Raw genomic sequence first — 72,089 nt, 5'->3', positions numbered from 1 at the left:
GTGAAATGTACATAAATGAAGCTCATAGGCAATTAAAAGACGAAAATGTATACGAGCAACTTTTAACTGATCCCATTAAGAATATCCAAACTATTTTACTTAAATTTTTAAACAAGGGTCTAGATTTAAAAATTTTAAACAAACATGAATTTAACTTTTTAAATAATAAATTTCCTATTACCCCTGTTATTTATTTTCTTCCTAAAATCCACAAAAATGAAGAACATCCCCCAGGTAGACCTATCGTCTCTGGGATAGGCTCACTTTTTTTTTTTTTTTTTTTAAAAATTCTTTATTTTCAATTTTTCAACTGTTAATGTGGGGTACAGAATGAAAAGAGGGGAGGGGTACAAGTACAATTCACATATTTGAGTGAGTAAGGATTTGGCTTGTCTGAGCCGGAGAGAAAGAGGCCGGGATAGCCATGGCTCGTGAATAAGATGTCCTTTAACGATGGTCTCTTTAGCTGACGTTGTCTGATGGTCTTGAGGGTGTCATGGGGGTGAGCTGTCGCTCAGTGATTGTGTCTTTAGGTTAGTACCCTATGTGTCTGGGGGGGTAACAGTGGTGGGTAGGGTAGTTGGGAGATGGGGGGGTTGCGTGTCCGCTCGTGTATCTCTGTGGTCTCCATGAGACCGGCCTCTCGCGGTCTGGTGCGGGGTTGGTCGCTGTGGTTGGGCCATGAGCTGTCAGAGTCAGTGATCTGTGGTGGCCGTTTCGGGACAAGAGCCCTTCCAGGGCGGTGGGGGCCTTGTGGTGAAAGTTATGGGGAGAGGGGCGTGGGGGTGTTGGCCCTTTGAAGGTTTCGGGTAGTGAGTGGTCGGTGTCTTGGGGGGGGGGGCGTGGTACCCTCGTTTCCATTGGAGAATCTTCAGTTGTGTGAGGCAGGGGTTGAAGTGTCAGTTTAGGTTGGGAATAACATTGGTGGGTCGATTGTCAGTGGTCTGGCGAAGTTGCATGGGGGGTCGGTGGGGGTGAGGGGGTTAGGGGAGGTCAAAGAAGTGGTATCTTGGAGGGGTCGTAGTGGAGTAGGACGGCTGATGTCTGTAGGAGTTGGGAAAGTTTAGGGGTGGGTCAGCCTATATATGATCCAGGGGTCCCATATTTTGTTGTTGTGGTGGGTTGTGTCGTGAAGTAGGGCCGAGAGATTGTCCATTTCCCTGGCTTCCTCTATTTTCTTAATAGCTGTGTCCATGGTGGGAATGTTTTTGTTGCCCCATTGTTCGGCAATTGTACGCCGCGCGGCCAAGGCGATTTTAGCGAGTAGTTTGTTTTGTGCCCTAAATAGGGGGGGGATGGGGTTTGGATAGTAACCAGACCCACGGATCAAGAGGGATCTCAGTATGAAGGAGAGCTGATGCTAGGTCTGCGATTTTCGTCCAGAGTTGTGCGATGTGTGGGCAGTGCCACCAGGCATGAATGTAGGTGCCCTGTGACCCACAGCCCTTCCAGCAATCGTCCGTGGTCGAGCATTTCATTTGCTTCATCCGTAGGGGCGTCAGGTACCATCGGAGGAGCGTTTTGTAGGCCTGTTCTCTATGGTTAACGCATATGGTTAGGGATGCAGTTGCTTCCCATATTGCCGACCAGTCTGACGGGTCATTGGGGGGGCCGATGTCCCTTTCCCACGCTTTGGTGTATGCGAGTGCTTCTGACGGGGAGGAGGAGTTTAGTTGGAGGTAGATGAAGGAAATTTGGCCTTTGCGTATCGGGGTGTGTAAGCAGTCTCTTTCGAATTGGGTCAGGGTAGTGGTGGCCGTGGCAGAGTGAAGGGGGTGTTGTAGGAAGCTGCGGATCTGGAGGTATCTAAAGTGGTCAAAGGTGTTCAGTGGTGTGTGCCTGGGCAGATCTGGGAATTGGAGCAGCTGGTTGGATCGAAAGAAGTGGTAGAAGCGGTAGAGTTTGTTGTCTTCGAAATGTGCGAAGTCTCTGGGATTCATGCCGGGAGGGAATTGTTTGTTCCGGAGGATTGGGGTTAGGGGTGAGGGGGAGTTGACAAGTCGGGTATGTGGTACGGTCTTGTCCCATATCTGGAAAGAGGTGTTAAGGGCTGGGGGCGTTTGTGGAGTGGCGGGTCTGGAATGTTTGGGAACCCAGAGGAGCAGTGAGGGGTGGTCCCCACCCAACAGATCGTGTTCGAGGTCCACCCATAATTTAAGTCCTGGGGGGGCGTGTAGGTGTTGTATTTGTGTCAAGTGGGCCGCCTGGAAATAGTGTAGGAAGTTGGGGAGCCCCAGTCCGCCTGTTTTCGTGGTTTTGTACATCGTGGATCTTTTTATTCTGGGTTTTTTGTTAGACCAAATGAAATTGTCGATTTTCGTCTGAAGTGCTTTGAAGTCCTTTCGGGAGATAGGGACGGGTAGGGTCTGAAATAGGTACAGGAATCTGGGGAGTAGATTCATTTTAACGGAGGCTATCCTCCCCAACCATGAGATAGGCATGGTGTTCCAGGTCTGGAGGTCCGTATAGGCTTGTTGGATTAAGGGGGGGTAGTTTAAATCGTATGTGGAGTCGGGGTTAGCCGGTAGGAGTATGCCGAGGTACCGAATGCTGGTGTCGTGATACCTAAAAGGGTGTGAGCGTCGTAGGTCATTCAGGTCATGTTCTGGGATTCCGATTGGGAGAGATTCCGTTTTGTCTAGGTTTAATTTGTACCCCGAGACTGCAGCGTACTCGTCCAGTAGTGCCAGCAGGGAAGGTATGGATTGTAGAGGGTTTGTGAGTGTGAGGAGGATATCGTCGGCATAGGCCGATATTTTGTACTCCTTTTGTCTCACAATGAGACCGGTGATTAATGGGGAATCACGAATTTTTTGCAGGAGGGGTTCAAGGGAGAGGGCGAAGAGGAGCGGGGAGAGAGGGCAGCCCTGCCTGGTACCATTTTTAATCGTAATTGATGTTGGGATGGAGTTGGGTATAAGGAGGGTGGCCCTTGGGTTGTTATAGAGAGAAGACAGGGCCTCTATCAGGGGTTCGGGGAATCCAAATTTCCTGAGGGTGGTAAATAGGAAAGGCCAAAGGAGGCGATCAAATGCCTTTTCGGCATCCATGGACAATAGAAGGGTCGGGATCTTCCGGTGTGTTGCTACCCAAATGAGATCTAAAGTGCGTCTGGTATTATCATTGGCCTGTCTCGAGGGGATAAATCCCACCTGGTCGGGGTGGATTAATTTGGGTAGGGAGTGTTGGATGCGGTTCGCCAGAAGTTTCGTGAAGATTTTGATGTCTACGTTGAGGAGGGATATCGGTCTATAGTGGCCTGGGTCGGTGAGTGTCTTGTTTGGTTTCGGGATGAGGCTGATGTTTGACCGCAGCATATCGTCAGGTAGGGCCTCACCTTGGAGTAGCGAGTTGTAGAGCGAGGCGAGGTGTGGAAGGAGGGCAGCCGAAAATGATTTGTAGTATTGGCCCGTGAAGCCATCCGGACCTGGGCATTTATGAGGTTTGATTGATTTAATTATGAGGGCAATTTCTTCCGTTGTGGTGGGTGAAGTGAGGTATTGTTTGGTTTCATCTGGCAGTGCAGGGAGGGGGATGCCTCGGAGGTACGAATCGATGGCTTGGGGGTCAAGCGAGTGGGATTGATCGTGCCTAGGGTGTGTTTTATGGTCATAGAGTTCAGTGAAGTACTTGGCAAAGGTGGCGGCAATTCGGTCTGGGGTAGTGTGTGTGGTGCCGCCGGGAGAGTTGATCTTATCGATATTTTTGGCTTGCACTTTGTGGCGTAGTTTGCGGGCTAAGAGCGAGTCCGCTTTATTGGACTTATCATAATAGAGTTGTTTAGTCCACAAGAGCGCCTTTTGGGAGTCCTTGGCCATGAAGGATTTGATAGCCTGTTGGTGGATCTTTATTTGGGCCAGCTTGTCTGAGGAGGGGTCTAGTTTGTGTAGGGCCGAGGCGGTTCTCAAGGAGGATATGTGGTGTTCCAGTTCTCTGAGCTTCTTTTTTTTGAGCCTGGTGGCCTGTTCAATCAGTGTGCCCCTAACCACTGCCTTGTGTGCTGCCCACAGGGAGCTGGTTGAGGTGACCGAGTGTGAGTTTTCGGTAAAGTAGTTTTCTATGGTTGCGCGTGTGTCCCTCGTGATGTCAGGGTTTTGCAGTAGAGTGGGGTTTAGTCTCCAATTCCAGGGCCTGGACGCTATGGGAATGTCCATTTCAAGGGAGATTTCTGCATGGTCGGACCATGCAATGGTGCCTATTGTTGAGTTTGTGACCTGGGGTAGCAGGGAGGGGGAGATTAGGAACATGTCAATTCTAGAGTATGAGGTGTGGGGATGCGAGTAAAATGAGAAGTCTAGGGTGTTGGGGTGTTGTAGTCTCCATACGTCCTGGAGGTTTGTGTGGAGTGCGAAGTTTGAGAGCAATTTGTCCAGTCTCGTTGGGTGGGGGGTGGACCTTTTCGTGTGGAGCGTGGGGCGTTTGCGGTCAAATTCAGGGGCCATAGTCGCATTAAAGTCCCCACCTACAACCAGGTGGTGGGAGCTAAATAGTTTTAAGTGTGCCCTGAGGGTCGACCAGAAGGATGGGTCAGGGGTATTGGTAGCGTAAATGGAAGTGATTGCGTATTTTTGGGTCCCCAGATGTCCCACTATTGTGAGGTATCTGCCTTGGGGGTCCGGGATAGAGCACGTGAAGTGAATCGGACAGGATTTGTGGATCAGGATGGCCACTCCGTTGTTTTTCCCGTGATGGGAATTAGCTAGGTGGCATGTGGTGTAGTGTTTGTTGCGTAAAGGAAAGGGTCTAGAGTCAACGTAATGTGTTTCTTGGAGGAGGATTAGTTCCGCTCGCGAGCGGGTTGCCCATCTCAAAAGTTGGTGTCTTTTAGCTGGGTTGTTGAGGCCTTTGCAGTTAAGTGATACACACGAGAGTGTCCTAGGCATTTCAGGTGTTATAGGTGTGGTGGGGGTACGGTGGGACGGGGTGGTCCCCGAGAGAAGTGGTAGCTTAGTTGCGAGGGAGGGCTGTGAGGCAAGGGAAGGGTGGGGGTGTAACGTCTTGGGCTGGAGGGTAAGGGTGTGGGGAATCGGGTCTGTAGAGTCCCTGGTCTTATAGAGTACTAGCCAGGTAGTGTTGTTTGGGGGGGTGTTGGTGTTGCCTGAGGGGTGAGGGGTCGTATGTGCTTCGTGCCCTGTCGTGGGCGTTTGTGTAAGTCTGGGGGGAGAGGAGGAAGGTTTTCACATTCCCTCTGTCCTCCCCCCCAGCACGCAGTGGTATGGTACACTCACGGTTGTAGGTTTCTCAAGATAGCTGTCTTAGGTAGTGCCGGGAGTGGTTTCTCTGTGGAGTCACAAGTGGGAGATAAAAGTCAGTTGGCGTCCGGGATGGGTGTCTCGATGTGGGGTTGATGGTCTGTGAGTTGCGTCATTGAAGTGGGGTCAGTCCCATGTCGAGTCCATTGTTTTCAGCTTCTGTGGGTGAAGTGCTATTCCGGACTGGAACAAACATAAAAATAAAAGCATTTGAAGGCATAACTGAACAGTAATTAACAACATTGAACAAGTAGGGATTATAGGTTGCATTTACCCGCAGTTGTGTGTATAGACAATAGATATCAAGGTGTAGGGGCGCCAAGTCAGGAGTTACGGCTCCCAGCATTAGTGACTTCTTGTTTGCCCAGTACCTATGTTTGGGCTTAGTCAGTAGGACATGGAGTGTTAGAGCAGGTTAGGAGGGTTATGAGAGCAGACCCCTCTCTAGGGTTGGTTTAAAGTATAATTTCTAAGGTCCTAAGGTGTATCTTAGTGTCTGCTCCCCCCTTCCCAAGAGCTGTTCCCTATTCTGGGGCCTGTCCCGAATGTCTCAAGGTCATCTCCCTGTATCCAGGTAAGACATGAGTTAGGTAGGGATCCGTCAGGAGTGAGGGTGTCCATAGGGAGCTGCCGTGTACCCCAGTGGTCTCACTCCCCCAGATAGAGGCATACCTGGGGATGTAGATTTCACCCTTCCTTTCCCTTATCCGTATAACGTATATGCTCCCCTGTGTAACCTCCTGTTATTGGTTTCTATGGTATTATAAATGTTCTTTTTTTTTTTTTTTTTTTTTAAAGTATTGTTTTTTATTTTTTATTTTTTTTTTCCGTTGTTTTTTTTTAATATCTTTTTTTTTTTTTGTTATTTACTTATTTATTTATTGATTGATTCTCCCCCTTCATTGTCTCCCCCCCACCCTATTTCTTGTTTATTTTTTATAATTTTTATTGTTCTTTTTTTTTTTTTTTTTTTCCCCCTTTTATTATTTATTATTATTTATTTATTTATTTTTTGTTAGATTTTTGTATTACATGTAAATATTGTTTCCCTTCTATTTTATAGTGCTATGATAGAGGTATGTTTCTAATGGGGGGGTTAGGGTCCGGTCTTGTTACCCAGCCATCTATAGTGGTCTTGGGCATTGAGAGCTGTGGGGGGTGATCCTCCTATCTTGGCTAGTGGCAGTACGCTCCGGTCCCTTAATAGGCCTACTTTGGGTGCGTGGAGAGACTATGGGGCAAGAAGTGACAGGGGGTCGGGTCGGGGTACCTGTCGGGGGAGTAATCCAATGGTCCTGACAGGAAAGCGTAAGTATGCCCCCCAGGTGGCTAAGGGATTGTGCCATAATTTCAGGGATCTCGACCCACATACATAACCCCGTGGACCCCCCACCCCAAGTCCCTCCGGTCCCACCCCAAGGTCCCCTGGTATACTTGCTATATCGTGGCATAGTCCGGTGGTAGAGTCCCTTTTCCTGGGCTCGGCAGGTGAGTCATATGGGCCCGGGATGGTGTCTTTGGTTTAGTTGTGGTGGAGAGTTCGGGGGAGCGCTTCCCAGGCCTGACCAGAAGATCAATGATCGGGGCAGGTGGAAGTTTGAGGTCTCGTTCAGCAGAGGGGGAGTTCATCGGGTAGCAGGGCGTCTGGTGTGTCATGCAGGGTTGTGGTGAGTGTCATCTTGGTGCAGGTAATGCTGGGGTCAGGGAAGTGTTGCGGTTACCAATCTTGCGAAGCGTTGCCGGTCTCCGGTTCTCGTGGCTGTGGTCTTTTCTTTTTAGGGGGACGTGGAGAGCGGGGCCTGGTGTCTTGGCGGGCGTCGGTCTCTCGTCGGAAGGCGGAGGTGTTTTGCAACAGTTGGACTCCCAGCGAGTCCGCAAAGGGCCCCATCTCTGCTGGATGCAGGAGTATGTGGGTTTGTTCGTCCTTTCTGACAATCAACTTGAAGGGATGGCCCCACATGTATTTCAGCCCTTGTTGGTGGAGGGCCATAGTGAGGGGTTTGAGGTCTCTCCGCTTCTTCAACGTTAGCGGTGAGAGGTCCTGAAAAAAGGTGAGCATGGTGTCTTTGTATTTGGGCTGTTCGTGTCTTGCCGCCTGGATCAATTTTTCCTTTGCCGTGAAATGGTGGAGGCGGGTGATGACGTCCCTCGGGATAGTTTGGTTAAGGTTGGGCGGTTTCAAGGCCCGGTGAGCCCTGTCTATTTCCAGGTCGATGGGTGTGAGGTCCGGGGCCATCCTTTGAAATATGGCTTTAAGCGTGGGTAGTAGTTGCTCGTGGGAGACCGCCTCGGGTAGGCCGCGGATGCGGATATTATTTCTCCGCGACCTATTATTAAGGTCCTCCATGCCGTCCTCTAGGGCTGAAATTTTGCCATGGAAATATGCGATGTCTTGGGCATGTTCCTGTGTGGTAGACGCCAGTTTAGATATGCGGGTCTCCGCCTGGTCTGTCCTGGAAGCTAGGGTAGTCACTTCAGCTTTGAGGCCCTCAAGCTGTTTGGTGATTTCCGCGGCCACGTGGGTTTTGATGTCGGCGGTGGCCTCGCGGAGCATGCCACGGAGTACCCCGATGGTAAGTGGGGCTGTTGTGTCCGATGAGGGGACGGTATCCTCGGGTTCAGAGTCATCCTCTTCTGTTAGTTGGGAGTTAGTAGGCCTCTGTGAGGTGGTCGGCGTACGGAAGAGTGTTGCTACCGACGGGGTTTGATCCCGTTTTTTCTTCCCACCGCCCATGGTGTCGGAGGTTGGGTAGGATGAGTGGCACCGTTCAATGTTGTTTGTAGATGGTTGTGACTAACAGGGGTGGCGATGTTAGTGGATTAGCGTGCTGTGGGGAGAGAGAGCTCGGGAATCAGGCGTCCATCTTCCTCTGAGGTCAGGCTCCGCTCCCCGGGATAGGCTCACTTTTAAGCAACCTCTCACAATATATTGACACCTTACTCCAACCTTCGGTAAAACTTATGAAATCGTACCTAAAAGACTCCATGTCACTTTTAAAATTTTTAAATGATTTTACCTGGAATAATAATTTTATACTAGTCACTTGTGATGTTCAATCACTTTACACTATTATCCCCCATGATATTGGTTGCCAAGCTATAAAGGAAATTTTAACTCAAGAAGCTAGGATTCCTGGTATTCAAATCGATTTTATAATAGAAGGTATCAATATTATTTTAAAAAATAATTATTTCTGGTTTTTAGACTCTTTTTATCTACAAAGGAGAGGTACTGCCATGGGGACCAGGTTTGCCCCCAGTTATGCCAATTTGTTCATGGCTGACTGGGAAAATGAAGCCATCTGGGGCAATCATACCTGGCGGGCAAACCTGGTCTCTTATTTTAGATACATAGACGACCTTTTTTTTATCTGGGATGGACCAGAAAAACATCTTATTGATTTTATCAATCATTTAAATACCAACAATAGAGGCATTATCCTTACACATGAATTCAGCAAACAATCCATCAATTTTTTAGATCTTAATATTTTTATTAATAAAGGCCAACTCCAGACAAAAACTTTCTTCAAAAAAGTATGTGTAAACACAGTGATAGACAAATCCAGTTGCCACTATAAGCCTTGGTTAGAGAGTGCTCCTAAGAGTCAGTTTTTACGCCTCCGTAGAAACTGTTCTGAACTCATAGATTTTAATGAACAAGCAGAGGTTTTAAAAAACAAATTTATGGAAAAAAAATATTCAGAATTAGATCTAAATACCACAATTAATACAGTAAAACAAAAGGAACGAAATGAACTTTTGATATACAAAAACAAAGAAAATAATGAAAATATATCACTTCCAGTTATTTTTAATTTTAATAATAAAAGCAACGATGTTAAAAAAATAATAAGAAAACACTGGCACATACTAAAACACGATGAGGTACTCAATCCCATTATACCCGCTCACCCAAATATTGTTTTTAGAGGAGCACCCAATTTTAAATCAATTTTAACTACAAATTTTACTAAAAAATCTCCTCCAAAAAATCTATCCTTTTTCCCTCAGACTAAAGGTTTTTATAGATGCAAATTATGTATTGTGTGTAAAACTGTGGATCATGTTATTTCATCTAAAGTTACAAAATTCATGTCTAATCAAACCAAAAAAGTGTATGATATTTATGATTTTATATGCTGCAACACTAAAAATGTTATCTATCTGCTCGAGTGCCCATGTGGCCTCCAATATGTGGGGATGACCACAAGGTGCCTAAAGATAAGACTGAGCGAACATTGCAGAAATATTAAAAATGGATACCTAAACCATACAGTATCCAAACATTTTATTATGCACAATAAAGACCCACGCCTATTAAAATGTATTGGTATAAAAAAATGTTCCACCTCCTGGCGTGGAGGTGATATAAAAAAGTTACTTGGAAAAACAGAGATGGAATGGGTGTATAAACTTCAGACTCTTATACCCCATGGCCTCAATGCAGATTTTGATTTACATAATTTTTTATAAATATTTATATAATTTGATGCCTGTACCTTTAAAGCAAGATTTTACTGTCATTCATTTTATTTACATATTTTATTTACATATATCATGGTCTTATTGTTACCTGTTAATAACCCAACCTTTTATTTATCCTGCCCATTTTACTAGTATTGGCCCTTTTTAATATAAGGTGTATTTGTTCCTTTTATCAAAATGTATTTATGTTTTCTTCCCATATTATTCCCCTTATTTTACTAGTCCCCTTTGGGTATTTGCCTCTTAGTCTTCCATTTTTAACTACATTTCCCATAATCCATTTCGGCCTCTATTGCCGATAATCACGTGACCATTTTCAACTGTCCATAAATAATATTTGGCATTTTCGTTTTTTACAATTTATCCCTGAATTAACATCAGATGAATATGGGTAAATATATGTCTAAGTTTTAATGTGATTGGAAACGGCCGTTGCTCGCGGCCAAATTGAACTACATTTCCCACTGAGCATTGCGGCTATGCTTCCGAAAAGCGGAAGTGACGCCGGTCATGTGACCGTTTTAAAACTTTTAAAACGTTTAAATTCATACTTTCCCACCCTCGTTTTTGATTTATATTAATTAGAACTATGTTGCTATATTACAAACAAAGCTCCTATTAAGTTATTTAACGTATTTTAAATTTTAACGCTCGCGGCCAAATTAAACTACATTTCCCATTGAGCATTGCGGCTACACTTCCGAAATGCGGAAGTGATGCCGGTCATGTGACCGTTTTGAAACGTTTAAATTTATACTTTCCCACCCTCGTTTTTGATTTATATTAATTAGAATCATGTTGCTATATTATAAACAAAGCTTCTATTAAGTTATTAACGTATTTTAAGTTTTTTTTTTTTTTTTTTTTTTTAATTCTTTATTTTTGTAGTGCACGCAAAAATTACAGGCAGGCATGTGGTGCCCTGAAGGCAATCCTCAGGCTTTTCCCACGCGAGCATGCGGGGTACATTCTTAACTGGCACAATTTTTTTTTTTTTTGTCAGGCATATTAGACATAACAGTAGGGTTTCGCTTTACATGGGCATAGTAGTATAAGTCATGCAAACATGGTTAAATTAACGCGATAACTGTGGGAGTTAGTAACATGCTAGGACTAAGTAGGTTATTTCCACATAAGAGGTACGGTTTTGGTGTATATGCTAGCAAATTGGGTTCACGCTGTAGAAACAGGCATATTACCGTTAATGATATGGACCTCGCTTAGCGTGTTTTAGCATGGAGACCGATTTGCGAGGTAGGGTAAAGATTATTTAGACGTAACTTAGCGTTTTAACATCTGTTAATGTATTTAGCTGATACCTAGTGCTATCCAACAAGCTTGGGTAGAGATTGCAAAACAAGACAAAAGCAAATAGCTAGACATTAGGATCATGCTAAATGGGCGTATATAACATACTACTTATAGGCTCATAGTGATTGTGGGCACAAATGGATTAGACAGTGGTACATATTTATCGTTGTATATCTCTCTGGGGGTTGCGCTCTGCATCTTGATTTTGTCCTGAGTGTCTCTGGGCTCTGCTCGTGTTGTGAGCGGCTGCTTCCTGCGCCGGTCAGCCGACCCCTCTTGCGGGCCATGCTGGGGATGTCTCCGCTCTGCATCTTCCCAACGGTGCAGGATTCCAACGTGGATCAGACCCCATCAGGTAGCTTGGAGGGTTGCAGCGGTGGTACAGTGACCAATCTGATCTCCCTGTCCCACTTCGTGCTGGAGGGGAGCAGCTCTGATCGAGCCCTCCGGCGAGGTGTCTCATAGAAGGGGCTGTATGCGTGCGGGAGGGTTGATGTGGAGGTAACCCTGGGATGAGTCCCTGTGAGGGATTTAGGCGACTCACCCGTGGTCGAGTATAGGGTTGCTTTAGATGTCGGCCTCGCTGCATCCTGAAGGCCGCTCTGGAGTCACGGAGGGGGTTTCCCTGCAAGCTGCGCCGAGTGGCTGGTCGAAGCCATGCTGTCACCTCTCTCATGGCCATCTTGTATCGCTGTCTCTGGGTCTTAAGTCTTGCCCACAGGTAGTTACTCAAACTATGTATGTACTCCATCGCGTGCTTAGGCGGTTTAAGTAGTGTGTGCTTGGGCCTGGGCTGCGTCTCTGCCGCCATTTTGGCTGGGCCCAGTAGATCCCGTTTGGTCGACTGCTTTTTCATCCCCATGTGGGGTCTGCCAACTTGCTAGTTGCTTGGTCTGTCGCTTGTACCGGGATATCCCTCACCGGCAAGGGGGGGTGATCGGGGTCTTGAGCGTTGCAGTAAATTCCCGCTGGTCCGTCGGCGGGGAGGTCGGCCGCCTCTCCCACGCCAGTACGCCCGTGTAGGCCGCAGTTCCGTGTCCGCTACAGAGTGCCTCTCTGAGTCCGGTGGACCGGCCCGGTAAGTCCCCGGGTGCCACCGTTGCTCTGCTGTGTCAGATTAAGGGGCTCAGTGTGAGATAAAGATAATAAAACGCTTTTTAGTCAGTTTCTCACGGAGCTCCTGTTTAGTGCGACCGGTCTGCTCAGCGGTCAGGCCCCGCCCCCCAACGTATTTTAAGTTTTAAACGTGCTTTTAATTCTGATTGGATGGACCAAGTTTTGGCGCCAAAATTCAAATAATTATGTTCCTATATAATATCTACCTGCCAGGTTAAACATGTTATTCCATTTGAAAAAGTCCTTGTGTGACGAAACGCGTTATGGATATTTAAAATATTGTGTTTTATATATTAAAGTATTTTTTGGTCATTTGCTTGTGCCAATTATCTTTTTTATAGACACATAACTTCTATTTTACCCTGGCTTTTTATTGTTATTTTTATCATTTTTTACTGGTTTTATAAGAAACCTTGAATACTCCTGGAAGTTTCCTGTACCCAAAGAAATCCTTAGGTGGGGATCAATCCACCCAAGCTGTCATCAAAGAGCAGTGTGTCTGCTCTTATTTTGTAAGTACATTTTTTTATTATTCTTATTTATATTGCCATACAGTGAGCACTATTGGCTGTTTCTTCTTTTTATCCCGAGAATTGAAAACCACTCACGGAGAGGAACCTGCTTTATATCCCATAAGCGGGGATTAAACCGCTGTACGCACTTCACTCCAGAGCTGGACATTAGCTCTGGTAAATGTGAGTTTTATACTATTATTTTTCACGCCTATACCTGAATTTTACGTACTACACCATTGGTTGTTCCTTGTTCCTTTTTATCTTTCATATCAAGTGATACCACTACACAAGTAGAAGACCTCAACATCCAAGGACACTTGTAAGGACATAATAGCTGGACTTATTCTCTCCTTTTTTGTTTAACCATTGGATTTTATATTTGTGCGCAGCCTTTTTTATTGTATTTATTAAATACTTTGTGTCATGCCGACACCGTACCATTATACATACACGGCCCGCTGTTGGGCCACCACCCAACACAACGCATCACAAACTCACACTCATCGACGAATATTGTACATACCGCTTGCAGAACTGCATCCTTAGGGTATCTATGGACGCTACTACCTCCCCAAAATACACAAAATACACAAGAATAGAGACAGTCCTCCAGGGAGGCCCATTATATCTGGAATAGACTCCATCTCTGCTAAAATCTCTGAATATTTAGACCATCTATTGCAACCTCTAGTCATCCAAAATCCCGCTTATTTAAAAGACACTATCCATATTTTACAAATTTTAGAGGAGACACCTTGGAAGGAAGGGAATTTTTTAGTCACATGTGATGTGACTTCGTTATACAGCATAATACCTCACGAAAAGGGATTGGAAGCCGTGCAATATTTTTTAGAAAAACACAATTTTAAAAGAGAACAAGTTTTATTCATTTTAGAAGGCATACACCTTATTTTAACCAACAATTTTTTTTGGTTCAATGAAGTTTTTTACCTACAAGTTATGGGGACGGCGATGGGCACCAAGTTCGCCCCCAGCTATGCGAACCTGTTCATGGCGTATTGGGAAGAACAGCACGTATATCAAGTACACCCATGGGGATAGAACTTGGTGAACTATCGCCGTTATATAGACGACATATTTTTTATCTGGACAGGAAATGCTATGGACCTCAACTCCTTCATTTCCTATTTAAACACTAACGAATGGAACTTAGTTCTGACCGCACAGATCAACACTCAACACATCAATTTTTTAGATCTAGATATTCATATAACAGACATGAAGATTGCAACCAAAAATCACTTTAAAGAAGTAGATGCGAACGGCTACATTCGCAAGGAAAGTTGTCACCACACTCCTTGGTTAACCAATGCACCCAGAGGACAGTTCCTAAGAATTAGAAGGAACTGTTCGCGTGACCAAAATTATTTAAGACAAGCCAATAAGATCAAAATTCAATTTTTACAAAAAGGCTATGAGGATTCTTCACTACAGGCAGCCCTAGAAAATGTCCTAAAAATACCGAGGAAGGAACTTCTGGTATACAAAAACAAAAAGAAAGACCCTAAATGGAGTAGTAATAACATTCCTTTTATATGCAATTTTAATGGTAACAACAAGAAAATTAACAAAATTATAAATAAGCACTGGCATATCTTACGAGACGATCCAGTCCTCAAGAATATCCTGCCCGATAAACCAAAAATAATTTTCATGGGAGCCAAGAATCTAAAAAAATACCTTAGTACAAAGTTGCAATAGAGAAACAAAAATAAAGAAAAACTGTTTCACAATGAATAAAGGATTCTATGGATGCGGGCAATGCCTAGCGTGCAAGAACACTAAAAATAAAAATAGACACATAACAGACCTAGAACCCTTTATTAATAGGAAATTTACCATAAAAGATCACCTCACGTGCCACTCTAAGGGGGTGATTTACGTTTTAAAATGCCCCTGCAACCTCCTCTACATAGGCCGTACAATTCGAAGCCTTAAGATTAGGGTGGCTGAACACGCAAGAAATATTAAAAATGGATTGGAGTCACATAGCGTCTCCAATCACTTCAGAATCATACACCAAAAAAACCCTGAAGGAATGTTCTTTAGTGCAATAAAGCAAGTATCAAAAGATTGGAGAGGAGGAGACTATATTAGAAAGATAGGGAAGGAGGAAATGAAATTTATCTTCAATTTTAATACCATGATACCATATGGGCTAAACAAAGATTTTGAACTATGTCACTTTATGAATTAATATGCATTTTAGTATTTATTATGCTTTTACCTCCTTTATATGTGTATCTTGTTTTTAGTAGACCCAGCTTGTCCACTTATCAAAAATGCAAAGAACCACCTTTTAAATTCATTTTTTATTAGTATGAATATTATATTATATGTATGAGTCCATACTGTACCAATTTTATGAATATACGAACTTCTCTACTTAAATTATTCCTATATGAAGTATTTCTCGCACATGGACACTTCCTTATGTCAATAAAGCTTGTTGAATTGCCCACACACGGAAGTCCAACGACGAAACTGATGTTGGAACGCACGTTGCGTTCCAAAAGGACGCAAACCGGAAGTGACGAAACCGGACGTGACGAAACCGGAAGTGACGAAACCCGGAAGTAAAAGACGAAATTAGTGAAACCGGCAAACAAGGCATTTAAAAAGCCACTGGAACAGACGGAACACAGAACAGCCAACTGAGGAAGCCTTATGAGAAGGCGAAACGCGTTTTGGACTATCTACTTGAACTTGAGACTATTGAGTCTACCCAGTATTACCTGGGATAAGTATTTTTTTATTATATATATCTTGTTTTTATATTTCTTTGGAATAAATCATTTTTTAAATCCTGACACACTGGGTACTTACTCCTATTTTGGAAACCAGTCAGAAAGGCACCAAAGGAATTACTCAACATCCAGCACGCTGCCAAAGAAGGGTCTGGACAACCCCCAAATGGTCCAGAGGCTTATACCACCAGAGCCATATGAGGGTATGACTCCAGGCTTGTGAGTTTGACACATTTTTTAACCCTTTTCTATATACTGTGTTATAGACATATTGCACTATTTTCTGTATGTATTTTACTTTTACAGAACGCCTGCTGAAATCTAAAAGCTCCACTTGTTTTATGTATGTATAATTCTATGGACGCTACTATGTCCACATCACTCTAGCTCTAATCAGACACACTCAGCTCCATGACGTATCGATACGACAACGCACTGCAACTCCCAATATGGGACGTAAATACACCTGTAAAATGTTATCTGTTATAAACTGGCTCTGGAAACGCCCTTGAAACTATATTATCTTTGTATATGCTCCTTTATTGTAATCTTGCATTATGTGGTTGGAAAGGGCCTGTGAGCAGTAAAAACCTCGCTGTATTCACTTGATAATAAAAATTGATCAAAATGGTTGCCATACATTGTTCTCACCATGTGCTTCATCCATTGTTCTCACCATGTGCCTCTGATACATGAAATGGTGGCCACCCAGTAACTCCACAGTATGTCCCCAGATGGTTCTTAAAGGGCCAGAAGCAGCATATTAAAATACAAGATGCCAAAATCAGTTCCTAGAAGGGCAATACATCCCAAGGCCATAGTCGCAGGGCAGGAGGCTGGCAAACAGGCCCCTCCAAAAAACAGTGGCGAGGTTACTTTAGCCACAATCGCCATATACAGCCAGACCTGACCGTATCGGAGAGGCAGGGTTGACGCTGAAGTCCAGCAAGTGTCACATAGGGATGGCAGAGGTGCAGTACCTGCGGCAACGGGTAGGGAGTGGACAGCAAAAGCTCGAACCAGCAAAAATCGAAGCAGTAGCTAAGTGGCCTACCCCCGGACAAAAACCCAAGTGCTAGCCTTCCTGGGTACTGCAGGGTACTACCGAAAATTTGTACCCAATTATAGTGCCCTGGCCAAACCCCTGACTGACCTGACTCACAAAAATCTTCCTCGACAGGTCATCTGGGCCCCAGAGTGTGATCAGGCATTCCAACAACTCAAGACTGCTTTAACTAATGTACCTGTACTTGCTGCTCCTGGTGCAACTAAAAGATTTCTTGTCCACACGACGCTTCAATGTTTGGATTGGGAGCAGTGCTGAGCCAAGTTGGAGCAGATGGTGGAGAACATCCCGTAGCTTATTTAAGCCGAAAGTTATTGCCCCGTGAAGTAAGCTACGCCGCCATTGAGAAGGAATGCCTGGCCGTGGTGTGGGCCCTCAAAAAGTTACAGCCATATTTATATGGACAACCTTTTTCCTTACTCACAGATCACAACCCGTTGGTGTGGCTGAACCGTGTGGCTGGAGACAATGCCAGGCTGCTGTAACCGCTAGTACTCCTATTTACCGCTATAACGTCTTAAAACTTAGAATTTAGCAGGGCTAACCATACAGATATCTTAGCTAAAATTTTGTATAGTCGGTATAGAGTTTTCTATTTAAAATACATAAATAATTGAGAATACAATAAAAATAGGAGTTGGAAGCAATAACTTTTGTCTTATTAATATAGTTTATTGAATATAAATGAATACAGTTATATAAACTTAATAATCCATTAGTATATCATAAAGCAGAGTATATAAAATTAAATGAATAAATGCTTGCAAAAGTATTAGTATAACATACCCTCCTGCTTATATAGGTAATCTCTCAGTATGTCACCTCCAGAGTCGGTCAGTAAGTCTCTACCTAGCATTGATTATGCATGTATATATATAGTATAGCATTTCTAATTACTACTGGTAATGTATGGGTTATTTCATTTTAGGGTTAAAAGCAGTTCATATTTAAAAAGAAAAGAAAAACATACTTAACAGACTACAGGGAGTGCAGAATTATTAGGCAAGTTGTATTTTTGAGGTTTAATTGTATTATTGAACAACAACCATGTTCTCAATGAACCCAAAAACTCATTAATATCAAAGCTGAATATTTTTGGAAGTAGTTTTTAGTTTGTTTTTAGTTATAGCTATTTTAGGGGGATATCTGTGTGTGCAGGTGACTATTACTGTGCATAATTATTAGGCAACTTAACAAAAAACAAATATATACCCATTTCAATTATTTATTTTTACCAGTGAAACCAATATAACATCTCAACATTCACAAATATACATTTCTGACATTCAAAAACATAACAAAAACAAATCAGTGACCAATATAGCCACCTTTCTTTGCAAGGAAATTCCTATAAACCCACCTTTGACCTCTGCAGCCACTAAACTACTTTCAATTACTTCCTCCCTCGGGCTATCGCAGTGGGCAAATTCTCCCACCCATGTAGCTGGCAATACCCTTGACCTAATCTTCACTTATGCATGTACAGTATCTAATATCTGCAACACTCCATATCCACTCTCCGATCACCACCTCTTATCATTTGCTCTCACATACCCCCTTACCCAAAAACCTCAGCCTAACCCCCCTCAACTCAGGAGGGACCTTAATTCTCTTGATCTCCAACAGTTGTCAGCTGACATTGATTCACAACTGCTGTCCATCCCTTCCCTCTCTGGTCCTTCACAGGCCATCTCCATATATAACTCTACTCTTACATCTGCCTTGAACACTGCAGCGCCACTCCAAACAAGCACCTCGAGGAGGACCCGCCCCCAACCATGGCATACTAAATCAACGCGCTACCTGCAAAGATGCTCCCGTTGTGCTGAACGCTCCTGGAGGAAGTCTCGTACACAATCAGACTTTCTCCATTATAGATTCATATTGTGTTCATACAGTGCAGCCCTTGCCCTTGCCAAACAGTCCTATTTTTCCACTCTCATTAGTTCATGTTCCCGCAACCCCAGGCGTATCTTTCACACCTTTAATTCTCTTCTTCGCCCTGCTGTGGCCACCCCCAAAACTAACCTTACTGCTGATAACTTTGCATGTTACTTCACTGACAAGATTGAACAGCTAAGAAAATAATTCTCCCCTCCTTGCCTTTCTGTTTCTCAATCACACATAGATCATGCCCTTCCTACCCTTCAGACATTCTCCCCAGCTACTGACCAAGAGGTGGCTGCTCTTCTTTGCTCCTCTCGCCCCACCACTTGCCCGCTCGATCCTGTCCCATCTCACCTTATTAGATCTCTCTCCACTTGTATTGTGCCTTCTCTAACACACATCTTCAACTGCTCGCTCTCTTCTGGCATCATCCCTGCTGACCTTAAACATGCCACTGTAGTACCTATACTAAAAAAACCATCCCTCGACCCATCCACCCCCTCTAACTACCGTCCCATATCCCTGCTCCCTTTTTCCTCAAAGCTTCTGGAAAGACTTGTCTTTACCCGTGTGTCTCATTTCCTCAATTCCAACTCTCTCCTTGACCCCCTTCAATCTGGCTTCCGCCCTCTCCACTCTACAGAGACTGCCCTTATCAAAGTTACTAACGACCTAATCGCAGCTAAATCCAAAGGCCACTACTCCATACTAATTCTTCTTGACCTCTCAGCGGCCTTTGACACCGTTGATCATGCTCTCCTTCTTCAAACTCTTCAATCGCTTGGTCTCTGTGACTCTGTCCTCTCATGGTTTTCCTCTTATCTCTCCCAACGCTCATTCAGTGTCTCCTTTTCTAATGATACCTCCTCCCCTTGCCCTGTCTCAGTTGGCGTTCCCCAAGGCTCCGTCCTTGGTCCCCTTCTATTTTCTCTTTATACTGCCTCTCTTGGCAAACTTATTACCTCTTTTGGATTTCACTACCACCTGTACGCTGATGACACCCAGCTATATCTCTCCTCCCCGGACCTCTCCCCTGCCGTCCTGCAACGTGTCACTGCTTGCCTTTCTTCCATCTCTGACTGGATGTCCTCCCGCTTTCTGAAACTCAATCTCTCAAAAACTGAGCTCCTTGTCTTTCCTCCTCCTAATACTGATCCTCATCTTTCGCTCTCCCTCCAAGTTTGTGGTACCAACATTAGTCCATCCTTGCAAGCGCGCTGTCTTGGCGTCATACTTGACTCTGGTCTCACCTTTGAGCCTCACATCCAGCATGTTGCCAAATCCTGTAGATTCCATCTTAAAAACATAGCCCGCATCCACCCCTTTCTTGCACCAGATACTACCAAGGAGCTTGTCCATGCTCTAGTAATTTCCCGCATGGATTATTGTAACCCTCTCCTGATTGGTCTTCCCAATAGCCGTACTGCACCCTTACAGTCCGTAATGAATGCTGCTGCTAGATTGATTTTCCTCTCTAGTCGTTTCTCTCACACCTCACCCCTCTGCCAGTCCTTACATTGGCTTCCTGTATGCTATAGGAGTCAATTCAAGGTACTAACTCACACCTATAAAGCACTGAACAACTCTAGCCCCTCTTATATCTCCTCACAGATCCATAGGTATGTCCCTTCTCGGTCTCTCCGTTCTGCCCGTGACCACCTCCTGTCCGTTGTCCGCACTCGTACGGCCAACTCGCGCTTGCAGGACTTCTCACGGGCGGCTCCCTTCCTATGGAATAGCCTGCCTACCGCCATCAGACTCTCCCCTAGTCTTGCATCTTTTAAGAAGTGCCTTAAAACCCATCTCTTTAGGAAAGCTTATGGCCTCCAAGACTAACCCTTACCTCACATACCTGTCTCTTGCCCTCTCCTAAAGGGCAGCCCACCTTATTTGATTATAAATTCCTGTCCTAATGTGTTTTACACCCCACCTCCTATAGAATGTAAGCTCGTTTGAGCAGGGTCCTCTTCAACCTATTGTTCCTGTAAGTTTATTTGTAATTGTCCTATTTATAGTTAAATCCCCCTCTCATAATATTGTAAAGCGCTACGGAATCTGTTGGCGCTATATAAATGGCAATAATAAATAAATAAAGGACACTCAAAAGCCTGCCATCCATGGATTCTGTCAGTGTTTTGATCTGTTCACCATCAACATTGCGTGCAGCAGCAACCACAGCCTCCCAGACACTGTTCAGAGAGGTGTAATGTTTTCCCTCCTTGTAAATCTCACATTTGATGATGGACCACAGGTTCTCAATGGGGTTCAGATCAGGTGAACAAGGAGGCCATGTCATTAGATTTTCTTCTTTTATACCCTTTCTTGCCAGCCACGCTGTGGAGTACTTGGACGCGTGTGATGGAGCATTGTCCTGCATGAAAATCATGTTTTTCTTGAAGGATGCAGACTTCTTCCTGTACCAATGCTTGAAGAATGTGTCTTCCAGAAACTGGCAGTAGGACTGGGAGTTGAGCTTGACTCCATCCTCAACCCGAAAAGGCCCCACAAGCTCATCTTTGATGATACCAGCCCAAACCAGTACTCCACCTCTACCTTGCTGGCGTCTGAGTCAGACTGGAGCTCTCTGCCCTTTACCAATTCAGCCACGGGCCCATCCATCTGGCCCATCAAGACTCACTCGCATTTCATCAGTCCATAAAACCTTAGAAAAATCAGTCTTGAGATATTTCTTGGCCCAGACTTGACGTTTCAGCTTGTGTGTCTTGTTCAGTGGTGGTCGTCTTTCAGCCTTTCTTACCTTGGCCATGTCTCTGAGTATTGCACACCTTGTGCTTTTGGGCACTCCAGTGATGTTGCAGCTCTGAAATCTTTGCAGCTGCACGCTTGACTTTTCTCAGTTCATGGGAAGTTATTTTGCGCCTTGGTTTCTCCACACGCTTCTTGCGACCCTGTTGACTATTTTGAATGAAACGCTTGATTGTTCGATGATCACGCTTCAGAAGCTTTGCAATTTTAAGAGTGCTGCATCCCTCTGCAAGATATCTCACTATTTTTGACTTTTCTGAGCCTGTCAAGTCCTTCTTTTGACCCATTTTGCCAAAGGAAAGGAAGTTGCCTAATAATTATGCACACCTGATATAGGGTGTTGATGTCATTAGACCACACCCCTTCTCATTACAGAGATGCACATCACCTAATATGCTTAATTGGTAGTAGGCTTTCGAGCCTATACAGCTTGGAGTAAGACAACATGCATAAAGAGGATGATGTGGTCAAAATACTAATTTGCCTAATAATTCTGCACTCCCTGTAATGTCATAACCCAGACATCTTTAATCTTTATTTGGACTAGACGTTAGGTTGACATAGGCAAAGCCTATTGCATTAGTCTACGACAAGATGGAGTAAGCATGTTGTGTACTGTAAATAGGTAAAAGGTTATTAGTTAAAGAAACAGTTGCAGTTTAAAGAAATACAATTTAGCAATGTGTATTATACCTACAATTACCCATCACACCCTCCTGATTAAACTGAGGGTTTATTTGAAGAGGGTTTCTTTGGAGGATATCTTTTTTTTCTTTGCTTAACATATAATAATTATAGTTATCATTATTGGTTTCAAATACCAAAAAATACTAAATCCTGTTCCTATTACCCCTTTAACAAAATTTGCCAAAGATTCAGCTCATGTAAGGGAGGGGACTGTGGTGAATAGGACACAGTGGAAGGGACAGGAATGAAACAGTTACAATCATATGTACCTGTGTGATTGCACATTATGTCATCGTGATCAATACGTAAATAATAAAATTCACCTGGCATATAATGCGTTATGTCATTTTGAGTAAACTCTTTTCTCATGTCAGTTTTCCAAATTCCACCCCAGCATTTGTTAAAATTTCGTGTACACACCATAACTGATGTGACCAATATCTTTGATTAAAGTATATAGCTGAAAAATCTCTTTAACTCGATCCACACATTTAATGGATGGTTGATTATAATGAGTCAATAGAGCTCTTGTCTGACAAAAATTTAAGAAGGTCATCAAATCCCTCGGTAGGATGTTCATGGCTGGATCCTGAAAGGAGAAGCATGTCAAAGTCATCAATTGCCTCTTGTAATCCAGGTTTCTGGGGTGCATTTCTGGTGGTGGTGATTGTTTTGGAGCATCTGGATACCGGGTTAGTATTGGTAACAGGTATTCCTTTAACATCATCGGTTGCCATAAGGACACTGGCACCTTTGGTCTTGGTATTTGTCTTTGCATGTTTCCTCTTCCGTGATACATTTTTACACCTCCGATTGGATATATGTAATGATAATTGTTCTGATATTTCTTTATAGAACAAAAACCTTTGTTGGGTCTAAAGATATATGGGTTATTGGAATCAGCAAAATATTTATGGCAATTCCTACATTGGTATTTAAAATAATATTGTCCTGGTATAATTTCTTTAAAAGTTAAGATTGTTCTTTTATGCAAAATCTCTCTAGATCTTTTTGGTATAGTTGATAATTGAAAACAGGTAGAAATGAATTTATTCATGTTTCTTTGCCCTGTGAGGGACAAATGGAGGTCATTTAGTTGCTCCAATGTCTAAATATACATAGGGATTGAGGAAAAAGCGCAAGTAACATTTTCTTTTCTTTGGTTTTTACTACATATTGGGGCTGATGTGTGTTGTAGTCCTTGCTGCTTTAGCGCAGGACTTCTCTTTTTGTATTTGTATTTACTTTGTATCACACAGCCTGGTTACAATGCTGCTACCCATCCCATGTGTTCCCTATTAAGGGTTAATAAGTAAAGGGGTGTATATAAAAAATACCCCTTTCTGTCTCATTAGAGATATCTTTGCCAGAAGCTCAAGGAAGCAGGCTGAAGGGTCAGTGTTAGGACCCGCTTAGGGGGGGTCTGCCTTGACGTTGGCAGGCGGGCATCCCTCCAATGGCCATTGGAGCAACTAAATGACCTCCATTTGTCTAAATATACATAGGGATTGAGGAAAAAGCGCAAGTAACATTTTCTTTTCTTTGGTTTTTACTACATATTGGGGCTGATGTGTGTTGTAGTCCTTGCTGCTTTAGCGCAGGACTTCTCTTTTTGTATTTGTATTTACTTTGTATCACACAGCCTGGTTACAATGCTGCTACCCATCCCATGTGTTCCCTATTAAGGGTTAATAAGTAAAGGGGTGTATATAAAAAATACCCCTTTCTGTCTCATTAGAGATATCTTTGGCAGAAGCTCAAGGAAGCAGGCTGAAGGGTCAGTGTTAGGACCCGCTTAGGGGGGTCTGCCTTGACGTTGGCAGGCGGGCATCCCTCCAATGGCCATTGGAGCAACTAAATGACCTCCATTTGTCTAAATATACATAGGGATTGAGGAAAAAGCGCAAGTAACATTTTCTTTTCTTTGGTTTTTACTACATATTGGGGCTGATGTGTGTTGTAGTCCTTGCTGCTTTAGCGCAGGACTTCTCTTTTTGTATTAATATGGGAAATCTCTCTCGTGGTTTTGAATATTGAGAAGAGAAAGCCTAACCCTTATTAATATATCTTGCACTTGCTCGTGGGTGGAGCTTAAGGTGATCTTGAATTGTTGTAAGTGAGCCAAGAAAGCACTCATATATGGAAGTTTTAAAGATATTGGGGGTATATGTATTTTTTTTTTTTATAAATTCTTTTATTATTTTTTTCATAACACTTATACAGAAAGATCGACAAACAAAACATGGGTTGTTTTGCATAATAATAAACATTAAAAACATGTCAGTACTTATTTCAACAAACAAACCCAGTACATAGTACGACATTATCTGCGGGGGTAAGCCAGAGAGTAAGCCGGGGGGGGGGGGGTTGTCTATACTCAGGCCACTAATTCATTGGGAAACAACTGAGCTCTTTTCGCTCGTTGAGTCAGGGAATAGTTTCTAACTTATTAACCCAACTTTGCCATAGATCAAATCTTTTTGGGGAATTCAGATATGGTATACTTAAATCTCTTTCCAACCTCGCCTGGAGGTTAATTTGATTATTAATAACCTCCCAGGGCAGAATTTGATTTGATTTCCAATTCCGTGCTACCACGATTTTAAATGCGATACAACAGTGTATTATAAAACTTCTTATTGAGTGTGACATATTCGGCCATTGCATATGTAGCAGAACTACCTCTGGTTTCCTTTCGAGTTCTATTCCTGTTACATCTTTAATAAACCTTATCAATCTCACAATTGAAAGCTGAATATTTGAGCAGCTCCACCATATGTGGAGAAATGAACCAACCTCTTTTTCGCATCTCCAACATCTAGCTGTAACTCCTGGGTATATCTGAGATAATTTACTCGGGACTAAATACCATCTATAAATCACCTTATAGTGGGTCTCTAAAAGATTTAAGCATTGGACCTGGCTACGAGTGTTATTTATGGCTTTACACCAATCTTGGTGATCCAAAGTACAGCTTAAGTCTTTTTCCCATTTATCCTTTTGTGGAAAACTAGACACTTCTTTAATATTTCTGATTACCTCTATAGCTTTAGCCAGGACTTTAGGTATAGCCTGGTTTGAGAATATTAGTTTCATCATAGTAAGTGAATTTCCGTTCTTTCTACTAAGATGTTTTTGCAAAAAATATTTAAGCCTCAGATAATTAAAGCTCTCTCGTTGAGAGAGGTGATATTTTTGTAGAATAGAACTAAAAGACATTATTTTGTCTGAAGATAATATCTGTGACACTTTAATTATACCATGTACTCTCCAGCTCTCTAAAGACAAATCGGACACATTGGCTTCTACAATCCTCATATTTGCCGAATCCATTATTGTAAATTTCAAATCTAGTTTCTTTTTAATTTCCTCCCAAACTGGCATCATTTGGGCCCATATCCTATTGTTGTTAATGTCGATCCCCATTTTATCTAGACTTTTCGTATTCCATATCATGCCCTCAGGGGTTTTCAAACCTAGATCTTCCATTTCAATATTGAACCAACTTTCTTCTTTGGCACCCGCTAGTTGGGACCTATACATATGTGTGATCACATTTGCCCAATACATAACTTTTATATTGGGGAAATTTAATCCCCCTTCTTTGGTTTTTAATGAGAGAATATTTCTATTAATTCTATTTTTTTTTCCTTTATTGATAAAATTTTCTAAATTGTTTTGAAGTAACGTCAGCCATATTGCTGGGATCTTTAAAGGAATCATTTGGAATGCATAATTCCATTTAGGAATAATATAGGAATTAATAACATTCATACGGCCCCACCAGGTAATCTGCATATTTCTCCATTCTTTTAGTAAAGAGTTTGTACTTTTTAATAACTTTAAGAAGTTTTCTTCCATCATTCTGTCTAAATTCTTAGTAATAACTATACCTAAGCAATCAAATTTCTTGGGCGCCCATGTAAATGAGTATTTATTACTAATTTCTTCCCTTGCTTTCTTATCTAATTCAATGCCCATAACAACCGTTTTTTCATTATTTAACTTGTAATTGGCTAGGTAGCTATATTTTCTAACTTCCTCCATTAAATGTTGCAAAGAGCTGATTGGGTCAGTGATTGATAGCAGAATATCATCCGCATACATGCTGATTTTAAATTCTTTATCCCTTGTTTTGTAGCCTTTTATATCTTCATTATTCCTAATATTTTCCGCTAGTGGTTCTATGGAGAGGATATATAACAAAGGGGAGAGCGGGCAACCTTGTCTCACCCCGTTATTTATATATATCCAGTCTGAGCAGACATTTGGGCCTACTATTCTAGTTGAAGGGTTTTTATATACCGACATAATACCTCTTAGCATCCAGCCATCTATTCCGTATGCTTCTAGAGATAATTCTAAGAACTTCCAATTCAGCCTATCAAAAGCTTTTTCTGCGTCAACTGCTAAAGTCATAAGGGGAATATGTTTCTTGTTGGCATTATCTATGATGTCTATAATTCTCCTTGAATTGGAGCCTGCCCATCTCTCTGGTATAAAGCCAACTTGGTCATTATGGATTAAAATTCTAGTAATACTCTTAAGACGTTCTGCTAGAATGGATGAAAATATTTTTACATCAGAATTGATTAAAGATATGGGCCGATAACTGGACATGGCAGTTGGATCTTTTCCCTGTTTCAGGATGGGCAGCGTATTTGCTCTTGTCATCTCTTCCGGGAAACTACCCACTTGCACTGCGTTATTAAATGCTAATGCCAGTTGTTTGCTCAGAATAGATTTAAATGTATAAAAAAATAGATTAGAGAATCCGTCTGGGCCAGGAGTTTTTTGTTTCTTACTTCTCATTATGGTCCGATTTACCTCCTCCTCTGTAATCAGTTTATTTAGACTCTCCTTCTGAGTCTGATCTATTTTTAGAAGGTTTGTACTAGTCAGGTATTGTTTAATCTTATTTATAGGGGCTTCATCAGGGATATTATATAACGCTCCGTAGTATTCTGTGGGGATATTTATGGGATAATAATGTAAACAGATGAGAATTGCCCACGATTTTCAATTCTCAGATCCTTAATCGTTATCGTGTTAAATGAAATGTATAACCATATACCGGTAATTAAAAATCACAAATTGTTATAAAAATAGATATTTATTTCTTAACAATTTAAATAATAATGATGAGTAACATGCATGATAATAATCAATGGAATTTGAGTATAACAATATGCAATACAATATGGTAATAATCAATGAATATGCAATATAAAAACAATATGCAATACAAAGTGGCAGTTTACTTCCTTGTTAGTATAACATTGAATCTACAAGCTGTCAAGATAAGATTTACGACTTTCTTTACAGAGACAAAGAATGTGAAGTTTCACACACAGAGCTACAGTGTAGGGCAATAGAACTTAGCTAGCAGTTAGAAATAACCCTTTCAGTGCTGGTTAAACCTCTTCTCGGGATTTAAGATCTACTCTTATGTAATATTAAATAAATAACATTTAACCAGTCATCAACCATTTCCTTGATTTTATCCAATGAGAGAAATCTGTTATGTTATATTAGCTGATATTTTAATTAATTTGTCTAAATAGATATTTTATCTTATTTTAGAGCCAATCAATACAGCTGGATAAATGGTCATGATATGCTAACGTGATATTAATCACACAAATACATTAATGATTATATTGATCCCAGCTGCAGATGGGATGCTATAACCATATATATATTCTTTAATAATTAAGATTTCTAAATATGAAATCAAACATGATTTATCCAGTCATATATCATGCTATTAATTTTAATTAATTTTAATTAATTAATTAAATGTCTGTATATTTACCAGTTAAGTAGATATTTTCTCATCAGATATCCTCAGGTAGCTAAATGTCATAGATCTCTTTCTCTGCATGGAGTGTGAGAGTTTCTTGGTTACTCTGGTCGCCCGATTCTGCCTGGATCTCTCTGAATCCCCAGAGTGTCGTAATGTGTCTCTCTTCAATCTTTGAATCTTCGACTCTCTGAATTTTTTTGAATTCCCCTCTCTTCCCTTGTCTTAACTTTTTAAAGGGGAAAATTCCTTAGGTGATAGCCAATCACAAATGTGGGGTGTGGTTGCCTTCTAGGTAATCATTTTAATATTCAAACTCAAGAGGGCAGCCTTGTTCCACTAGACATACCTATCCAGGAAAGAGTTAACTTTTCCTGGTGGCTATTTTTGACGTCATTTACGTTATCTTTATGTATGCCCTAACTCAATCTTCTGTCACATCAAAGGGATTTCTTCGGACTTATCCAGACTATGCGTCTCCATTTTCTGTAGTAATTCCTAAAATTGATAGTTTTTGAACTAAGTTTCACCTTAAACTATAATGGGACGTTGTACAATATCGAAAGTAAAATTTAATTGTTTAATCTCCTCTGTCACCTAAGTCTGGGAATAGAATTTATTATATTCCATTAGTAATTAGACAGTCTGTCCACCCCCATTCTCAATGTCTTATCTATTTGGTTTGTATACACATTCCATTCAGCTTGGGCAAAGCAGTCAGTCAAAGAGAAAGGATAGAAATTTTGTGTCTTTGTTAACTTGAGAATAACAAAAATGGAGTCTGGTCTGTTCAACAATGACTTCAGAATATACACTTTGTATTTCTATCATAGCACAAAATGTCTGCCGATATAAATACCCTGACATAACCCCCCTTTAGTGCCTGTCATAGCCAAATAATTTAGCTTATGAATAGGCACTATGGAAGTCACAAGACATAGTGTGCAATCACATCATTTCTAACATAGGCTCATGCGTGGAATGAACATGTTTGTATATATTTGTACCTGTAAGTGTTTTGAACTTTATGCTTAGTACAATCAACCATAATATCATTATTATCATAATACACCCAATAACAATCTTAACATGGATGAACCAGTCAATATAATCAATAAGGTCAGTATCTAACTCAGAGTATTTAAATGTGTCCACAGAAATGTTATCTTTCTTGATCGACATTTGGATAGTGTGGTTGGGCTTATGGTCCAGCAAGAACTTTAGATTAGGATCTAGAGGGATATCTAGATTCTGGAAGGGATCCACCATCTCAATAGCACTTTAGAGGACGTCAGTGTACACTGGGTATAGCGTAACGTCACCGATGGTGATACGAGAGTCGTGGGGTACCTTGATCAATGATACAGGTGCTGGTAAGGCAATTACTTTATTAGTCACCTGGTCCCTGCGAAAAACACTCATGTTTTTAAGACACGTGCTTACCAACCATTTATCTTTTACTAAGATAGCATGTACTAATGCATTACTGTCGGTTTTTGACATAGTCACTTGACATGTTTCAGAGCCATGTTTAAGGTACTCGATCCCACACAAAGCATTGGTAGAATCGTACACAAAAGGTTTTCCATCACATTGGAAATTATTGTCTTTGAATTTCTCACAGTCATTCAAAATGGGTATTGAATACCAATCTGGTATCCACGGTTGAAAAGCCAAAACGTCTGGGGTTTGGACTTTTACATGGATATTTTCCTTCCATGTATCAACGTTGTAAATTGTTTTCATTTGAAAAATGTTTTTGGGAGTTACATATGGTATGGCCAATAAAAAGCAAATCTCCATACGTTCCGGATCAATTAAGAGAGGTATAGCGCTCCCCATCTCAAAGGCCAGATTTAATTGCATAGGCTCAATTGTTTCTCCATCCACATTGGCAAGCATCGCATGAACAATATCCTTGGATACAAAATACAGAGGTATGCGTCCCCCTGCCAATTCGGTCATTCCAGTTTGCACTTCGTCGAGAAAAGCAAGTGTGTGGAACAATATCGGGTCATGCAGAAATAGAAGTTCACGCTTAAATAAGTCATGACTTTGGTGCAATTCAGTGGATTTGGCAATTAACTCCGAATGCAAATTTGTTGTAACAACTGTGTCTTCCACAATAGTTAACACGTCTTGGAGAAGTGTTCTTTGTTCTTTTATCACCTGATGAATATCGTTAATGTGTTGCTTTAGTGCATAGATTTCCATATCCAGCTTTTGGACAGTAATAGAGTTGGCTGCAGACATTCCGGTTGCGACAACTGCACCGACAGTGGCACAAACTAATGCAACAATTATAGCGGTGAGGAACCTTTTGGGTCGGTTACTCATCGAAATAGAACTGGATACAAATGGTTTCCGGGCTTGCTCCAAGATGTTTCGCACACGTTCTTGTGCTCTTTGGAGGTGCATCTGGTACCAAGTCTGTAACTCAGGAAGCTGCATCGATGAAATGTTGTACGCCTTCTCGATGGAAATCTTGGGGTCCAAGCTGACGAACACACGTCGGGTAAGGATCCTCTTCTCTGTTAAGATGAACCCTGGTGTCTCTTGAATCAGGATGCCGGAGGATGGTCCCATCTCTGCGATCGGGTCGGTCCGTAGCTCTTGGCACAGGAGCAGTACGATCCAGAAACACGCCACATCCTTCTTGGACATCTTTCGACAGTCACGGATCAGGAACTCGTTTCAGACTTATCTACTAATGATTCAAGGTTTGTTAAGTATACAAACTTATAACAGTGTGACATCACTTGGCCTAGGACAACACATTATTACGATTCATCAACATATGTATTCTTTCTAATTCTATTTTTATAACTTCATCCCTCACTACATTTATTACTGACTCCTCAGCAATATGCCTATAGCAGTAAAACTAGCTAGTAACCTGCTTAGAAAATGTAGTTATTGGATGGCAAGGAAATGGTTAATGACATGAACGTACATGAGATCATGGCACATCACAACATTTCACATCATACTATACCACGTGAATCAAGCATTCATCCAGGTTAGTCGTTCACCCTTCTGCATCTGAATCCACACCTATAATCCTTAATTGAGATTTAGGATGACAAGCACGCAACTGGTTAATGTGAACCCACTTTTCAATAAAATCACCATCCTTAGGAATTTTTATTTTGTACGCTACTGGGGAAATTTTGTCAATGATGACATATGGCCCTTTCCAAGAAGGTAAAAATTTATTTTCCTTGACTTGATTTCGCGCAAAATTATACAGATAGACTTGATCTGTTATCTCATATTCCTTTTTCGTGGTTTTTAAATCGTAATAGGTTTTAACCCCTGTTGCTGCTTTCTCTAGATTCTTTTGGGCAAAAGCAAACGCATGCTGTAAATGCTTGCGCAAATCTTCAATATACTGATGCGTAGTGGCAGCATTGATCAAATTATGATCTGAAGTACGATATAGTAAATGCTGTGGTAAAACCATCTTTCTTCCTGTCATCAATTCAAAAGGTGACAATTTGGTAGCAGTGCTAGGTGTAGCTCTAATCGCCATTAAAACTAGGGGCAATTTAATGTCCCAGTCTTTACCAGACTCCTTAACGTACTTTTTCAGAATATTAACGATAGACTGGTTATATCGCTCTACCCCCCCGCTAGACGCAGCGCGGTATGCAATATGTAGCTTTCGTTTAACACCTAGAATATTCCACATCTTAGCCATAACTTCGCTGGTAAAATGACTACCTCTGTCTGACTCAATTCTTTGAGGCAGACCGAACCTGGAAAAGACATGGTTAATTAACAAAGTGGCGCACACGGTACTCGTGTTCTCTTTACAAGGCAAACATTCTATCCACTTTGTGTACATACATGTAACGGTTAACATGTATTTGTTACCTCTTGAAGATCTTGTTACAGGACCTATAAAGTCAATTTGAATATCAGACCAGGGTAATGACACCCCCCTCTTCTGAAGTGGTGCACGATGGGTTGGACCATGGGGTTGATATTGCGGACAAATCAAGCATCCCTGACAGTATGTCTTAACATCTCTTAACATGTGTGGCCAATATGCATAATCACGCAATATCTCATATGTGATCTTATCACCACGATGCCCAGATGTAGGTGCATCATGTGCGTGTTGGAGCATTAACCCTCGGTATACAGTTGGGACTACCCATTGTTGAATACCATGTTTAGAAGTTCTGACCAGCAACCCATCCATGATACTAAATTGGACTTTATATCTCGTCAGGATTCGTAAATCTTCATTATTTTTGCAATCCTCATCTAAGATGGGATTGGCAGTAGGGTCTTCTATATGTTTATAGAATATACCAATGACAGGATCGTTCTTCTGACTGGTAATCAGGTCCTCACTAGGAGCTTCTTGACTCCATTGCACGACATTTAAGTCGGCATTATCTCTAGCCTGTCGTCTAGTTATGGCCTCAACGTGAATTGAACCCATAAGATCATCAATGTTTAGGGTTTCACCATTGATGGCTGCTTGTTTTGCCAGTGAATCGGCTAAGTCATTACCATCCTTGTCAATACCTTCTATCTTAGAATGGCCTTTGGTTTTCTTCCAATATATGGTTAAACCATGTTCCTTAACCAACTCATCGATTTTACAAAACAATTTCCCATGTTTAACAGGTTTGTTATTGCTTTTCAGCATTTGGTTACGTTTCCAGCTAGGCAGATATTCAACAAAACTGTTGCGAACATAGTTGGAATCAGTTATGATAACAAATTCTGTGATACTATATTCTATTGCCATTTGAATGGTCTTATATACTGCACAGAGTTCGGCTATCTGACTGCTTTTGGGACCAATATTGTATCCTATAGATACATTGGGATAACCACCTATCCAGGCAATTCCGATACCTGCAACTAACTTCCGTTCAGCACCAGCGACGTGGTGATATGAACAACCATCAATGTATACCCACGGTAGTGGTCGACAGTATTCCTCGTCATAAACTTTATAAGGGGATAGCAATTGCTCTTCTAGGAAGTCATCTCCGGTGTCATTATCATCCAGAGATGGAGCAGTACAATCATGTAATTCTGCTAAACCTTGGGCAACTGGGCTTCTCTTATTATGTTTATAACGAACTTCTAACGGCCATCCCTGTAAGGATAGAGTCCATGCAGTAATTCGACTGTTAGAGAGATTACCGTCTCTAATTCTTTCACTCTGCAGATACTGTAGAGGTTGGTGAGCTGTTTCTACAATTATTTTCTCACCTTGGATATAGCTACGAAAATTTTGTAGTGCCCAGACAGTCGATAATAATGCCTTCTCACACGTGTTGAATTTAACTTCAACAGGTGACAAAGTCTTGCTAGCATATGCAATAACTTTGTTTAAACTGTCCTGCTTCTGATACAGAACAGCACTTATGCTTAAATCGGTATAACCTGTCTCCAGATAGAAGGGTTTACCCCCCTCTGGGTATGCTAAACAGGGTGCCTGAGTGAGCTTCCTCCTCAGTTCACTTACCGCTAGGTCCTGAGGCTCCCCCCAGTTCCAGGTAGTTTCCTTTTTAAGCAGGTGTAAGAGTGGTTTCGTTATTTCTGCATAGTTATCTATAAACTTACGGGAGTAATTAGTCATTCCAAGGAACGATCTTAATTCCCTGATATTTGAAGGTGTTTTAGCCTTCAGTACGGCTTCAACCTTCTTCCTCTGGGGATTTAATCCTTCAGAGGTTACCTCATGTCCGAGGAAATTGACATGGGTGCGACACCATTGCGCCTTTTGTAAAGACAGTTTAATCCCTGCCTCTCTTAACTGAGTGAGAACATGTCTAATCTCTATGATATGCTTATCAAAGGAAGTGCTTTTCAGCAAGACATCGTCGACATATGATAACGTTCCTCTCTCGAGTGCGTCAGGCATAGCTTTATGCATGAACACAGCGAATTCATGACCAGAGTTTATGTAACCGAAAGGCATACGGGTCCAGGTATACTGCTGCTTTCCAAATGTGAAGGCCAATTTGTATTGATCTTCATTATGGACTGGTACAGTCCAATATCCCTGCGCACAGTCAATGGCAGTGAATATTTTGGATCCCTGCATTTGTACCAAACATTGGTCTATGTATGGCACTGGCCAACCAGACATATAGACGCGTTTATTTAGCTGTCGTAAGTCAGCGCATAAACGCCATTGTCCATTAGGTTTCAGAATTCCCAAGATCGGATTATTATACGAACTGTGCACTGGACGTATAATACCCCTTTCCTTTAAATTCTGAATGATGTCTTGTAGACCATCGTATGACGCTAATGGGAGTCTATATTGTTTGATAAATACAGGTGGTAAATTTGGGTCAGTTTGTATTCTGGCTACGTGGAGGTTAGTTAACCCACAGTCGTAGGAATCTTTGGCAAAAATATCTTGGAATTCCAAAAGGATTTCCTTTAGCTGCTGCCGCTCAGCATCGTTGGAGCAACCGTCAGCTAAAGATATTTGCTCTTCTAGCCTTTCCTGAAATCCTGGAAAGATTTCAGGCTGGCCTATCTCATAAGCTTCTTCAAGCCTAGAAGTTAGGTCAGTTCGGTGTTGACTTACCTTTTCTCTTTGGTCGTGATACTCTTGTGATTCCTGCTCATTGAGCGGATGATCGAAGGTGATTGATGCTTCTTCGATTTTACACGAGCCGTCTTCGACATTGAAGGGATACGCAGATAGGATAGTGAATAATCCTTCTGGGGAGGAATGGAATATTTGATCGACAATTTCGTCCTCAGTTAAGTATTCTTCAGGGATGAGGCCTATAATTTGGTTTTGGAAACCAAATGTATAGTACTCAGCATTCAATGCTAGACCTAATAATGTTCCTTTTGGTAAAGTAACACTATTGGGTGTAACATTGTTGACCATTATATAGGTGGAATTCTTACCAATACTTACCATTGGTGTATGTGTTACCACCATCCCTAATTGTTGTATCCTGTTGGATAAACAGATTAGGGCGTCAGAGTTTTCTAATCTCTGACCCTCCTTAAACTGTAGGGGTAAAAGAAAATCACTTGTCCCTTGTGGAATGGTTATGTCATCAGGTACTTGGATACTTACCGCATATGTGAGTATTTGTCCTGATTTCAGGGCGTTTTCCTCGTGTAGGTATCCACAAGGATTGCCTTTTAACCTTGTCCACAAGTTGGAATTAATCAGGTCAAGGTGTATGGCAAAGCGATGTATGACATCATTGCCAATGTAAACCTGATAGCGAGGTTCATCTATCACTAGGAATAAATGTTTAACTGTCTTATTCCCAATGGAAATAGATAGTAAACATTTTGCTATCACATTGTGACTCTCTGATTCGCCATCCAGGTGTTGGATCCACCTGTCATGTGGGGAAGCGTACCTGATCATTTTAGGATTAGCGATCTGCTTTAACAGACTTCTGCTAATATAGCTGTTCTCACTCTTTAAGTCCAGCTTTGCATTCCTACTTCTTCCTAAGTCATTTATTTGAATAGGAAAGAACAAGTTGTTATTAACCCTTTCAATTCTGGCAAGGAATTGAGCATGACCTGCCAGATCTACAGATTCAACATAGTCCCTGTGGAGAGAAATGGTTAAAACATCACCTTCCAGAGAGACATTCTGGATTCTCTCTGGAGCAATTCTTACGGAATGCTCATCTACAGGTGCGATTGCGTCATTCACCTGCAGGATAGTCACGTCAGGTGACTGACTATTCCTAAAATGTACCTCTATTGAGTCAGGTCTTTCTTCTATCACATGGCAGTTACGATCAGATTGTACATGTGATTTCTCATAGGTTATAGGAACCTTAGCTTGTGACCATACAATTCCATTCACACAGTCAATAATTGTGTTAAGTCTTCTGAGTATGTCTATACCCAGAATCAGTCGGTTATAGGGGAGATCTACCACTATCACCGGGTGTCTAAAGGTTTTGTTACCTATTTTAAACTTTAACCAGGTATTGCCAATAACATGAAGTGCATTTCCTCCAACACTCAACAGAGCATTGGGGAAATGTCTTAGCTTCGGCTTATCCGTTGCTAAGTCCATTACCTGCTGGAAGTAGGTATTGGATAAGATTGTGGCTTGTGAACCAGTATCTATTAACCCTTTAAAAGGCTGGGGTAGCGAATCCTGTATTTCTACAGACATGTAGTACCTTCCTTCATGTTCTTCTAATTCACATAAGAATTTAGAATGTGTCAACATATTACTTGTTTTCCATACATTACCGGTCACAGCAGTAGTTTCTACCTGTACTGAGGAATGCTCAGTCTTACCCACAGGCCCATCCTTTGTAGGATTATCTTGAACTGTCAAGCGGGAACTAGTGGTCGGCATCTCATCAGTTAACCCTTTCAGGGCTGGATCCTGGAAACTAGTGGCTGCTGGGGCTATTTTAGCCTTTGGCTGAAATGAAAAAACAGAGGAACACGTTGCGCCTCCTTCACCCGGAAGTGAAGTGACGGGATTGGCAATAGGTTTCCTAACACAACTATTGTTTATTTGGCTGTTAGTACCTGAAAAGGAAACAAGGTTAGGTATTACATCTACTGACAACCTAGCCTGTTTAGTCATTGTAGCTATTGTGGCTGCGGTATTTGTTGCTGTTGCTGCAGTTGCACCGGTGGCTCTGCAATTGGAGCTGCTCCTAAAAAAGGATTGATAGCAAAGACTTGGTTAATCTTTGTTATTTGCTCCATTAATTTGCCCATCTGGTCTGTCAATTGACCAACCTGACGACGCAAATTATTTCCCCCATTGCCGTTTTGTCTTTGACCATTAGAGTTTGGCTGGGATGGCTGAGACTGTTGGGAGTTATTGGAAGCAGATTGGTTGTTTCTGTTTCCATATCTCCTATTTCCCTGAGGATTCCTTCTCCATTGGGAATTGCCTTGGTTTTTATTAACCCAGGGGCGTTTATTCCCATTGGTATTGGATTTTTCAGAGTTATTGTCAGAGGAGTTTGCAGAATTGCTTCTGGCGTTTTCCTGTTTCTGAGGCTTTGGTGTTTTCAAAACCTCAGAATAGGTCCTCTTTTTCTGTTGGGTTTCTAAACCTAACTGAATTTTAGTCTCTGATACCATTTTATCACCAGGTTTCTTAACCTTTGGCTGATTTTCGTCATGTGCATGGTGTATGGTATACAATTTCATGCACTGACTGACTAGCCATTCTAATGGTAGCTTACAATCATAATCTCTTGCTAGATTCATTTGTATACTTACCGGCATGGCATGAAAATACAGATCTTTGAAATCTGTGCTTTCATACCTGGGTTTTCTTTGGGCCACGGAGTATGCATTCTTAAGAATTACTAAAAATTCTCTGGGACTTTGATCTGGACGGCACTTTAAGTTATAAAGCGCCTTCTTTGCAGAAGCAACGGTTTTATACTTACCATATTCCATGATTATTTCATATTTCATCTTGGACCAGGACATTAACTGCATAGCTTGAAGACTTTCAAGATGAACACGGCACATTGAATCAAAGGTCCATGTAATGAACCATTTCTTTTGAATGTCATCATACATGCCCAATGAATTCATTGCTCTATCATAATTTTCCAGATGTTCAGATATGTTTCCTGAACCTCTAGAAAATTGTGGGACAGTCTCTCTAAGGAACTTAACAACCTTTGGCGATTCATAAACAGGCGTCGTTGATTTACGACTTCTGTTTCTGTTTTTGGGTAAACGTCTATGCGATCTGTCTGCTGAAGAGGAATTAGACCTGTACAACAGTGCAGATGGCATATCAGTCACATGGCCTTCAGAGTGGACAGTGCAATCACTTTCACTCCCATCACTCTGAGCTTCTTGTTCACTGTCACAATTCTGATCAGCATCAGAATCCTGCCAGTGTACAGAATCATGTCTGTTTTCATTCCTATCATCTTGAACTGGACTCTCCCTCTCAAGTTTGGCCAAGACAGCTTTTTCAAACTGTTCTGCCCAAGATTGCCAAGGTTGTTTGGCAATGCCAGGAGATGGAGAATTCTGTTTCACAGGTGATATTCCTGAATTACTCACCTCATTCCTTACAGACTGTTTTATGAAAACCTGGTCTGGTGTGGGAAAATCATGACAAGGAGGGGATTTATAGATAGTCTTTTCTTTCATTTTTGTGCAACTTTTTGGCACAGAATGATGGCTATCAACCTCACTGCCTGATTTCAGACTCTCCTCTTCATATTTATCCAATTGCATTTTGAGCTGATTTATTTCCTGTGCATATTTGTCCATCAAAGCTGTCATTTCTTTTTCATGATCAGCCTGACGAGTTTTATGCTCAGCAAGTAAATCTTGGTATTTCCCATCTTGAATGCCAAATTGTTCACTGTACGTGTCCAGTTTGGTATTCAATACCTTGTTTTCATCTAACGCCTTAAGAAGTGCTGTCATAAAGAAAGGCCAGGAGTGTATTATGTGCCCCATCTTTTTCTCTTTTTCTTTTGTTCAGCAATTACTTTAAGTTGTTTCAGTATGTGTTCATCAGTCATAAGCGTCCGTTTAGCATCCCATTCTACGCTCTTTAACCAAACGTCATAGCTTAAATCAATTTTCATATGTTTATGAATATTGATTAGAGCATTTTTTCTTAAGTCTTCAATTATTTCAGTATTATCTGTTACAGATGTATCGCTGGCCATATTTTATACAGTGATTTAATCTCAATACAAAACTCTTTTCTATATTAAGATTAATTGCATGAATTACACAAATATTATTATTGTATATGGAATATAATTTCAACTTAAACGATCTCAGCGACAGTGCCTCCAATTTGTGGGGATATTTATGGGATAATAATGTAAACAGATGAGAATTGCCCACGATTTTCAATTCTCAGATCCTTAATCGTTATCGTGTTAAATGAAATGTATAACCATATACCGGTAATTAAAAATCACAAATTGTTATAAAAATAGATATTTATTTCTTAACAATTTAAATAATAATGATGAGTAACATGCATGATAATAATCAATGGAATTTGAGTATAACAATATGCAATACAATATGGTAATAATCAATGAATATGCAATATAAAAACAATATGCAATACAAAGTGGCAGTTTACTTCCTTGTTAGTATAACATTGAATCTACAAGCTGTCAAGATAAGATTTACGACTTTCTTTACAGAGACAAAGAATGTGAAGTTTCACACACAGAGCTACAGTGTAGGGCAATAGAACTTAGCTAGCAGTTAGAAATAACCCTTTCAGTGCTGGTTAAACCTCTTCTCGGGATTTAAGATCTACTCTTATGTAATATTAAATAAATAACATTTAACCAGTCATCAACCATTTCCTTGATTTTATCCAATGAGAGAAATCTGTTATGTTATATTAGCTGATATTTTAATTAATTTGTCTAAATAGATATTTTATCTTATTTTAGAGCCAATCAATACAGCTGGATAAATGGTCATGATATGCTAACGTGATATTAATCACACAAATACATTAATGATTATATTGATCCCAGCTGCAGATGGGATGCTATAACCATATATATATTCTTTAATAATTAAGATTTCTAAATATGAAATCAAACATGATTTATCCAGTCATATATCATGCTATTAATTTTAATTAATTTTAATTAATTAATTAAATGTCTGTATATTTACCAGTTAAGTAGATATTTTCTCATCAGATATCCTCAGGTAGCTAAATGTCATAGATCTCTTTCTCTGCATGGAGTGTGAGAGTTTCTTGGTTACTCTGGTCGCCCGATTCTGCCTGGATCTCTCTGAATCCCCAGAGTGTCGTAATGTGTCTCTCTTCAATCTTTGAATCTTCGACTCTCTGAATTTTTTTGAATTCCCCTCTCTTCCCTTGTCTTAACTTTTTAAAGGGGAAAATTCCTTAGGTGATAGCCAATCACAAATGTGGGGTGTGGTTGCCTTCTAGGTAATCATTTTAATATTCGAACTCAAGAGGGCAGCCTTGTTCCACTAGACATACCTATCCAGGAAAGAGTTAACTTTTCCTGGTGGCTATTTTTGACGTCATTTACGTTATCTTTATGTATGCCCTAACTCAATCTTCTGTCACATCAAAGGGATTTCTTCGGACTTATCCAGACTATGCGTCTCCATTTTCTGTAGTAATTCCTAAAATTGATAGTTTTTGAACTAAGTTTCACCTTAAACTATAATGGGACGTTGTACAATATCGAAAGTAAAATTTAATTGTTTAATCTCCTCTGTCACCTAAGTCTGGGAATAGAATTTATTATATTCCATTAGTAATTAGACAGTCTGTCCACCCCCATTCTCAATGTCTTATCTATTTGGTTTGTATACACATTCCATTCAGCTTGGGCAAAGCAGTCAGTCAAAGAGAAAGGATAGAAATTTTGTGTCTTTGTTAACTTGAGAATAACAAAAATGGAGTCTGGTCTGTTCAACAATGACTTCAGAATATACACTTTGTATTTCTATCATAGCACAAAATGTCTGCCGATATAAATACCCTGACAATTCTCTAAAACAATTGCCAATATCTTTTGGATTTGTATAGGTTATTTGATTGTGTACAATCTTTAGTATCTGAGCGTTGGCCTGTTGTTTCTTCAATTTATTGGATAACATCTTATCTGTCTTATTCCCTCTACAATAAAATCTCAATTTTAGTTTTTTAATATTATTCGCTGTTTTGATATTCAAACATTGTACAATATTATTTTGGAGTTCCGTTAGTCTTCTACCTTTCTCTATTGAGGGTTCTTTTTTATTGTCCTCTGTAAGTTTATAAAGTTCAATATACAAGTCTCCTAGTCTTTTTTCTTTAGTTTTAACTTCATGGTTTAATTTTATAAGGTACCCTCTCAGTACTGCTTTAAAGGAGCACCAGGTATTTAGATTTGATGTATCCGATGGGTCATTCTCCTTAAAAAAACAGTTTATCAGCCTCTCCAGTTTAGTCTTACAGTTTTTATTGTATAACAGATAGTTATTTATTTTCCACGTTGTAGTATTTCTGGTTATTAAGTTGTCTTTAGTTTCAAATATATACATACTGTGATCTGACCAGACATTTTCTACTATATTTATTTTGCTCATATTGTTCACTAGATTTAAATTGCCCCATATCATATCAATTCTTGAATATGTATAGTGGACTTTAGATAGATGGGTATAGTCCCTTACTTCTGGATTTTGGAGACGCCAAACATCGAATAAATCAAATCTATTTTTAGTATTAGTTAGTGAGCTCGCATTTTTTATTATTGTTTTGTTTATCACACTCCCTTTCATCACTTTTTTGTCTTTTAATGGGTCTAATATGCAGTTAAAATCTCCTGCAACTATATATAATCCTTTTTTAATTTGATCTACCTTATTTAATATTTTGTTTAATTGTGAGACTGGGGCTATGTTGGGTAAATATATATTGACTATAGTATATTTCACTTCGTTTATCAGACCTACTAATATCAGAAATCTACCTTCTTTGTCTAATTCCTGATAGAGTTTCTCCCACTTAACTCTTTCTGAGATTATCAATGCCACGCCTCTTTTTTTTTTCTCCTTCATGGAGGCATGTATAATAATTGGGAACTTCTTTCCCCCCCACGTTGGTTTCTCATTTTGTCTCCAATGAGTCTCTTGTACTAGGCAGATGTCAATTTTATCTTTTATCATTTGGTTGCGCAACAGGGATCTTTTATACACCGTATTCAGGCCTTGAGCATTTATAGACAAGAACTTAACCATATTTTGTTCTTCTCCCTCTCTTTTCCCCCCTCCTGACTTTAAAACCTCGCAGATAACCCACATATAAGACAAATGACATTACAACACCTAGGGACATTTTAAGTCCCAAAACCACACCTATCTCTGCAGAGGCTATAACCTGGCCTCTGTGGATAGCCCCCATCTCGAAAGCAACCTCTTGCTCCGAGACTTGTGCTTATATAAGAAAGCATCAGGCAGGGCCATGGGGTAGCATCTAAGGGCACGAACCTGGGGGGAGAACCAAAAGGGAGGAGAGGAGAGAGGAGAGGGAGAGAGAAAAAAAAATAAATAAAAAGAAATAATTGCAGTTCAATTATGCTAAATTGTGCTACTTGTTTCCTCTTATATATATTATTCATTGTACTATTTTGTGCCCATTACTTCAACCTTATATATGTTGTCCTGTGATTAATTTTCTACCCGTTTCCTTTTTCTAACCCTCCATAGTGGTTGCTTATTTCAATTTATTTCAGTTTATCTATTCCTTACACATTCTATACAATAACACTCCAGTTTAAATAATCTAGCGACCTTACTGCACTTATATCTTTAATAAATGTTCAATACAGATTTACACTTCACCCGTTTAGTGCTATGTTCAGTGAAGTTACCACCCATAACAGATAATATATACTTTTACCCTTTATAGGGTTTTGCCCTTCCTAGTCATTCATTATACTAATTTGTGCCCGTTACATTCAATCTTAATTATAATATCATTTAATTCGTTTTTTACAGTGGGCCTTTTTCCCGTCTTCCATAGTGAATATTTGTTTATAATATGATACCCTGATTTAAATATTCCAGCAGCCTTACTGCCATTGTCTCTTTATATCCTTATTGTGCTCTATTTCCCTTTTAACCCTTCAATCATTAGGTGATATATTTAATAAATTAAACAGACTTTTACATTGTGACTTTATCTTTGTTACTCTTATAATCCTTTACCAAGTAAAACCTTAATTGCCTCACAATTTCTCCTATTATATTGCATACCCCTATATCTTCTATTATTCTATCCTTATTACTTCTTCTTTATCTATACTTAGGTACCACTTTCAACAAATCCTGCAATAGAGAGAAGAAAAAAAAAAAGGAACATTTTGTCTTCATTGGCTAATTTAGTTTTTGGAGAGCATACTCGCTTTAGTCCAGTCCTCTAGCTCTTTAGCTGAAGTAAATGTTCTCCATCTATCTTCCCACCACACAATTATTTTGGATGGCTGTATCCACTTATATTTTATCTCATTTTGCTTCAGTGGTTCTAAGGCTTGATGAAAAGTTTTTCTCCAGCGTCTAGTTTGAATTGATAGATCTTGAACGGTGATTATCTCTTTGAATTTCTCTGAAAGATTTTCTTTATTCCTCAACAGATTCAACACTTGTTGTTTACATGAGAATGAAAAGAAACATGCTATTACGTCTCTTGGATAATGAGACGGAACTTCCTTCGGTTTTCTTAATCTATGTATCCTTTCTATGATGGGAACAGCGGTTTCACACTGTAGTCCAGCTTCCTGAAAAAAAGATAGTAGATAGTCCTTTAATTGCTCTTGAGTTACAGCTTCCGGAATATTTCTGAAGCGCACATTGCACCTTCTTGATCTATCTTCCAGATCTCTAATCTTCAGATTCATTTGTTGTAGTTTATCTTCTGTTTGAATATTCTCTGATTGCAAGTTCTTTATTTGATCTTCCATTAGAGTGATTTTATCCAATGCAGTAGTTAATTTTGTATTCATTCTCTCCATCTCTATTTTAATTGTGTTTAAACTGATGGAGATCTGATTGGCTATCAATGACGCTTGCTCCTCCAATTTAGTCACAAGAAAATCTTGAGAAACAAAGTTAATCTGTTCCAAGCTTTTTAGGCTTACTGTCTGTGGGATCTGGTCTTGATATAGGATCTCACTGTCTTTCCTGCCCTGTTTTTCTTTATTGGGTGAGAAGAACCCTGATAGTCTCGTGGGCTGGGAGTCCTCTTTTTTCTCTCTGGACTTAATTTGTTTCTTGGTCGTCATTATGGAGCTCTTTCTGTCCTTCCCTTGTTCGGGAGGAGAGTGGCCCTTTAAAAAATTCTCTGCTAGCCAGTAGCGTTTATCGTTGTTTCTGAGCTTTTATGAATAGCTGCTAAGCTTATATAAGCATTAATCTATTACAGCCTCTTTTTTAACTCTTTATTATATTTCTCTTTTATTTTTCCCATTTACTGTTCCCTTAACACATAGGCGATCTCTCCACTCCCTGCTTTTACACAGCCCTCTTATCGAGACCAGTATACACGAGTAAGCACTTATCTTTTATAGAAGCTTTAAATATCCCCTTCTGGTCGCCGTAACGCTTTAGGAGCCTTTTAGCCCACCTCAGTGGTTGATGCAGCCAGCTCTCTCTTCAGCCGGATCTCCCTTCAGCTCTCTTACACTTTGTCACTCTGTCTTTAGCAGCCTTAAGCCTCTCGTTCCCTGCGTCTCTCCTCGCCTCCTCGCCTCATCCCCCGTCCTCTCACTCGCGCCCGCTCCTCATAGCTCCGCCTCTCGACGTGCGCACGTGGCGACCTCACGCAATCACGTCATCCCGTCATCAAAACGTTTGACCGGGGTATATGTATTTTAACGATATCTGTTAGTTTATAATTTTGTAAAGGAGGTTTTAACAATCTTCCATAACAGTAAATGTCATAATCCATGGTTACAATTAATGGCTGTAAAGCAGGTAACCTGCAATCTGAATAAGGACTCATAATTAAATAAGAACCATTCCTTAAAGATTCAAAGTACAGATACTCATTTTGTATTGGTTCTATATTAAGTAAGCAATCAGTTGATATGGCAGGATTATTTCCACAAGGAGTCTGTACTTTTATATCTTCACATATTACATAACTTTTTTCTTGGCATCTAGAAACAGACAAATAATATATCTGATCACATGTCTTTGATATATATTGATATGGATGTTGTATTGTTATTTTTGCAAACTTTTCACCTGTTTGTAACAGGTGACCTATATTATCAAGCTTCCAATTCGTAGTATATATTTTACCTGGAAGAGTTAACTCATAATAGATTTTAACTTCCCACTGGCTAACCTTGGCATTGTTTAAATGTTTTGTTTCTCTGAAATCATAAACAAAGGTCTGTGAAATGTACAATAACACTTCAATCTGTTTCTTTGTAAATTTAAACTTTTGAAGCACTTTAGTTATGTTAACCAGACTTGTATTAATTAAACCATTTTGTAAATTTGATCGAATATCAGAAATCTTCTGATTTAACATAGATCATATCATATTAATGCTGCAGTAAGCGTTATCAGGTGGTCTTTAAGAATCAATATACCTTGATGTAGCAATTCATCATTTAGATCAGAATAATGGGATACAACCTGAATAGCTTCTACAAGTAATTGGACAGTATGTAGGAAGGAGTTTGTATTAGTTAACAAAGTCCTTCTTCTGCGAGACACACTTCTCATGTTACATTCATCTTGATCACTTTTTTGTATATTTTTATATGTAATATCTGTGACAGAACCATCCGTCTGTCTATTGTGGTGGATTAGTTTATTTCCTGTACGTCCGTGTAATGGCTGTTTCCCATAGCCCAGCCATACGAATGACTGTTTGTACCGATTAAAGCGACCGAACGGATGGCCACCCAGGATAGAAGTGTGCTGCTGGTTAACCTCTTGATCCCAATTAGAACGTTGTGGTTAACCGCAGACACTTCTCAATTAAACCGAATTCAGGGTGGCCTTCGTTCGTATGTCGACCACGAGGCAGCGGCCATTTTAAAATGTACGAAAGCCCAGCGGTGTTCGGCTCTGATTTCATGGAACTAAAAACGGACATTCTTTCTGCCGAACACCGCTGAAACAACGGGTCGCCTGGCTGTCTCGACGAACACGTACGAACACCGGCTGTTCAGGAGTTTTAACACCGACGAAAAGACTTAACCCAGATAGCCTTCCCATGGAGTCAATCGCATACCGAAAGACTGTAAGAACTTTGACTCCATGACGATTGAACTATGCATATGGGATCTGAGCGCTATTCGCCAATAATATGCCCTCAGATCCCGGCTATCTGGGGATATGTGATGTGAATGGGAAATATACAGTTATTATAAAGTTATATATTTTTTTGTACTTTCTGGTTTTGGATTTAAAATGGCGATGTGCCTTTGTCCTGGAGATAATTGTATTACTTCCCAATTATCTCCAGGGCAGAGGGGAGGGTACCATATTGCATTGTGGGAAAAGCCTGTGACTGTATGTCTGGAATGTCTTCCTGTACTTCTGTAATTTCAGTCTCCCATTTGGTCCCCTAGGGGAGTGTCCACCAAGTGGGAGACCTGCATAAATACAGGCAGGAAGCCCACAATAAAGCCAGATCCTGTCCCTCAATGCGGAGCTTCTGTCTAGTTATTGGGGGGATTTATTATTGCGCTTAGAGACTACTTATTGGAATTGTAAGCCGCTTGGTGGATATCATGGTTCGGCGATTAGCGGCGGTTCGTGGATTTCTGTTCGGGAGTTTGGAGTCTTTTTACGGATCCCGTTCGGATGATTACCGCTTCCCCTGGTTACGGTTCGTGGATTATCATTTATACAAACGGAGGATTTATATGGTGAGAGGGGAAGGTGAACTAAACGGAGGTTTGGCTTATAGACACTGGAGGTGTCTTAACAATATCTAAAAAAAATTTATTAGTAGGCCATGCTGCGATTACAAATGGCATCTCTGCAATGGCATCTCTGAAATTCACAAGGTCTATCTTCATTAGCAATTGAAACATGCATTTGAGTTTTTATACCATTAATTACAATATCTGTATTATATATCATACTGCCACTGACACATTTCTGATACAGGGAGTATACTGAACAATTTGCATTAATAATTATCGGTTTTCTCTCGATGCACCACATTACTGGAAGTCCAGAATATAGCAAAAATCCTTGGTCTATGTTTTTAGGGAGCCATTTAAAGTTCTGATTGGTATAATTATACCAGAGAGAGCAAGGGGCACAACGGTAAATTATATCTGGATTAGAACCATTACAGATTCCTTGCTTTATCAATGTCTCTGTAGTTATATTACAGGAATTCCTTGCTTTGCAGGTATGTACATAATATGTAGATTTAAGGAATGCTGCAAATCGGGGCTTAGTACTAGTGTCCCATAGTGTCAAGTCTCTAAAAAGCTTTTGTTGACCATTTATATTCCATTCCTTCAGCAAGGCTTCTGCTTTTAGTAGGCCTGTCTTGTTGTTGTTCATCAATTGCTGCAAGGTTTCTTCCATTAATTGATGTATTTTGTCTGAATTCAGATTCACACGCCACCATGAGTCATTATAAAGTTCATTACTACAGAATATGGCTTCAGTGTGGTTTCTCACTCCACCAGGAAATCTATATTCCTGTTCTTCTGCTCCTTCCCAGTAACCAATTTTTTTCTGAATTGTAGGTAAAAATTTGTGTCTTATACTGAGAGGTGCTTAGATAATCAATTAGGTATTCTTTGTATTGTTTTCCATCTTGAATAATACCTGGGCGTGGACAGTGATCAGCCTTTATTTCTGATTCCGGCCATCTTCTGTTTGTCTGGAAATTAACATAATAGCAATGTCCAAAAGTAGCATAGCACATCTTTTCAGCATAAGAAGGCTGTTTGCGATAGTCATCCAATGGTAAACTATATAGCAAAGTCTTTTCTTGAATAACCTTCATATGTGCATCCAAAGTTTCTTTGACAAGCATCTGCCCCGTCTCGCTCCTAATTCCAGCATCTTTAGCCATCACTGCTGAGTCTAGTATTAGGATTTGAGATAGTCCAATCACCTGTTTCTTGTGTATAATCGGTTTTGGGTATGTTTTCCAGTAGGTTCCTTGTGGAATACCAGAGTAAGTCACATTGGCTATTACTTCGCTGTGAATTGTGTCTCTTTTCATAAGATGGTTCCTGGAGGTCATCCTCACGATCACGGAACTTGTATTGTGTCCAGTCCAATTCAATACAGGAGCTTCTTGGTTGTTAACATAATCCCAATGCAGTTTCAAAACGACTACTAGGGTTGATGTTATCATGATAATGCTGCAAATAGTAATAAAGAGACACCACATCCAATTCTTTAGTATCCATTTGCTTCCATCTTTGCATTTCTTTCTTACTGTATTCCATAATTTATGTACCATCTGTTTTTCTGGTAATGATGATTCATGTTCCAATTTTTCCATATCAATTGTAAATATATCATTGTCTGTCCGTAGATCCTTCTCCTTTGCATTTACAATTATCTGGTCATGAGTTAGTCTATTCCGAGGCTGTGAGACGGGTTGCTTTTCCATTCTCTTTTGGGTTTCCCTTGCTTCCTTCGACAGTATCCATTGTGTCAGGGTCAATGGCTCTGTGGACATTTTGGAAATGCTTTGCTGGTTTTAAATTATCAATGCTTACTGTTCTCTGTTGGCCTTGTTGGTTCTCCGTAATAAAAGTTATCGAATTTAGAATCGTCACAATTTTCACAGGCTTCTTTTCCCAGCGTGGTCGCAGGGGCCGTAAGTGTCAGGATCGGGACAGGGATCCAACACGCAGAGTACAAACAGGTGGTAGGTACGTATACCGGACCTTAGAATGGCCGGACTTAACGTAAGGAGTAAGTAGAGAATGGTCTAGGAACAAGCCGAGGTCGAGGGAACGAGAGGACAGGTAAGCGAGAGACAAGCCGAGTCAAAGGGTAACAGAGATAAACAGGGTAGTACAAACAAGCCGGGTCAGAACCAAAGAGACAACTAGAATACAAGAGCACTGAGTGACTAGACAGGCTAGAACCACGACAGGGCAATGAGCAGATGCCGAAAGCCTACTTTATACCTTGATTCTAGAGGGTAATCACGCCCCCGACGAGTCCTGATTAGTGCTCGGGACTTGACTGACAGGTCGACCCGGGTTGGCGTCATGACGTCGACTACTGAGCGTCGCGTCATATAAGGAAGTGGATCCCTCGCGGTCGGCTTGTAAATGGCCAAGAGGACCGCAAGGAACGGAAGAAACAACCCCTCTGGGAGGATAAACGTCTAAGTCTCTCACCTCCTCTGAGGTAGAGACTACAGGTACCCTGACAGTACCCCCCCTCTCAGAAACGCCCACCGGGCGGAAGGAACCGGGACGAGATGGAAAACGGGAGTGAAAAGCCCTGCGGAGGCGAGGAGCATGTACATCCTCCTGAGGTACCCAAGTCCTCTCCTCAGGACCATATCCCTTCCAGTCAATAAGATATTGTAACTTCCCCCGGGAGATTCGAGAATCGATGATGGAGTTGATTTCATACTCCTCCTGACCCTCAACCTGAACAGAGCGAGGAGAGGATATAGTGGAGGAAAATCTGTTACAGACTAGCGGTTTCAGTAAGGAAACATGAAAGGAGTTAGGAATGCGTAAGGCAGCTGGAAGAGCTAGGCGATACGCAACTGGGTTAATTCGAGTCAGAACCCTGTAAGGGCCAATGTAACGAGGAGCAAATTTCATAGAAGGAACCTTTAAACAAATGTTTCTTGTACTCAACCATACCCTATCACCTGGAACAAAAACCGGAGCCGCCCTTCTGTGCTTATCAGCGTGTTTCTTGAACAACATGGAATTATGTAGGAGAATTTGTCGAGTCTGATCCCACAACTTCCTCAAATTGGCAACATGAACATCAACCGACGGTACCCCTTGGGAAGGAGAGACCGAGGGAAGAATGGAAGGATGAAAGCCATAATTCATGAAAAAGGGGCTGGAACGAGTAGAATCACAAACGAGATTATTGTGTGCAAACTCCGCCCAAGGAATAAAACCGACCCAATCGTCCTGGTGTTCAGAAACAAAACAACGCAAATATTGTTCAATCTTTTGATTGGTACGTTCAGCAGCTCCGTTAGACTGAGGGTGATAGGCAGAAGAAAAATTCAATTTGATGCCTAGTTGAGAACAGAAGGATCTCCAAAAACGTGAAACAAATTGGGAACCTCTATCGGAAACAATTTCGGAAGGTATCCCATGTAAGCGAAAAATCTCTCTCGCGAATATCTCTGCCAATTCAGGAGAAGTCGGGAGTTTAGTTAAGGGCACGAAATGAGCCATCTTAGTAAACCTATCAACCACCGTGAGGATCACAGTCTGTTTTTTAGAAACAGGCAAATCTACAATGAAGTCCATAGCCAAACAGGACCATGGTCTCTCTGGAATGTTCAAGGGATGTAACAAACCACATGGAAGCGTATGAGGTTGCTTGGTCTTCATACAGACCTCACATGCTCCGATGAAATCCCTAATATCCTTCCGTAAAGAAGGCCACCAGAAATCTTTAGAGATCAAGGAACATGTCTTGCGAATACCCGGATGCCCAGCCGCCTTACTGTTGTGAAAACACTGTAAGAGTTCCAGTTGGAGTTCAGGAGGAACGAAATGCCTTGCCCCAGGAGTCTGTCTAGGCGCCAGATGCTGCAACTTCATGATCTGACCAAGCAACGGAGAGTGAATCTTGAGACTCGTGTTGGCGATAATATTGCACCTGGGTACTATAGAAGACAAAACCGGCTCAGATATTGCAGAAGGTTCATATTGGCAAGACAAAGCATCGGCTTTAGAATTCTTAGAACCAGGTCTATAAGTGAGCACGTAATTGAAATGCGTGAGGAATAAAGACCAACGAGCTTGCCTGGAGGACAAGCGCTTGGCCTCTCCAATATGGGACAAGTTCTTGTGGTCTGTCAAAATAGTGACAGGATGTAAGGTGCCCTCCAATAAATGTCTCCACTCCTTTAAAGCCATGATAACTGCTAGTAGTTCCCTGTCACCAATGTCATATCTGCTCTCAGGACCTGATAGTTTCTTGGAAAAAAAAACACATGGATGTAAGGGCTTATCCACACCTAACCTTTGGGACAGGATAGCACCTATACCTGTCTCTGAGGCGTCTACCTCGAGTAGGAAAGGCAGAGTCGTATCAGGGTGAACTAAAATTGGTGCAGAAGCAAACAGTTCTTGAGTGTTTTGAAGGCAAGAAGGGCTTCAGTAGACCAGTTCTTAGTGTCAGCCCCCTGTCTGGTCATATTGGTAATAGGAGCTATAATTGAAGAGTATCCCTTAATGAAGCACCTATAATAGTTGGAGAATCCAATAAACCTCTGAATGGCCTTGAGGCCCCTGGGTAAAGGCCAATCTAAAATGGACTGGAGCTTATCCGGGTCCATCTTAAACCCCTCCCCAGAAATCACATAACCAAGAAAGTTTATCTGGGATTGGTCAAAGCTGCATTTCTCCAATTTGCAGTACAGGCCATGTTGAAGAAGCTTGCACAATACCCTTCTGACTTGTCTGTGGTGAGTCTCAATCTCTCTAGAGTGTATAAGTATATCATCCAGATATACAATAACGCAGTCATGTTGAAATTCCCTAAGAACTTCATTGATCAGGTCCTGAAATACTGCCGGTGCATTACAGAGACCAAAAGGCATTACTGTGTATTCATAGTGCCCATAACGGGTATTGAACGCCGTCATCCACTCGTGTCCCTGCTGAATTCTCACCAGGTTATACGCCCCTCTGAGATCTAACTTGGTGAAAATCTTGGAGCCTTTTAGACGATCAAAGAGCTCGGTAATCAAAGGAATTGGGTAGGCATTTCTAATGGTTATTTTGTTCAAACCTCGATAATCAATGCAAAGTCTTAGTGTACCATCCTTCTTCTTAACAAAAAAAAACCCAGCCCCGGCAGGAGAGGAGGATCTCCTAATGAATCCTTTTTCAAGGTTCTCACGAATATACTCATCTAAGACTAAGTTCTCTTTAGTGGACAAAGGATATACATTACCCCTGGGAGGCATAGTACCAGGTAGTAGATTAATCTTACAATCAAAAGACCTGTGTGGAGGTAAAGTATCAGCATTCTTTTTGTCAAATACTGCCTTTAAATCCAGGTACAGGGGCGGTATTTGTACCTCTGTAGAGTAGGTAGAATTAATCGGTGTGTTAACTGCGCAAAGCGGTGACACTGTCCGTAAGCACCTGTCCTGACAACCCTGACCCCATGAGACTATCTCCCCTAGTTCCCAATCAATAATAGGGTTATGTTTTTTTAACCAAGGATACCCCAGGACTATGGGAACAGAAGGAGACGAAATAAGCAATAAAGATATGTCCTCCTCGTGTAAGATACCAACAGTTAATTTAACGGGTATGGTTTCATGAAAAATAACAGGCTCAAGTAAAGGTCTACCATCTATGGCCTCAACGGCCAAGGGTGTTTCCCTTAACTGGGATGGGATAGCGTGTTTGGTAACAAAAACTTGGTCGATAAAGTTCTCAGCAGCTCCAGAATCTATCAATGCCATAGTTTCTAGTACTCCCTTCTCCCAAGTTAAAGAAACGGGTAGCAGAAGCCTGTGATCTTTATAATTATGATTAGAGGACAAAATAGAAACACCCAAGGCCTGTCCTCTAGAGAAACTTAGGTGCGAGCGTTTCCCGAGCGATTAGGACAATTTAGGCGTAAATGACCTCTGACTCCACAGTACATACACAACCCCTCCCTTCTCCTGTACTGTCTCTCCTCTTCTGAGAGGCGAGTATTGCCTATCTGCATAGGTTCAGGAAAAAGTGAGGTTATGGATTCAGAACTTTGAAATGAAGGAGCTAGTTTAAAGGAGGGTCTACGGTTTCTCTCTCGAGTGTTCTGCCTCTCTCTTAAACGTTCATCAATGCGAGAAATAAAAGAAATTAAATCCTCCAAATTTTCAGGAAGCTCTCTAGTAGCAACCTCGTCAAGGATTACGTCTGATAACCCGTTTAAAAATACATCTATATAAGCCTGTTCATTCCACTTAAATTCTGCCGCCAAGGACCTGAACTCTAGTGCATAATCCACAAGTGTTCGGTTATCTTGTCTAAGGCGCAACAGTAATCTAGCTGCATTGACCTTTCTACCTGGAGGGTCAAAAGTTCTTCTGAAAGCAGCTACAAAGGCATTATAATTATATACTAACGGATTATCATTTTCCCACAATGGATTGGCCCATCTCAGAGCTTTCTCAACAAGTAATGTGATAATAAATCCAACCTTCGCCCTATCTGTAGGATAGGAGTGGGGTTGTAATTCGAAATGGATACCTATTTGGTTTAAGAAACCACGACACTTCTCTGGAGAATCACCATAACGTACAGGTGGAGTAATACGGGAAAGAAGCACCTACAGTGGCTACCTCTAGACCTGAACTCACAGGGGAAATAGAAGTATTACGCATCTCTTCTGGTTGATTACTAGAACGAGATAGTAACGCCTGTAGTGCTGGTCCATTCTGTGATCCATGGCGTCGAACCTAGAGTCAGAAGGACCAACCTGAGTGTTTGTACCTGCAGGATCCATTGGCCCTGTCGTAATGTCAGGATCGGGACAGGGATCCAACATGCAGAGTACAAACAGGTGGTAGGTACGTATACCGGACCTTAGAATGGCCGGACTTAACGTAAGGAGTAAGTAGAGAATGGTCTAGGAACAAGCCGAGGTCGAGGGAACGAGAGGACAGGTAAGCGAGAGACAAGCCGAGTCAAAGGGTAACAGAGATAAACAGGGTAGTACAAACAAGCCGGGTCAGAACCAAAGAGACAACTAGAATACAAGAGCACTGAGTGACTAGACAGGCTAGAACCACGACAGGGCAATGAGCAGATGCCGAAAGCCTACTTTATACCTTGATTCTAGAGGGTAATCACGCCCCCGACGAGTCCTGATTAGTGCTCGGGACTTGACTGACAGGTCGACCCGGGTTGGCGTCATGACGTCGACTACTCAGCGTCGCGTCATATAAGGAAGTGGATCCCTCGCGGTCGGCTTGTAAATGGCCGAGAGGACCGCGAGGAACGGAAGAAACAACCCCTCTGGGAGGATAAACGTCTAAGTCTCTCACCTCCTCTGAGGTAGAGACTACAGGTACCCTGACAGTAAGACATCTTTAATCTTTATTTGGACTAGACGTTAGGTTGATATAGGCAAAGCCTTGAATTGTTATTGCATTAGTCTAAGACAAGATGGAGTAAACATGTTGTGTACTGTAAATAGGTAAAAGGTTATTAGTTAAAGAAACAGTTGCAGTTTAAAGAAAATTTAGCAATGTGTATTATACCTACATTGCCCATCACACTGCTGCGCTGGAGTTTGGCGCTGCAGCCTTTTGACTTTACCATTTATTACCGCCCAGGGAAGCAAAATGGTAACGGCGGTTAATTGCTTTCCTGGGTGGCTGTCGTTCGGCTACCGACCACGTGGCGGTCGGCCATCTTGGATCCTTTGTTAACCCAGTGGTGTTTGGTCGTCGAGCGCCTGGAACTAAAATCGGCTACTCAACGGCGCGAACACCGCTGGGCTTCCAGGCCGTTCGGGAGCTCCGGTCTTTCAATATTGTGTTTCCCAATCGGTGTTCGGTACTTTTAGGAGAATGTAAGATAAAGTATGTTTTTGTGCGCCGTTCAGTTATTTATGCTGGGATCTGAGTGGTACTCGCACAAAGTATGCGCTCAGACCCCAGCTATCTTCCGAACGGCCAGTTATTATAATCACACGAATAATGCTAAAGTTATGAATTTTTATGTTGAAACCCGGTTCTGCTGTACGGAGGGATAATCCACTTAACAGGATATTCTAGTGGGAGTATCCCTCTCGTACAGCAGTGCATGGTGGGAGAAATGCTCTGTATTTTCAGTTCCCCATGTAGTCCTCTACTGTAATACCCCTGTAATGAGACTAAGGAAACCCTTTGCATGGGGAACCACATAAATACTGGAGCTTGTGAATAAAAACCTCAGTTGACTCCCAGAACTGTGTTTTGTCCGGTTACTGGGGGATTTGGGATATTGCCTTCTTTTCCAGCGCTTTACTTTGGATTACTTTCTATACCAGCGGAGATAGCAGAGACGTGTTCAATAACCAATTCAAATTTAATTATACGTCAGTTGCATTTATACCCCATTTTCATAGCAGGATGGGAGGGGGGAAAAATGAGCATATGGGCGTAACAATGACATAGATTGTTTTTCACAAGTTATGAGCAGCTGTTTATGGTTAGCCTACGTTGTATAACAGATATTTACAAATATCGAAATCTTGGACAATTAACAAGAACATTTCGAAATCAGTACTTTTCCCGTAACTAGGATTTTAGATAAACCCTATTTCCGAGAATCGGAGATAAAATGCCAAATGTACTCTTGCTTCAAATTAACCCTTATATGAACAGCTTGGATAGATAGCAAAATGGATATTCGTATCTACAGCTGTCACATTCTCGGGTTTCTCTAGATACTCCTTGAGCATATTTATGTGAAAGGTTTTCCTCAAACTTTCGTCATGGCAACTAGCTATGGTATAGGTAGTGTCCCCCTTCTTTTCTATAATCTGGTACGGACCTTGCCAGGTGGCTTGTAATTTGTCTGCCTTGACTGGTTTAAGTACAAGCACCTTCTGTCCTATAGTAAAGCTCCTTGCCCGGGCGCCTCGGTCATACCATACTTTCTGTCTCCTCTGAGCCGACTGGAGATTAGCCTGGACCGACCTGGCTAATTGCTCCATTCGGTCTCTTAGCTCCAGCATGTATGGCACGATGGGGACCCCGGCATGCTTGATCTCTCCCTCCCAGTGCTCTCCCCTTACCTGGAGTCCGTAGAACAGCTCGAAAGGAGAGAACCCTGTCGTTTCCTGGGTCACCTCCCGGTATGCAAACAGGAGATGCGGTAGGAAGTGTTTCCAACCTCTGAATTCCTGCGTGAAGATTTTTAGCATCTGTTTAAGGGTCCCGTTGAACCTCTCACAGAGCCCGTTCGTCTGGGGATGATAGGGGGTGCTGAGGAGAGACTTAACCTTACATACATGCCAGAGCTGCTGTGTTAGTTCGGCAGTAAACTGGGTGCCTCTGTCCAGGGCCGGCCTTAGGCATTTGGGCGCCCTGTGCAAAAAATCTTCACAGCGCCCCCCCTCCCCCACTCCTTACCCCTTCCCACACACCCTGTCACACACACACACAGGCAGGCAGACAGCCATACACACACACACACAAACACACTCAGGCAGTCATACACAGACAGCCACACACAAACACACACACAGACATAGAATGTGACAGCAGATAAGAACCATTCGGCCCATCTAGTCTGCCCAGACAGTCACACATAGGCAGTCACACACAAACACACACACACACACAGGCAGACAGCCACACACACACACACAGGCAGACAGCCACACACACAGCCACACACAAACACACAGGCAGACAGCCAAACACACACAGACAAACAGTCAAACACACACTGTCAGACAGCCACACACACACAGTCGCACACAGACAGACAGACACACACACACACTGGCAGACAGTCACACACACACACACACACACACGCGCAGACAGTCACACACACACACGCGCAAACAGTCACACACACGCGCAGACAGTCTCACACACACACATAGGCAAACAGTCACACACACACAGGCAGACAGCCACACACACACAGTCAGACACACACACTCACTAACAGACAAACACACTCACAGACACACACTAACAGACACACACACACTAACAGACACACACTAACATACACAGACACACACTAACATACACAGACACACACTAACAGACACACACTAACACACACACACACACACACACACACACACACTAACAGACACACACTAACATACACACACACACACTAACATACACACACACACACTAACATACACACACACACACACACTAACATACACACACACACACTAACAGACACAGACACACACACACTCACCCACATTAACACATTTTTTTAAATTTATTTAGACACCCCCCCCCCAGCCTCCTTACCTTTGGGAATGCTGGGGGGGGGGTCTCTTCCTCCCTGGTGGTCCAGTGGCTGCTGGGCGGTCGGGCGGCGCTGGCAGGCGGCTGGCGAGGGAGCACTTCCTCTGAGCTGTTTGCTCAGCTCCCTCGCGCGCCGCAGAGTGAGGCTGGGAGCTGAGCATACAGCTCAGAGGAAGTGCTCCCTCGCCAGCCGCCCGCCAGCGCCGCCCAACCGCCTAGCAGCCCGGCATGTCTGTTAGCCGCAAGGCTAACAAGACATTTGCCTTGGGCATTTGGGGGCGGCTTTTTTTGCCGACCCCTGGAAAATGCCGCCCAAGGCAAATGCCTTGTTAGCATTGCGGCTAACAGACATGCCGTGTGAGCTATGCGGCCGCAGGGCGCCCCCTGCACCATGGTGCCTTGTGCGGCCGCACAGCTCGCACACCCCTAAGGCCGGCCCTGCCTCTGTCGGATAGGATTTCCTTAGGAAACCCCACCCGAGAGAAAACCTGCACTAACGCGTTATCTACAGTGTCTGCCTGGATGTTAGAGAGGGCCACTGCTTCAGGGTACCTGGTAGCATAATCCACTACGGTCAGAATATACAGTTTCCCAGAGGGACTGGGAGTAGCCAGTGGCCCCACTAAGTCGATACAACCCAGCTGAATGGCTCCTTTATAATGGGCATATTCATTAGGTGTGCCTTAGGATGGTCTCCCCTCCTCCCTACGCGTTGACACACATCGCATGTGTTGCAATGGGTCCTCACGTCTGCGTGAACCCCGGGCCAGAAAAAGGTATGGGTAACACGGCAAAGGGTGCGGGTTACAGCCAGGTGCCCTGCTAAAGGAATATCATGTCCTATCCTGAGTATCGCCTGTCTGTATTTGTACGGGACTACCAATTGTCGTCTATGTTGTCCCTTCTTTTCGGTTAACCGGTACAGTTTCCCTTTCTCCCAACTAAATGTCTCGTTATCTAGTCCCCCCCCCCCCACCCTCCAGCTTTCTTCCTATACTTTTGGCAGATTTGGATTCGTTCTCAAAGGTGACTGGAGTATCCCAGGGTATGGGCTCTAACGGGGCAGTCAGGATCAGAGTCTTACCTGTGGTTCCCGCACTGGTGAAGGGTCGGGCTGATTCCTGGCTTGCGCTCGGGTAGTCACCGGGTGAGCCTTGGAGTTATAGGCTTGGGCATAAGCTGATGTAATCGGTCCCAGATCTTGCCCAATAATACCTCTGCTGGCAAATTATCCATGATTCCCACGTTCACAGTGCCTTTTCCCGCCCCTCAATCCAGATGGACCTTGGCGGTCGGGATTTTGTATACATCTCCGCCAGCCACTCGAACAACCACAGTCTGTCCTGAACGCTTGTGCTCCGGTACCAAGTCTGGTAGTATGACCATTCGATGGTCCAAGATGCCTGGTAGGTCCTGCGGGTACGTGAGCCCGGAAGTCAGGTCGGGCCGGTGTTCGTTAGTTCTCTCGGTTTTCCGTACGAATCGTTGGTCATAATTGTTGCTTTTGTGCAGTCGTGAATCACAATGTTCGTCAGCTAAGCTAGCGGATTCTGTGAGGATAGTGGGTCTACGATTGTAAAAATGTTCTAAAATAAATAATTGTAACACCTCCTCACCCGTTACAGCTCGGCACCCTTTCATCCAGTGATCGGTTGCTCTCCTCATCCGATGGGCCCATTCGGTATGCGTATCGTTCGGCTTCTTTTTCGTGTTCCTAAATTGTCTACGATACGTATCTGGGGTTACTGCATACCGTTGTAATAAGGTTTCTTTAACCCGGTCATAATGGGTCACCTCCTCGGTAGACAGTGTCCAGAATGCATCTAGGGCCTGGCCCGATAGTTTCCCCGACAGTATAGTGGGCCAATCCTCGCTGGGTATCCGATGAAGCGCACATTGCCTCTCAAAGTCGTCCAGATATTCATCAATCCCCATCTCATTCTCTAGGAATGATCGGATCGCTGCATGGGGAATCTTTGGCTTCCCAGCTCTTTCTGCCGGGTCCACTGCCATCCCTGCAGCGAGGTTTTGCTGGGGTGTGCTTAAGTTGATCTCGTGTGCTCTGGTCTCTCGGATCTCTACATCTTCTTGTGCCATAGTTTGCTGTATAATTTCCACAGTCGGGTTCAGGCCGAACCAGGAGAGCCTCTCCTGGACAATCCGGTTCTTTTCCTCGCTAGCGGACATCAGAGCTTTGATCCAGTTCTGTCAGCTCTGCGATCAGCTCCCTCCTAGGTCGGTTGCTAGTGTTCCCACCTCGGCATTCTGGTAGATCCTTTAACGTGGTGCATTTCAGTTTGTCCGCTCTGTATCTCTCCTAGGAACTCCAGGAAGATCCAGCCGCTGCCACCAATTGTTACGGTTACCTCAAAGCTAGTTGAAGGCTGGACCGCTTGGATGTCTTGGTTCCCGAGTGTGGAGAGAGAGAAGCCCTGTTCCGTTCAGCATATCATTAGAATCCCACAAATATATAACAATCCCACTAGCTCTAGTATAGCTAGGATACCCTGGTTCCCACAAAACGAGTCGAGGCTGCGATTTGAGGGTCAAACACGAACTGGCTTTAATGGCACATGGACATCGCTATTTATGCAAAACCCCAGGTCCAGGGACAGCCCCCTCTGGACCTGATGGGATACAGGGACAATACACACAGTTGACCAATGACAGTACACTGCATCATTTGAAATAGTCACCGCCCAGTTTGGAGATAATGATTCCAACGGTTATGGCAATTCAATTATCTCCAAGTGCCTAGAATCCCATGTGTTATTCGAACATGTAAAAACAGCATAACGCTGTACGAATACTGCTCAGTGGATGGTTGTCCCAGCTCTCTTCGTGGACCGAACGTAGACCGCCCTGAAGGGGGCAATTAGCCTGCGGTTAACCGCAACCTCAACTTTCTGATTGAGGACACATGCCGGAGTGTAGGTGGTCCTCTTTCGGGAGTTTGAGTACGGTAAAATAGTATACGAACAAGGCCACCCTGAGGCAGTCAATTAAGTTTGTGGTTAACCGCAAACCGCAGCTTCCCGGTGATCGTCCGTTCGGTTGTTTTAAAGGTGAAAAAGGTTAAGTGGCGGCACACGCCAAGGGCCGGGTGGTCTTAGTTCGTATGCACGAATATATGATCCTGGTTGTTCGTGTAATTGGGTGTATACAACAATAATACCGAAGAGAACGGCATACGGTACCTTGAAATAAAGTAATCCATTACTGGTCTGTAGAGCGTAACAGTTCTCCCTCCTAGTGGAACACTCTGGCAGACACTATCTGACCCCTCGTCGGGGAAGACTAAGGCTGTCCAGAATGGTGGGTTGTGCTGGACTGAGGTCGGTTTGTCGAGATAACCCATCCGCATTGCCGTTCTGTCTGTAGGTGACGTCAGCGGGGGAGGAGCATGGGCGGAGTCTGACCCAGCGCCGAGGGACATCAGCACTGGATTCAGGTAATTCACTGGAGGGGTTTTAACATGGGATGGGGGATGTGAGGGAGGGGGGCACTGCAGGTCTGTTTTACTGGCACTGGAGAGGATCTTTAAAGATAGAGTACAACAAGTTGTCATTAATGGTAAATTTTCAGGCTGGACAAAAGTGGTAAGTGGTGTCCCTCAGGGTTCTGTTTTGGGACCGCTTCTATTTAACATATTTATAAATGATCTTGCAATAGGCATTGAAAGCCATGTTTTAGTATTTGCAGATGACACAAAACTTTGTAAAGTAATAAAATGTGAGCAGGATATTGCTTTGCTGCAGAGGGATTTAGATAGATTGGGGGACTAGGCTCTAAAATGGCAGATGAAATTTAATGTAGAGAAATGCAAAGTTATGCGCTTCGGGGTCAAGCATGCACAAGCAACTTACACCCTAAATAGTAGAGAATTAGGGATAACCACACACAAGAAGGATTTGGGAATTTTTATAGACAATAAATTAGGCAGCAATATGCAATGTCAATCTGCAGCTGCTAAGGCCAGTAAGGATTTGTCATGTATAAATAGAGGCATGAACTCTAGGAATGAAAATATAATTTTGCCTCTTCATAAAATCACTGGTAACTGGTAACACTGGTAACACCTTGAATACGCTGTGCAATTTTGGGGACCTGTTCTAAAGAAGGATATCATGGCCCTAGAAAAAGTGCAGAGACGAGTTACAAAATTGATCAAAGGAATGGTGCATTTTAGTTATGAAGAAAGGTTAAAAAACGTAAATCTCTTTGGTTTGGAAAAACGGCACCTCAGAGGGGATATGATAACATTATACAAATATATTCGGGGCCAGTACAAACCATTATCTGGAAATCTATTCATAAATAGGGCTATACATAGGACACAAGGTCACACATTTTGGCTGGAAGAAAGGCCATCTTTGATCTCGGTGTAACCGCAAGATCAAGGCGGCCATTTTTCCCTCTCGTGTGCATGCACAAGATCGCGGCGGACATTTTCTTGGAGCCATGACCTGCGCACATACTGGTCGTGCGGCGGCCGTCTTGGTGTGCCGCGCAACATCGCGGCACTAAATGAAAGTGTACTTTTTTGTAATTTTCCCCAGTTTGCCTACGGGCACTATTTATATCAACCAGTGGACCCCACACTTCCTGTGGGTTCCACTCTTTGCTAATTTGAAGGGGATATGTCATAACAGTTGCTAATACAATTGTGGATGCTCTAGACCCCCCCCCCCCCACCCCCTTGTGGTGATCAGAGGGAACTACAGGGCAGTGTTCATTATACTATTATATTTTCATAAAAGGATTCATAACAGGCTGTTCATGTTGGGGTGAGCCCCCAATTTCTATCTATACCTGCATTGGGGTGTCTCCCCCTCCCCCTTGTTATATACTGTGTTAATCAGCCTAATTATACTAATCACATTCAACTGTGAATTTATAAGAGGTCAACCCATAAATATTATTTGAGATTGCTGTTATTTAATACAGCCCATGATTTGTCTGTGCCCTCATACCTACCCACGGGTATAAATAAATATAAATAAATATAAATAAATACACCCAGAGGTTTTTATGCTGGGTGAGCCCCAGCTTCAGCTTGCATTTTGGATTTATACATATATTAGTTATATATAAAAAAGGCCTTGATATACTGTAGCGGAGAGGTAGTATAATCGACAGTATCTCCGCTGGGTAACAGGAACAGCATAAAATAATCCAGGCAAATAAAAACAGCATACAATAATCCCGGTAGCGTTGTAAGTATCCTTCCTTCCCAAGAACTAGACGACACATAGGCTGGGAGTCAACTGAGCTTTTAATCACATTAGGTCACATTATTTATGGGATTCCCCATGCAAGGGGTTTCCCTACTGACATTACAGGGGTTGTACAGTAGGGGACTACATGGGGAACTTAACAACCTGGACATTTCTCCCACCATGCACTGCTGTACAAGAGGGATACTCCCACTAGAATATACAGTTTAGTGGATTATCCCTCCGTACAGTCAAACCAATATTTGACATGAAAATATATAACTTCAACATTATTCATCACATGTAAACGAATGGACGTTCGGTAGATAGTTGGGGTCTGAGCGCACATTTCATGAAAGTACCGCTCAGATCCCAGCATAAATAACCGAACGCCGCACGAAACAAACATTACTTTCAAGTTACATGCAAACTACTGATTGACCTTAGGGAAACACATTACCGAAGGACCGAGGCTCCAGCGGTATTCGTGCCGTCGAGTAGCCGATTTTAGTTCCAGGCGCTCGACGAATCACGGCGGCCACCCTGAATCTCTCTAATTACCGATTGCAACAATGTTGCAATCCTTAATGGGAGCCACACGACCTCCTGTGTGTGGTCTCCCTTCGGTAGTTTGTTCATTTCACGAACAGTGTTGAAATTCACTGTTCGTGAAACTATTGTATGAATGCTGGTGGCTTTCATGCCACCAGCATACGAACGCTATCGTTCACATGTAATATACTATTATTTATTTATTTATTATTGCCATTTATATAGCGCCAACAGATTCCGTAGCGCTTTACAATATTATGAGAGGGGGGATTTAACTATAAATAGGACAATTACAAATAAACTTACAGGAACAATAGGTTGAAGAGGACCCTGCTCAAACGAGCTTACATTCTATAGGAGGTGGGGTGTAAAACACATTAGGGCAGGAATTTACAATCAAATAAGGTGGGCTGCCCTTTAGGAGAGGGCAAGAGACAGGTATGTGAGGTAAGGGTTAGTCTTGGAGGCCATAAGCTTTCCTAAAAAGATGGGTTTTAAGGCACTTCTTAAAAGATGCAAGACTAGGGGAGAGTCTGATGGCGGTAGGCAGGCTATTCCATAGGAAGGGAGCCGCCCGCGAGAAGTCCTGCAAGCGCGAGTTGGCCGTACGAGTGCGGACAACGGACAGGAGGTGGTCACGGGCAGAACGGAGAGACCGAGAAGGGACATACCTATGGATCTGTGAGGAGATATAAGAGGGGCTAGAGTTGTTCAGTGCTTTATAGGTGTGAGTTAGTACCTTGAATTGACTCCTATAGCATACAGGAAGCCAATGTAAGGACTGGCAGAGGGGTGAGGTGTGAGAGAAACGACTAGAGAGGAAAATCAATCTAGCAGCAGCATTCATTACGGACTGTAAGGGACAGTACGGCTATTGGGGAGACCAATCAGGAGAGGGTTACAATAATCCATGCGGGAAATTACTAGAGCATGGACAAGCTCCTTGGTAGTATCTGGTGCAAGAAAGGGGCGGATGCGGGCTATGTTTTTAAGATGGAATCTACAGGATTTGGCAACATGCTGGATGTGAGGCTCAAAGGTGAGACCAGAGTCAAGTATGACGCCAAGACAGCGCGCTTGCAAGGATGGACTGATGTTGGTACCACAAACTTGGAGGGAGAGCGAAAGAGGAGGATCAGTATTAGGAGGAGGAAAGACAAGGAGCTCAGTTTTTGAGAGATTGAGTTTCAGAAAGCGGGAGGACATCCAGTCAGAGATGGAAGAAAGGCAAGCAGTGACACGTTGCAGGACGGCAGGGGAGAGGTCCGGGGAGGAGAGATATAGCTGGGTTTCATCAGCGTACAGGTGGTAGTGAAATCCAAAAGAGGTAATAAGTTTGCCAAGAGAGGCAGTATAAAGAGAAAATAGAAGGGGACCAAGGACGGAGCCTTGGGGAACTCCAACTGAGACAGGGCAAGGGGAGGAGGTATCATTAGAGAAGGAGACACTGAATGAGCGTTGGGAGAGATAAGAGGAAAACCATGAGAGGACAGAGTCACAGAGACCAAGCGAATGAAGAGTTTGAAGAAGGAGCGCATGATCAACGGTGTCAAAGGCCGCTGAGAGGTCAAGAAGAATTAGTATGGAGTAGTGGCCTTTGGATTTAGCTGCGATTAGGTCGTTAGTAACTTTGATAAGGGCAGTCTCTGTAGAGTGGAGAGGGCGGAAGCCAGATTGAAGAGGGTCAAGGAGAGAGTTGGAATTGAGGAAATGAGACACACGGGTAAAGACAAGTCTTTCCAGAAGCTTTGAGGAAAAAGGGAGCAGGGATATGGGACGGTAGTTAGAGGGGGTGGATGGGTCGAGGGATGGTTTTTTTAGTATAGGTACTACAGTGGCATGTTTAAGGTCAGCAGGGACGATGCCAGAGGAGAGCGAGCAGTTGAAGATGTGTGTTAGAGAAGGCACGAGACAAGTGGAGAGAGATCTAATAAGGTGAGATGGGACAGGATCGAGCGGGCAAGTGGTGGGGCGAGAGGAGCAAAGAAGAGCAGCCACCTCTTGGTCAGTAGCTGGGGAGAATGTCTGAAGGGTAGGAAAGGCATGATCTATGTGTGATTGAGAAACAGAAAGGCAAGGAGGGGAGAATTCTTTCCTTATCTGTTCAATCTTGTCAGTGAAGTAACATGCGAAGTTATCAGCAGTAAGGTTAGTTTTGGGGGTGGCCACAGCAGGGCGAAGAAGAGAATTAAAGGTGTGAAAGAGACGCCTGGGGTTGCGGGAACATGAACTAATGAGAGTGGAAAAATAGGACTGTTTGGCAAGGGCAAGGGCTGCACTGTATGAACACAATATGAATCTATAATGGAGAAAGTCTGATTGTGTACGAGACTTCCTCCAGGAGCGTTCAGCACAACGGGAGCATCTTTGCAGGTAGCGTGTTGATTTAGTATGCCATGGTTGGGGGCGGGTCCTCCTCGAGGTGCTTGTTTGGAGTGGCGCTGCAGTGTTCAAGGCAGATGTAAGAGTAGAGTTATATATGGAGATGGCCTGTGAAGGACAGGAGAGGGAAGGGATGGACAGCAGTTGTGAATCAATGTCAGCTGACAACTGTTGGAGATCAAGAGAATTAAGGTCCCTCCTGAGTTGAGGGGGGTTAGGCTGAGGTTTTTGGGTGAGGGGGTATGTGAGAGCAAATGATAAGAGGTGGTGATCAGAGAGTGGATATGGAGTGTTGCAGATATTAGATACTGTACATGCATAAGTGAAGATTAGGTCAAGGGTATTGCCAGCTACATGGGTGGGAGAATCTGCCCACTGCGATAGCCCAAGGGAGGAAGTCATGGAAAGTAGTTTGGTGGCTGCAGAGGTCAAAGGTGGGTTTATAGGAATATTGAAGTCCCCGAGAATTAGGGATGGAATGTTAGAAGAGAGGAAATAGGGTAGCCAGGCAGCAAAGTGGTCAAGGAAGAGAAGAGGGGAACCAGGGGGGCGGTAAATAACAGCAATGTTAGCAGAGAAGGGTTTGAAAAGGCGAATTGAGTGTATTTCAAATGATGGGAAAGAGAGAGAAGGGGGGGTGGGAAGAGGTTTAAAAGAGCAGTGAGGGGAGAGGAGAAACCCAACACCACCACCTTTACATTCAGAGTTTCTTGGGTTGTGGGTAAGTTGGAGACCACCGAAGGACAAAGATGCAGGGGTGGCAGTGTCAGAGGGGGAGAGCCAGGTTTCTGTTATGGCTAGTAAATCTATAGAACGAGAGATGAAGAAGTCATGGACAGCAGTGGATTTAGTTATATTGCAAACAGAGCGTGCGTTCCAGAGGGCAGTATTGAAGGAGGATTTAGAGGAACATGAGATGGGTATGAGATTAGTGTGGATCCTTGGGTTAGTATGTGCTGAGTTTGTTGCGAGGGGGCCGGGGTTAGGAGAGACATCACCAGCAGCTAGGAGCAGAAGGATAGAAAGGAAGTGAAGGTGGGAGTAGGATTTGAAAGTTTTGTAGGAGGGTATGTATGTAGAGGATTTGGGAGGAGTTGGTGGAGATAGGCTGGAAAGGTATGTGTAGAGTGCATGGGATGAATAGAGAGGGGAGGGGAGTAGGGTGGAAGTAATAATTATGGTGTTGCTAGGGACAGGTGAGTGAAAGGATAGGGATATTTTAGTGATGAGAGAAGTTAGTGTTAAAGTGAAAAATAGAAGGGAGAACATTAGAAACAAATGTGTATTATATAGATATGTAGATCATATATACAAACACACAAATATCAATGAGTGATTAAACCAATGTAAGGATGCAGTGTGTTAAATAAATTCAGGTGAGGAGAGGTTGAGTGATTTGATTGGTGTGTTAAGGAAACCAGCTGATGTGCACTATCTATAAGTAAGTTGTTGACCATGGGGTGGGATGGTGTGGGGAGGGGTGGGTGGGCAATCTTCCAGAGATGATACCTCTGCTCTGAAGATTCAGCAGGACTTGGTTGCTTGGGAGTGCTGGGTGTTAATGCTGTTTTAAGGGGCCCAGTCTGAAATATAAGGTCTGAGGTTAGAAAAAAAAAAGAAATAAAACACACTATTATGGGTGGGGAGACATGGGGCTATTGAGGTAATTAATTAGAGATGAAAAACTAAAAGGAGATAACATTTGGGATAAAAAGATAGGAAGGATCAGATAGGTGAAAGTCATAAACCATGAACATAAATTTACAAGATTATCAGTGAGTAGTAACACTAGGTAAACAAACAATTAACAAAAAGTCTTAAAGAATGAACATAAAATGACATGATCACAGCAGCTTTAAGCAAAACAAGAACAGAAGATCGGGATGGGAGATATAGGTATCAATTAAGTAGTGATAGTATAGGGAGGGAGATGCATGAATACACTTGGTTCTTAAAGCTATAGGCACACATTAAAGAAAATACAGTTTTAGGTGGCTAGTTTTGCCACACATACATTCTAATACTGGCCTGTTCTGCCCCTTAGGTAACACTTGCTATTATTATGGAGGCCACAAACCAGGCTAAATAAATACACCCAGAGGTTTTTATGCTGGGTGAGCCCCAGCTTCAGCTTGCATTTTGGATTTATACATATATTAGTTGTATATAAAAAAAGGCCTTGACATACATTCTAATACTGGCCTGTTCTGCCCCTTAGGTACCACTTGCTATTATTATGGAGGCCACAAACCAGGATTAAAATCTGCAAGCTCTCATTAACGCAGCTGTTGCCTCTTCACTTGAGAAGGCTCTGGCTTGGGTGCTGCCCTTAGAGCCCAAGGAACACAAATCCTCTGATCCCCCGCTTTCTTCCAAAGAATCAGATGATTCTGATTCCTCAAGATGGAATCTATCCAAACCCCACAAACGATATTGGAAAGGGGATGGACCAGAACCACTCAAGCGCAAAGGAAAAGAGCTGGCAAAATGCCCCAAACAGGCAGTTCACATGAGAAAACCCACTGTCCAACCTACCCTGTCGGAAGAAGAGGAGGACTCTTTTGCCCTGCACCCCTTAGCCATTCTAGATGAATGGCAAGCTGGCCACTCGTTGGACGACGAAATAGACTGGCCGAGGCATCCTTCGGAGAGGTACCTTTTCCTCAAGAAACTACTACTGACCCTACTCTAGAAGATACGGTCCCTGGACCAACACCATCAGGGGAGACAGAAATCTTCCTGGACACACTAGGTCAACCACTATTTGACCCACGTCATATCAGATACCCCCAATCATCAGAGTGGTCTCTTCCAGACCATCTCACCCAGTACATCCACTTCTGGATTAGAAGGCCCCTGGATTGGCAGATTAGCTTTGCAACAGAAAGGCTTAGAAGCGGACATTACCCTTGACCTAAGCCCTCAGCGGAATATATACACTAGCTAAAGCAGGGTATGGTGCCCAGAAAAACTCCTAAGCCACAGGATTTTTTCAGAGCAAACAAAAAAGGAATGGTCGCAGATGAGGTCTGATGTGGAGTCGGAGGGAGTGCAGGGAAAAGACTTTCCAGCAAGTGAATGCAAAATTGCAGCCATGCTGCAGCAACTCCGCACCTCCATCAAAGATGACATCAAAGAGCTCAATGACAAATTCCAAAATGAGCTCCGAGAACTGGGCACACGCACAAAGGCGCTGGAGGCTCGAACAGATGAACTGTGTTGATCAAACTGCAATAATTGCCTTGCAGGGTTATGCCTTCCTCTAGTGGCTGTCTATCAGACACGCCCTGTCTATCAGAATCCCCATAGCAAAGCATTTAATAGTGCTTTTCTGTAGGGAGGTGTAATGCATGCACGCGGCCATTGCTGCGCATTTGCATTAGGTCTCCCCCGAAATTATAGACAAAATGGCTAAGATGGACGCAGATCACAAGATTTTAGTGAACAAGATTGCTCACAACATAATAACCTCTGGATCCATGGGGTACCAGAATCCATTACTCAAGAAGCTATTGCGACATTCCTGTTATCTTATTTCAAGCTACAGCTACCAGAGGCCTCAGAGCCAGAGCTGATGTTGGATAGAGCTCACAAGGTCCCCAATCCCAAACACCTTGCGACAGAAGTCCCAAGAGACATTGTGGCCCGAGTACACTACTTCAAAACCAAAGAGGCCATCTTGGCAGGTCACCGCAACCCACCAGACCTACCACCCGACAAGGCAAATATAATAGTCTTCATGGATTTGTTGGCCACAACAATGTCCAGGCGGCGCAAATTTGTCAATACCACCAAAGTACTATGTAATCACCTAATAGCCTGTCGCCGAATAGCCTGTCTCCACTAGGGCTCCCTCCATTTTATGCACATGCCTGAAGACGGAACAAAGCTGCTCCAGAGATGGGGCCTGCTGAAAGAAGCCTCGCCGAAGCGAACGGAATCGTTCCTGAACAAGATGAGAACGGAATGGAGAAAGGGTCCAAAGCACGCTTGATAGACACTCCAGCATATATTTCCCCGAAAGCCCCAAGAAATGAAGGACTGCTTCCCTGCAAGTGCAGATGACATGCCAGATACATTCTCCAAGGGACGGCTCCTGTCAGCCTGGAGAAAGCAGGTTCTTTATTGAACACGACACCTCTGCAAATTCATGTGGGGCATTAAGTATGTCATATCCCTAGCTAAGTAACCAGCCCCTGGCTAAGGTAATATTGTTTTTTGTTTTGTAGTTTGTCATTGTAACGGATCACCTGTACTCTGACCGAGTACCTTCCGTTGACGAACGCTTGCTAGCTTGCGCCGAGGACCACAACCACCGCATATTCCACAACCGCCGTAGCTTAACTGGAGTCTCGCCGTCTTCATTCCACCCTGGATCAGCCTCTGACATCCAGGACCGTGTGGGAAAGACCTCTCCTCCAGGAGAGCATATCAGGAACAGCTCTTAAAAGAGCTAAGTGATTAGAGCTCAAGGGAGTATACAAAGTATAGCAATCCCCAGTGTAATTAAAGCAGTTCCCCTCCGATCACGAGACAAGACTGTCAGGGACCAGGAACCAGACAGAGACAGTACTAGATGCAAAAACACCTTTATTAATAAATAACAAATAAATAGCCAAAAGCAAAGTCCAGGAATCAAGCAGGGGTCAGTCACCAGAGCGGGTAGTCAGACAAGCCAGGATCAGGAGCACAGAGAGCAGCGGAGTCAGGAACAAGGCCGGAGTCAGGAACCAGGAACAAACAGGAAACACAGGAACAAGGAGACTTCTGGGGAACAGGAAACCATGCAAGGGCAAGGAGGTTCTGGGATTTGCTGCTTAAATAGGCTGAACTGATTAGCAGCAGGGTTGATTACTACTCTCAGGTGAGTAACCGTGGCAACATACTGAAGGAGCTGATTGTTAATTACAGCTGAAAACTCAGTCACTGAAAAGGAAGGGTTGCTGTTTAAAACAGCAAAGAAACCCTGACAAAGACTACATGTTGAGGGTCAAACAGGAACAGAATGTACTGAGGCTTTATTGTTTCTTTTATATACTTTTTCCCACAAGGTTACCACCCACGTGGACCTTGTTAGGCACTGAAAATGCAAACTGAACAACCAATAGTTTACATTCACACAGATAAACACTTCCATTCATTACAGTAAATTCCTCCCATCTAGAAGGGCGTCTGACTTCCGGCCTGATCAGACGCATGAAGTAGGAGCTTTGTTCTGACACGAGCCAACAAAGTGAACTAACGTAAAAATCACCTACCCCAGAGACCTGCAAGTAAGGGGGAAACCCCCAGTAAATACTACCATGTCGCCCTCTAAACAAACTAAGATGACGGATCCAGTCCGGCACAACAAAAAAGAGCGGCAAAAACAGGCCCAAGATGGCGCTGAAGCCAGAGCCCACTCCCCAGACTCTGAAAGCCAGATGGAAACGACCCTCTCGCAAAGCACAGCAGAGGATGGACAAATCACCAAAGAGTACCTGAAGCAAATGCTCCTGGACCTGAGGTTCACAATCAGGGAAGACTTTACCACCATCACCTCCAGCATACATCAAGACCTGGCAGAGCTCGGCGACCGCACAGACTATCTAGAAAAGAAAACCGAAGAACTGTTCACGGCCTTCAATGAGGTGGTCGACAAACTCCATAAATTGTAAGAGGATAAACCCAAACTCTGGCACAAAATGGCGGACATGGAGGACAGATCCTGCCGGAACAACGTGAGGTTTCAGGGGTTGGCGGAATCCGTTCAGACAGAGCAGATCCACACATACATTAAAACTATGTGTTCCACGCTGGTACCAGTACTAAACAGTACAACATTGGAATCATCGCCTGCCGAGACTGCTGCGCTTCACAGCGGACACGCCGCACATCATAATTGTCCGCTTCCACCATTTTATGTCAAAAGAGGCACTCCTTAAGGCAGCTAGATCGAACCCAACGTTACCAGCACCGTACAATGGACCTATCGGCCCTCACTATGGCCAGACGGAGAGAATTCTCCTCCATCACCAAGACCTTACTAAACCACAAAATGGCGTACCGCTAGGGATTTCCCACAAAACTCATGATATGGAGAAACAGCAAACTCAACATCATATCTGACCCAGAAGGAAGATTTAAGACCCTTAACCCCTTAAGGACACATGACATGTGTGACATGTCATGATTCCCTTTTATTCCAGAAGTTTGGTCCTTAAGGGGTTAAAGAATGGCAACTCTGCGCCAGTGGAGCCTGCGACCTCCCTGAAACGGATCCGGCCGGAGTGGAGAATGGCGGACCTACCACCACAGTAAGGACCATACCGAAACGACAGCCTCCAGGTTATTTGCACTTTTAAGGACTACGGCTCCCACACACCGACACCCAAACTGAATATTTTGCAAATGACATTGGGTCATTAGGCAGACCTCATCGGACTGACATCCTTACCTCAGCAGCATGTGTGGTCAGAGAAACAGACTTACACGACACCGTGAATAAGAATATCTCAGGCACACACTGCAATTGCTTGCAGGCAGATTTATTGCAACGTTTCGACCTGTTAAGGTCTTTATCAAGCTAACACCGCAGTAACAAAATTGCACTTATATACACACAAAAAACAAACAATCAATTAAGCAATTACAAATTTCATTAGAGAAACAATAATTAGAGTTAACAAGAGTTAACAATAATTCAATCAATATATCAAATCAATATATCAGAACTTTAAAAAAACATAGTAAGGAATAAGTAAGTAAATGCCTAACAGAATTGATAAAAGAGGTCCAGGTTTTCCAAAAGATCACATCAGCAATTATATAGACACAGATCCTTTCAATAAGGGCATCATATAACCCAAATTGTATAATTGATAATAGATGACAGTACCTGAGGTTCAATAAGATTAAACAGGAAACATTGAGGAGAATGAGCCACCTACTGCACGTGACTGTGCACAATTACGTCATTGTAATGAAATAAATTAAGTACAGTGGGCGCAGAGGGTACACAGCACTCAAAGTCTGGGCGCATGCGCAAGAGCGCCTGTTCGCGCATGCGTACAGTAGACAAGGTGGCTGTCTAGGGCACGGGCGGCGCACAGTAATGTGCATCCGTCAGTAGCCAAAAGACATCCCCCTAGGCTAAACAAGCAACCTTAAAGCAAAGAGAACCAGGACAAACAGAATAGAAGATCTGCCATAACGGCAGAAAATCAAACTAATAATGAAAAAAATAAATACATTAATAAAATAATAATAAAAATAAATAAAAAATAGAAAATAGAAAATTAAAAATTAAAAATTAAAAAAACAAAAAGAAAAATTTGAGAAAATAAATACATAAATAAATAAAAAAATAATTAAAATAATAAATATAAAAATAAAATCTAGCCAAGTACTACATTGAATTCCAGAGGATACTGAGTATCCAAATTCACTAAAGTTCAATAATAAACACATATCCATGCAAAAACATATATGTGTGTTTGTCCAAAGAAATACACACATAGGTTTTTAAACATGTATCAATAAGAGAAAGGTAAATATAAATATGAAACCAATTATATATCAAGACATATAATATGAATAAGATTAATAAGAGACCTAAACTGCCTATGTTGTATCTGATACAACTGCAGA

Source organism: Pelobates fuscus, chromosome 11 (genome assembly GCF_036172605.1).
Source record: "Pelobates fuscus isolate aPelFus1 chromosome 11, aPelFus1.pri, whole genome shotgun sequence".
Lineage (NCBI taxonomy): Eukaryota > Metazoa > Chordata > Amphibia > Anura > Pelobatidae > Pelobates > Pelobates fuscus.
This window is presented reverse-complemented; position numbering follows the sequence as displayed.